The sequence below is a fragment of the Triticum urartu genome, chromosome 7 (assembly GCF_003073215.2).
Source record: "Triticum urartu cultivar G1812 chromosome 7, Tu2.1, whole genome shotgun sequence".
Taxonomy (NCBI): Eukaryota; Viridiplantae; Streptophyta; class Magnoliopsida; order Poales; family Poaceae; genus Triticum; species Triticum urartu.
Window position 1 is genome coordinate 677556536 of NC_053028.1, and position 72089 is coordinate 677628624.

At 46.6% G+C, this 72089-nt stretch overlaps 3 protein-coding genes and 2 pseudogenes across 3 annotated transcripts; 4 read left to right on the plus strand and 1 right to left on the minus strand.

The window, feature by feature from the left end:
• Positions 1-20134: 20134 nt before the first annotated feature.
• On the plus strand, positions 20135-27849 carry LOC125519381 (annotated as a pseudogene).
• Positions 27850-35483: 7634 nt separating this feature from the next.
• LOC125524228 (chaperone protein dnaJ 8, chloroplastic-like) lies at positions 35484-36340 on the plus strand. Its single transcript, XM_048689297.1, has one exon. It carries the CDS (start codon positions 35684-35686, stop codon positions 36134-36136), a length of 453 nt encoding a protein of 150 aa, XP_048545254.1. The 5' UTR covers positions 35484-35683; the 3' UTR covers positions 36137-36340.
• A 21237-nt stretch (positions 36341-57577) lies between these two features.
• Positions 57578-58493, plus strand: LOC125524271 (chaperone protein dnaJ 8, chloroplastic-like). Its single transcript, XM_048689349.1, has one exon. It carries the CDS (start codon positions 57863-57865, stop codon positions 58325-58327), a length of 465 nt encoding a protein of 154 aa, XP_048545306.1. The 5' UTR covers positions 57578-57862; the 3' UTR covers positions 58328-58493.
• A 1133-nt stretch (positions 58494-59626) lies between these two features.
• LOC125520369 lies at positions 59627-65054 on the minus strand (annotated as a pseudogene).
• A 3391-nt stretch (positions 65055-68445) lies between these two features.
• Positions 68446-71343, plus strand: LOC125522391 (ubiquitin-NEDD8-like protein RUB2). Its single transcript, XM_048687451.1, has 3 exons — positions 68446-68699; positions 70706-70965; positions 71060-71343. Exons 1-3 carry the CDS (start codon positions 68607-68609, stop codon positions 71166-71168), a joined length of 462 nt encoding a protein of 153 aa, XP_048543408.1. The 5' UTR covers positions 68446-68606; the 3' UTR covers positions 71169-71343.
• The last annotated feature ends 746 nt before the right edge of the window (positions 71344-72089 follow it).

Sequence of the window (72089 nt, forward strand, 5' to 3'; positions counted from 1 at the left end):
GGAGGGTTTTAGTCCGTAGGGCAACATACAATCATACCATAGGCTAGCTTCTAGGGTTTAGCCTCTCCGATCTCGTGGTAGATCAACTCTTGTAATACTCATATCATCAAGAATAAATCAAGCAGGACGTAGGGTTTTACCTCCATCAAGAGGGCCCGAACCTGGGTAAAACATCGTGTTCCCTGCCTCCTGTTACCATCCGCCTTAGACGCACAGTTCGGGACCCCCTAGCCGAGATTCGCCGGTTTTGACACCGACATTGGTGCCTTCATTGAGAGTTCCTCTGTGACGTTGCCGTAAGGAAGGATGCGCCATCTCATTGTTAAAAACAACATTACCGCCGGGGGAGCTCTGGCTATCGGACAAGCACTCCGGCTAGGCAGTTTTGTCATGACTGCCTGTTCGGCCGCTGCAGCGACGATGACTTCCCGGGTCATCAAAAACAGCCTCCACGTCAGCTCGGAATTCGCCGAGCAAATGGATCCAATGGAGCTCTCTAACCTAAACGAACTCTTGGATTGCATCGCCGCCTTGGTAGTCGCTACGGACTATGATCGGATTGGGCTTAAACCCGATCGAAGGGAGATTAACTCTCCACCGGTCACCCATCATGTTGCGGTGGTGGAGGAACAATGCGGTGATCCTCCTTCTATCTTGAAGACTAACTATGTTCAAATTCCTGAGCTCTCTGAGTCGGATACCCGTTTACGGGAGGACATCACCCAATCCCTGAACCTAGAGTCAGGCAATGGGCCAGACTCATCGGGCAACATACCGAAATTCGAACTTCCAAGATCAGAAACCCCTCGGCCCTTGGGTCTCAGATAGGGTAGGGATCCAGACTCAAATCCACCCACCCACCCAGACATAAACAATCTTTCCCACATCAGGCAAGAGCCCCATGAAACAGTACATCATTATTGGGCCAGATTCCTCCTTGTGATGAACAAGGTTAAGGACTACCGCGAGGAAGACGCAGTCTCACTTTTCTGCAATAACTGCACGGACAAGGGAATCCTTAACGCCATAAGTCGCCGTGACATATCACGCTTCGCTGACTTGGCGTCCATAGTACGAAAGTACTATGCGATGGAAAGTGCCTGGAAAACCAAAATGAAATTTTGGGATAATCCGGCTCCGTATACACACCTAGTCCGAAGTAAAAGGGTGCACTATCATAAGACACCTGAGTTCATTACAAAGAAGCAAAAACCCTCTATAGGGCACGGAACTGTATTGGAGGGATGGCTTAACGGACCCTGCAAAATTCATAGCACAGCGAATACAATACAAACGCACAGCCTTAGAGCATGTTGGATACTCTGGCAGGTGGCCAAAAGTGGTGAGGATCTTCTTATCCCAAATGCCACAGAGCACCATCCCGTGGATAACAATACGGTGTTAACAGTCTTTGAGACCTTCGCGTCAAATAATAGGTGCAAGCGAACACTCCGTAGCATGGCCGAAATCTACCACGTAGCAGCAATAAATCCATGGAGTGACATGGCTATTACCTTCAATGCCAGTGACGAACCTAAATTCCGAACAGCCCGAGCACCAGCCGCACTGGTCCTCAGTCCAATCGTGGACGGCTTTCGTCTCACCAAAGTACTCATGGACCGCGGCAGCGGATTAAACCTCATCTATGAGGAAACTCTTCAAAAAATGGAAATAGACTGGAACCACATTGAGCAAAGTAGCACAACCTTCAGGGGAATTATACCCAGTCGGGAGGCGCGATGCGCTGGGAAAATCACACCAGATGTGGTATTCGGTACGCCAGAGAACTATAGGTCTGAAGAAATTACATTTCAAGTGGCCCCGTTCAAAAGTGGATACCACGCCCTTTTAGGACGTGAGGCGTTCACGATCTTCCAAGCCGTACCCCATTATGGGTACATGAAACTCAAAATGCTCGGGCCCAACGGAATCATCACCCTCACCAGTGATCCGGACACAGCACTCCGCGCCGAAAACAAAACAGCCGCACTGGCCGTCGAGGCATTATTCGAAGCCCTCTCGCCCGAGGAATTAACCATGCTACGCTCCAAAGTGGACAGGGACGACATGATACTCGACAAGAGATCCAAGTCCACCTCTTTCAAACCAGCGGATGAAATAGTCAAATTCCAAGTCACCCAACGGACCCTACAAAAACAGCCTCCATCGGGGCACAGTTAAACCCCGCCGTAGACGCCGCACTACGAGAGTTCCTACGCGAGAATTGGGATATATTCGCCTGGCATCCCTCAGACATGCCAGGAATCCCACGTAGGCTGGCCGAGCACAGCCTCAATATCCTAAAGGGATTCAAGCCGGTCAAACAAGCTCTTCGGCGTTTCTCCGAACCTAAGAGACGGGCCATGGGAGAGGAACTAGCCAAGTTATTGGAGGCCGGATTCATCAGAGAAATAAAACACCCGGACTGGCTAGCAAACCTGGTGATGGTACCAAAGAAGGATAAATCCTGGCACCTTTGTGTCGATTTCAAGGACCTCAATAAAGCTTGCCCAAAGGATCCCTTCCCCCTCCCCCGCATCGATCAAATTATTGATGCTACCGCAGGACACGAGTCATTGTGTTTCCTCGACGCATACTCCGGTTACCACCAAATCAAGATGGCGGAGTCCGACCAAGCTGCAACAACGGCATTCATCACACCACTTATGTTTCAAGACAATGCCTTTTGGGCTCAAAAACGCCGGCGCAACATATCAGCGCATGATTCAGACATGTCTGGAGAAACAAATCAGCAAAACAGTAGAGGCATACGTAGACGATGTGGTCTTCAAACCCAAACACGTCGACTCTTTAATAGATGACTTGAGGCTCACATTCGACAACCTCCGAACATACGACATCAAGCTCAATCCGGAAAAATGTGTTTTCGGCGTACTAGCCGGAAAGCTCCTGGGTTTCATTGTCTCCAGTAGAGGTATTGAAGATAATCCGGCCAAAATCCGAGCTTTGTCACAGTTGGCTACCCCAACAGACCTCAAACAAATCCAGAAGTTAACTGGATGCGTGGCGGCTCTAAGCCGCTTTATCTCCCGCTTAGGAGAAAAGGCATTACCCCTTTATTGCCTCCTTCGGCGCACCGAACACTTCGAGTGGATGGACGCTGCCACAGCCGGATTGGATGAAATAAAAGCCATACTGGCAACCAACCCAATCCTGGCCGCGCCAAACATCGGCGAACCAATGCTATTATACATTGCGGCAACCCATCAAGTTGTAAGCGCAGTGCTCGTCGTCGAACGGGAAGCGGACGGACATAAATTCCCTCTTCAAAAGCCGATATATTATGTATCCACCGTCCTCACTCCATGCAAATCACGGTACCCACATTATCAAAAGATAGCCTGTGCGGTATTCATGGCATCCCGGAAACTGCGACTTCAAGAGTGTTCGATTACAGTAGCCTCGGAGGTGCCACTCAATGATATTATTAACAACCGCGATGCCACGGGCCGGATTGCCAAATGGGCCATTGAGCTCCTCCCGTTCGACATAACATACAAACCCCGACGAGCCATTAAATCGCAAGTATTGGCCGACTTTGTCGCCGAATGGACGGAAGCCGAACTCCCTAAAGAGTACGGCGCATACTCCAATTGGAATATGCACTTCGACGGCTCCAAAATGCTGGTTGGACTGGGGGCTGGCGTCGTCCTGACATCCCCAACCGGAGATACAGTTCAATACGTACTGCAGATACTGTATACAGACTCCAACAATGCAGCCGAATACGAAGCCCTGTTACATGGTCTTCGGATGGTAGTTTCCATGGGCATTCAGCGCCTGGAGGTGCGTGGGGATTCGAACCTCGCAATATCCCAAATAAATGGAGACTTTGATGCCAAGGATCCGAAGATGGCGGCCTATCGAAACGCCGTCCTAAAAATATCAGCTCGGTTCGAGGGGCTCGAATTTCACCATGTGGCTCGGGAAAACAATCAGGCGGCGGATATCCATGCCCGCATGGGCACAAAACGCGATGCGGTCCCCCCCAACATATTTTTGTAGAGCCTGTTCAAGCCATCCGTAGTATGGGAAGGGGACACCGGTAACAATAGTCCGGACCCGGCCAAAATACCCGATACCAAACACTCTGACACAATCGGAGGCTCCGCCACCGAAATAACACCTTCAGCCCACGTAATAATGGCCATCATTGCCCCGTGGATAGAACCATTCCTGGCCTACCTAACTAGACAGGAACTTCCGGAGGACCAAAATGAGGCACGCTGCATAGTGCGGCGATCCAAGGCCTACAGGGTCCATGAGGGAGAATTATACAAAAAAAGCACTACCGGAGTCCTTCAAAGATGCATCTCCGAAGAGGAAGGGCGGAACCTTTTGGCAGAAATTCACGCCGGACTCGGCGGTCACCACGCCGCAGCCCGGGCTCTTGTAAGCAAGGCCTTCCGTACAGGATTCTATTGGCCAACGGCCCGGGTAGATGCACAGGACTTGGTCCAACGTTGCGCCGGTTGCCAGCTCTTTGCAAATCAAAGCTACATGCCACCCACCACCCTCCAAACAATCCCCATTACGTGGCCCTTCGCGGACTGGGGGCTTGACATGGTTGGACCCCTTAAAGGGGGAACCCACAAGAAAAAATACTTACTAGTCATGGTGGATAAATTCACCAAATGGATAGAGGCCAAACCTGTTAAAACAGCTGAATCCGGACCGGTGATAGACTTCATATCTGGGGTCGTACACCGTTATGGCATCCCCCACAGCATCATCACTGACAACGGCACGAACTTCACGACCGATGAGGTAAAACTCCGGTGCAGCAAAATGGGCATCAAGCTCGATTATGCTTCAATCTATCACCCACAAACCAACGGCCAAGTTGAGCGAGCAAACGGTCTTATAATGAGCGGCATTAAACCCAGATTAGTGCATTCCTTAACGGAGTCTAACACGCACTGGGTAGAGGAGCTCGACTCCGTACTCTGGGGGCTGCGGACCACGTCGAATCGTAGTACCGGATATACACCCTTCTTTATGGTGTACGGCGCAGAGGCAGTCTTGCCCTGTGACATAATTCATGACTCACTTCGAGTGCGCATGTACGAAGAAAGAGAAGCCGAGCTCAATCGGCAGGACAGTCTGGACACCCTGGAGGAGGAGCGCGACATAGCAAAAGCCCGTTCTGCATTTTATCAGCAACAGGCTCGTAGATACCAAAGCAGAGAAGTACGGGCCAAAACTTATAACATTGGCGAACTAGTTCTACGCCTGCCGGATAAGAAAAAGAACAAGCTCGAGCCCAAATGGGAAGGTCCCTTCATTATTGACCAAGTTCTGACCGGTGGAGCGTACCGACTACGGGATGCATTGACTAATCGACTCGAGCCGAACCCATGGAACGCGGCCAGGCTCCGAAGATTCTACGCCTAGCGCCGGACTCTATGTTCGTCCCCTTCCTCTGTCCATTTTTTGCATATACATTATCTATCTTGTTTTTCTTTCTTTCTTTTATTCTTTCTCTAGGCCTTCAAGGGCCAACTTGTGACTCGCTTGCACATTATAGATGCGCTAGCCGCGCTCATCATACCTGGGGGCTTCTTTCACAGAAGCTTAATTATTTATCCGGGCTTCATGCCCCGCACATGTGTTATACTTCCGCATGTACCTTTTTTCGCCATTATATGCATCGATATGACTTAAGTTTTGGCCAAGCTGGGTTGCCTGGCTCTTGTATTTATGCCCTACGTTCCCGTTAATTCGGCTCGGGCATAAGGGGAGCACCTCTGTGACTGTTACTGCCGGGTCAGCCAGATGTGTACCTCCGACTGGGTGAAGCCGAAAGCTAGCGTTCTTAAGGGAATATTCGGTCGGTGAACAAAAGATGATTTTTTTTCATACCAGCCCCCAGATGTTTTTTCCTGTGTTTCTTATCGTAGTCCGGACATGCACCTTAGGGCATGCATACCCAGGGAAAGGAACCCTTAATGGAACTATTCTCCCTGGAAGATGTTTCTTACTACCCATGTAATATAACATAACTAGTTGGGCACTTGTCCGTTCAAGCACTAATGACCCCTACGCCTGGTATCCACGCATACCCCGGTTCTTATATAACTAAGCGGGTATTCGGATACACTCCAGACTATCGGGTCCCGAGGTTGAAGCAAAAAGGTCCGCCAAGACAAATGATCTACAATCCGGCTAAAGGCATTATACATGTCACTTTAATTACAAGTCATGCAGACTGACTAAATTCCTCTTCTATACCATCCAACAGGCGTTCTAGCCTACAATCTTGTTGGGAATACTTTGCGGCTAATTCTACTTGCCCATAAACTAAGCTAACAGGGATCTCTTTTCCGTCGGGCCCCACAGGTCCGACCTCGGCCATGTGATTTTGGTCAGCCTTGGTATACCGCGTCTTCACCATGGCCCAGGCTTCTCTGGCACCTTGACGGCAGGCCGATATCTTCCATAATAGGAATCGCCGCCGTGCTCCCTTGAGATTCTTCGTAAGCTCTGCAACGCCTTCTGGCAGGGAGACGGATGGCCACAAGGCCTGGGCAACACCTTGCATCACCTACCGAACTTGTTCGTGCAGATGTGAGAGCTCGGATAGAAGATCACCCGCAGACCCGGGCATTTCCTCCGCAGGATGACCCGTCAGTATACCTACAGACATAATGCTGTTAGTCAGCTTCTTCGCCGAACTCCTTCAAAAGGATTCCTTCAAGCACTTACTGAAAATGCCGCGTGAAGCCGCTTATTCTCCTTCTCGGAGTCTGCAAGCTGGGCTCGGACGTCTTTTAGTTCCACGCTCAGCTTGATATTGGTGTCTTAGAGATTGTTTTTCTCCCGCCTAACCTCAGTCAGCACGCGTTTTCCAGCCTCTAGCTGTCGCACGGCATGCTGGTCCTTCGGATTTTCTCCGGATTCATCTGCAACATCTATTGTTAGATCTGCAGCCACGCCGCACACTATATGGTGACCATCATTCTTTAAAATAAATGTTACCAGCAGGAGACTTTTTCGGCTCCTTCAATGCGGCAACAGCGGCCCGCAGTTGGGTCTTGCATTCCTCCAGCTCCCGTGACAACTTAGTATTCTTCTCTGTAAGAACCTGCACAATAAAGATGATCCTTAAATCAGTTCTGCTAACTGTTTCAAGTCTCAGGGGATACTAATACATATAAATCGTCAGATTTACTTACCCGTACATCCTTTACATACTGATCTGTGGCTCTGGCTAGACCATCTTGAGCAGCACGGAGGTACGCCTCTCCAGAATTCAAGGCATCAAATGCCTCTGGTGAGAAACAAGCGTCGCGGGGTACGGCCCGGCGGCGCCTATGATTCATGGCGCTTTCCACTTCTGAATTTGTGGAGGATAATCTATCTGCATCCTCTGTAGGAGGATTATCCTGCGCCCGCCCCATATCGGCTTCCGCCTCTATGTCCGGTCCTGGCGCCCGACTGGTGGAAGCGTGATTAGTAACATCGCCGGACATATTCCGGCGAGCATTTTTTCTGTTAAAGAAACACGGGCGTCATTACATTTCGAGAAAGACGACTACCATGGAGCGGGGTTTTTGTTATACCTTTGCGCCGGCATCTCCGTCCTGACCGCCTTCCTTTTTGGCCTGCCCAGCCTCGGTGCCTCTTGTTGGCGAGTTGTTGCGGGTTCGGCAGGGCGTCCCGAATGCCTTCCCTGTAAAAACGCCATATGTATATGGTAGGTGAAGTGTCTAAAAGGGGATCCTAGTTTTTGGAGTTGGGATTTTTGGTTTTTCTTACGTGCGATGCAGGAAGCAGTCCGGGATAATCGGCCGTAATGGCCACCATGGCGTCATCACACCTTAGTTGATAGAACTGCCGGTCTATCAGCTCCACGAATATGACCGAATCTTCTTCGAGTCCGGGATCGAGAGCCCGGTCAGGGTCCTCTGGTTGTGGAGATGGGCTGCTGACCTCCCTTATGGCTTTTTGCAGTTCCTGCCGCGAAAATGGCAAGGTGAGTGCCTACGATGAAGAATGCGGGAAGAATGGGAGTAAGGAGACATAACTCACCCAGCTTGGAGGGTTGTACATAGAGAATCCATCCGGCGGCTTGATGCGGAGGAACTCCTCTTCCTCTCCCTTGAACAGTTCGGACAGAATTTTTGCTAAAGCGGCAGCATTGTTCGAACCCTTACTCCCACAACGGGTGGCGTCATCTTCCCCGTTAAAACACCACAAGGGGTGCCCTCGATATTGAAGCGGTTGCACTCCCCGCATTATGCATATTGACATAACCTCGATTACTGTCAATCCTGATTGGGCTAGCGCTTTAAACTGGTTCATCGGGTAAAGGAATTCCCCGTTGTCTTCCTCCTAGGGGCTCCGTGGGCGCCAACTTTGGTGTTTCTTCAAAGGAGCATTGCTGAACTCAGGAAGGCCCCACCAAACAGGGTTCGGAAGGGGGACATCCTCCATATAAAACCATTCCGAAGGCCAGTCTTCGGACGTCTTCTTCGGAGTACCGGATAGGTATCCGGTTTCGGCAATGCGCCATATTTCGGCTCCGCCCACTTGATAAAGTGACCCCCTCTGTGTGCGAGGGACGAGGCAAAATAGCCTTTTCCACAGCTCGAAGTGAGCCTCGCAGCCCAGGAACAACTCGCAGAGAGCAACATAGTCGGCGATATGTAGAATGGAGGCAGGGGTGAAATTGTGTAATTGGAGGCCGTAAAACTCCAGGAGCCCGCGGAGGAACGGATAAATCGGAAATCCTAGTCCCCTCAATAGATAGGGGGCAAGGCATACCCGCTCCCCTGTAGAGGGGCTGGGGAAGTTCTCCGCTTGCTCCCCGCCATTATAGGTGGCGAGCCCGGCTCGGACGGGCACCATATACGCCGGAGGAGAAATTCCTTAGTCTGAAGTTCGACTAATCGACTGTGTGGGACTGAACACCTCTCCCAATCACCGGGCTTAGGGCTACGGGGGCGGGAGGAGAAGCTATGGAGGTCGGCCATGCTGGAATGGATCTTTCCGAAGCGCGCTCTGATGGATTCTCGCTAGGGGAGAATTGTATGGATCGGATCTGAGGATCCCCGTCCTTTTAATAGACAATTTGTTTGTCTGGCTAGGGGGGCGAATGTAAAAACGCCCTGGCGCCTTGTATTCATTCAACGCGTGGGAGATAGCCCTTATTGGGCACAGAAGCCAAGAGGTCCAAACATTTATGGGACCGGATACTGCTTTGTAAACATTCGAAATATGGAGAAGAACCCGCCTTGCAATGCCGAAGACAACACTAGCGCCGGACTCATCGTCATTGAAGCCTGGTTCGGGGGCTACTGAGGGAGTCCTGGATTAGGGGGTATCCGGACGGCCGGATTATATCCTTTGGCTGGACTGTTGGACTATGAAGATACAAGATTGAAGACTTCGTCTCATGTCCGGATAGGACTCTACTTGGCGTGGAAGGCAAGCTAGGCAATACGGATATGTATATCTCCTCCTTTGTAACCGACCTTGTGTAACCCTAGCCCCCTCCGGTGTCTATATAAACCGGAGGGTTTTAGTCCGTAGGAAAACATACAATCATACCATAGGCTAGCTTCTAGGGTTTAGCCTCTCCGATCTCGTGGTATATCAACTCTTGTAATACTCATATCATCAAGAATAAATCAAGTAGGACATAGGATTTTACCTCCATCAAGAGGGCCCCAACCTGGGTAAAACATCGTGTTCCCTGCCTCCTGTTACCATCCGCCTTAGACGCACAGTACGGGACCCCCTACCCGAGATCCGCCGGTTTTGACACCGACAATGTGAATTATACAATGCTATCTTGTTGTAAAGGCATTATATATGTGAATTATGCAATGCCATGTTGTTTAGCCAATCATCATGTATGTGAATTATATCATGCTATCATTTTTTTCATATTACGTGTTCCATTTGTCAACAATGTTTTTGTATATTCAACTACTCTTCCTGTGCATCAACCATTTGAAGCGGTGATGGAAGTATCTGGAGTGAAAACAAGGTATTCAGAGCAGACAATGCTACCTGCTGAAGCAGACATCTTGCTGGTTACAGAGAGCTCCTCAGAGGAAGATTCAGAGACTGATGACCAGTCCTATTTCCCCCCTGAGGTCTATGCTCAAACTTGGCAGGGTTATATTACCCATGTCATGCATGTTGTCTTGCATTGCTTAGTTTTTACATCATATATGGATTGCCATCTGCTTACTTGCTTACTATATAAATCATATATTTGAATTATATCATGCCATCATATTTACATAGTACATACACATCATCTATCTGAATTATGGCATGGCAACCCATTTAATAAAGACATCATATAGTTATATCATCTCATCATGTTTAGTGTTTATAGTCATCATATTTTGAATTATGGCATTCTATCCGTGAATGTATGTGAATTATGGCATACCAACCTATTTAATAAACACATTATATAGTTATGTCATGTCATCCTGTTTACATAGTCTCATATTTTGAACTATGTCTTTCCATCTTTTTTAGTTAGCCATCATAATGTGAAATTGTGTCATGCTATCCTGTTTAGTAAGCCATCATATATTTGAAATTGTGTCATGCTATCATGTTTGGTTAGACAACATAAATATGAATTATTTCATGCCCTCTTTTATTCCCCACTATCCATTGCACCTGTCTATCATACAATGTCTATACTTTCAATTACTTTTCTTGTTTATCAGCCATTTGAATTGGAGAGCATGATGGCAGTATCTAAGGGAGTAACAACACGGTCTTCAGAAAAGATAGTGCTACCAGTTGATGCAGATAGAACCACGGTTGTACGTGCCCAAGGACCGGATCCACCACACATAACCCAGACTCTCGTAGATTGTACCCCTACCCAGTTGGACAGAGAACCAGCTACACCCCTTCTAACCCCAACCCCGGCAGACACTACAGGAAACAAGAGATTTGCCGTCAGTACTGTTCTTTGCCGTAAGCTTTTCATCGGGACAGACAGCAAAGACCAATTTTGCCGACAGTTGCTGATGGCAAAGAACGGCTGATGGCAAAACATACTTTGCCGTTTGTAATTAAAAAGACTGACAGCAAAGAAAATGACAGAGGGCAAAGTGCTCACTTTTCCGTCTGTAAATAAAAAAACAGACGGCAAAGTCCACTTTGCCATCTATAAATAAAAAAACATACGGCAAAGGTCTTTGCCGTCTGTGTTTCTATTTACAGACGGCAAAGTGAGCACTTTGCCGTCTGTAAATAAAAAGATAGACGGCAAAGAAGAAACACAGCACACGGATCGATCTCTTGGATCGATGACATGGCACGATCTGGGCCACCTGCACCTGCCTCTCTCTCTCACCGTGCGTGCCCCAACCCACCCACGCACGCCCCCACCCACGCACGCCCCAATGCGCTGCTGACTGGCCCACCACCACCCCGCTGGCCTGCATTATTCTCTCCTCTCGTTTGTCTCTCCCTTCTCTGCCCGCATCTTTCTCTCTCTCTCTCTCGCCCGATGGCAGCCATCGCTCGCCTCATCTCTCGCCCGCTGCCTGTGCCCGCCACCACGCGCAACCGCCGCCGAGCGCCACCCGCCTCCACGCGCCGAAGAGCGTGGCCCGCCACTGCACGCCGTCGAGCGCCGCCCGCCTCCACGCGCCGCCGAGTGTGGCCCGCCACCACACGCCGCCGAGCGCCGCCATTTGCCCGCCTCCGCCCGCGCCACCGGCGGCCACTGCCTGTGCCCGCGTCGGCGCGTTGGTGCGCCACCTAGCACCGCCCGCGTCCGCGCGTGTCGCACCACCAACCGCACCATCGAGGTCCTGCAGGCGGCTCCCTCTCTCTTCCGACGACCTCAACGTCGACCATGGGGGCGACCTCGACGATGACGCCGCGCGGACGACATCATGGGCGACCACGGGAGCGACCTCGACGATGATGGCACGCGGACGACCTCACCGACGACCACGAGGGAAGGGCCATGGCGGCGGGTGTGGGCGCAGCCGGCGGCGGGGGGGCGGAGTAGGGCGGGCGTGGGCACAATCAGCGGCGGTGCGGCCCGAACGCTAGCAGGGCGGCGGGCTCGGCCTGGCACGGCAGCAGGCGCGGCATGGCAGGGTGGCAGGCGCGCGCGTGGCCTGGAAAGGACGGGCGAGGACGGGCAGGACAGCAGCCTCGGGCAGGAACAAGTTTTTTTAAAAAAATAAAAAAAAACAGATTTGCCGTCTGTAACTTGGTTGGGCTGACGGCAAAAACGCAAATTCGGCTCACGGCAACAATGTAAACTATGTCGTCTGGCCGATAAAACATAGACGGCAAAGTGTCAGTTTAGCTGACGGTAAATATTTTGCCGTCTGTCCTATAAAATGCTGACGGCAAAGTTCTCTTTGCCGACTTATCTTTGTCGTCTGAGTTTGCCGTCTACTTTCTGACGGCAAAATCTTTGTCGTCTAGATTTAGGTCTTTGCCGTCTGTGATCTATAGACGGCATATTACTTGATTCCTGTAGTGAGATAGTAACCCAATTTCAGTTGACACACCACCGTCTCCACCACGGAGCACCCAAACACGAGCAGTTAGTAAGGGAACTGCAGTGCCCAAAGCACGAGGACCACCACTACGAATCCCAACTCAACGCTTAAAGGAGAAGAAGTTTTGTACTCAGGTCAGGTTCTGTAGCTATGGTTCATACTCCTTTGCTCTTGCATTACTGTATTTACTCATACCAACTATTTTCAAATTTGAAGGATGGAATTGAAACTCCAATGGCCCAACAGGTATGTTTTAAACCTGTTTCTTTAACTGGTTTGCTGTTGTAACCTGCTCTATGTTGAATTCAGTTTCAATTGAATAAACAGTTATGTTCTCATGTCATGCACATTACAAGTGTTGTTATTGCTCTATAGTTACCCACACTTATATTCTGTCTATTCTATTTTGTCTTGAACAAATATTCTGAACTGTGTCTCTATCTTGATTTGGCAACAAAAACTAGAATGATATAGAACATAAAGTGACCATGGTACATGGATACATGTTTGTTTCATGCTGTTATCCTGTCCACTTTACTACTGAACTCATTTACCAAAATGAGTTTCATATACAACATGGTAAACATGTGATGTGCCTGCTTGTTTCTCTTTTAGAATGCGGACAAAATATTGGAGAACAGTACCACGTTATCCAATGGTAAAGGAAGTAATGCAGATAAGGTTCAAGATAGTGAGACATCCCTGTTGGTCTCCAAGAAAGCTGATAAAAACTATCTTGACGACAGTGAGGGAACCCAAAAGTCTTGTCTTGATGTAGTGTTCGAGTTACTGGCCACTACTGCTGGCACAAGCTCTTCGAACTCGCTGCATGAATCAGTTCCTCTTCTTGAGTCTCAACTTCAAGTTGAAAGACATCGATCAGATGTGCTGCGACAGGAAGCTGAAGGACTGAGGAAGTCCCTGCAGAATTCAGATGCATATTTTGTGGTGCAACAGTAAGAGCTGGAGGATTTAAGCGCCAAACAAGAGAAAGTTAATAAGCTTGCTAAGCATCTTGCCAGCATTGTACCCAGGAGATTGTTTCTTGAGATCTTCTGAAGTGGTTTCAATTCTGGATTTGTTTTGCTGCAGCGTTTATTTGCGTTGGTCGCCAACTTTGACAACCAGTGTATATGATATGCTGCTTTGTTCCCTATATTTGCACTGGTAGCGAACTTTGATGCCCAGTGGATGTAATATGTGTAATAGTCGTGATAGCCTAGCGTTAGTTGCTTGCTTATTTATTTCCTTGTTGTCTTGTTTATTTGTTTGCTTGTAGTCATTGCAGTTCTTTTTCCACGGTTAGCTAGTGGCTGCAATAACCTATTTTCTAAAACTAGGCCACAATAACCATGGGCTAATATTTAGTGTAGTGACAATGGGCCTCCTACTGGCCGTAGAAACAGTGGGCCTTCTATGGGCCATAGAAACAATGGGCCTTCTACGGGCCGTAGAAACAATGGGCCTTCTGTGGGCCGTATCATCAATGGGCCTTATACGGGTCGTATGATCGATTGGCCAAACATGGGCCAAGCAGACCGCATTATGGCCGTAAACGGGCTAGAGTTGGAATCGTCCTTTCATGGGCCGACCATAACGGGCCATCGTTAATAGGCCGTATTTGATGACGCTATGAAAACGGCCCAACGTATTAACGCACCACAAACAGGCCGACTGTAACCACGGGCTGAATTTGGCCCACAAGCAGAAAATGACAGTAATGGGCCGTAAGTAAACGAATGCTGGAAATGAGCCCAAGAATAAATGGGCTCTGAGAAGGCCGAAAGATAACATGGGCTGGAAACGGCCCAACGGAATAACAAGCCATTAATGGGTATAAAGTGATACACTGTTCATTACGGGTCAGTTTCACCACGGGTCATTAATGGGTGTAAAGTGATACATTGTTCATTACACGCCAGTTTCACCACGGGTCGTTAATAGGCCAAGAGTTACATAGGGCCTCATATGGGCCGAAAGACGTCATGGGCCATACATGCGCCAGAAAAGAAAACGAGCTGGAATCATATTGGATGGCCCAGATGACGCTACTGGGCCTAATTCGGATAGGGCGTAACGGGCCTTGGGTTAGCGGGCTATAAATGGGCTATATGCGAACAGGCTGTTAACAGGCTTTCCATGGGCCGGCCCGCCACCTTTTGACCAAGTCAAACGGGCCAGCCTTTTCACAGGAATGGGCCTCTGTTGGGCCGTGCCACGTGTCGACATATCATGGGCTTCTGTCCCAACGATGAGCCGACACGTGTTTCCTCCAGCCAATGATGATTTTACATGTGGAAAATCCCCATTGGTCGGGGCTGTTAACGGGTTATCGAATCCAAAACCCGACCCGATAGTTTAATGGCGTTCCGTTACGGTGGATGCCACGTGTCGCTCACCCTTGACGAAAGCACTTTTGTGACGCGTGATTTATTGTCATGGAAGTGGACACTTCCATGATGATGATTTTGGTAATGTCATGGAACACTTCTATGACAGCATAGGTATAACTATCTTGATTCTATCATAAAATCGTCATGGATGTACATGCATGACAAAAAACGCGACCTACTGTGACAAACACATATCATCACGGAAGTGTATTTTTTTGTAGTGATCCGAGGAAGATACGGCGAGGGAGAGCTGCTCCGGTGGGTAAAAGAGGCAAATGGGGAGTGGATGAGCTGCGGGAGGGCTTGGGGCACACTTATATAGCCGCGGGGAGGGCTCTAGAGCACATGGACGAGCTCCCGACCAAGCTTTAATGGCGGGGCAGAGGCTGGGCATGGCGTTTGCGACGCATTTAAGGCGATCAACGACGAGGCAGCGATGCAGTGAGATGCAGTCAATCATGGGGGAAGCTCTAGGACATGGTTGGACGTCGAGCCGAGGAGGGAGGAGACGAGCACAGTGGCCGGATCGAGCCAGAGCTTGCAATGTGTGTGACGCCAGCATGATCACCACGGGCACTGGTGAAAACGGCGCGTTCTGGTCGGGCCGACCAACTCCAGTAGATAGAACGTCGTGTCCTCAGTCAAAATGAGGAAATAAATCGGCCCAGGGGCAAAGAAGAGATTTGCACTTTGCTCCAAAGTAAATCAACAGGAAGGTTCTTGTAACTTGCTGTGGTGAAACCAGCTTGGTAACATGGTAAATAATTTGTCTGGTGATGATCACACACTACGGTGATTAAGATGGCAAAGTTTCAGCTCAAGAAGGGGAGTCTAGCTAGTGGTTGCTATAGAAACCACTATAATGGCCAGAATTAGGGATTTGGATGATGCACTCACGTGGAGAGGCAAGTTGAGCTGAAATTGGTCATGGCCTAATGATTTGAAGGTATGAAGATGCTCATAAGGTTTCAGGCCATTTGGATGAGCCAAAATAACACTTACTTCATATAGCTTTGTTCTGGACAGAAACTTGGAAAAATTGCACAGGGAAAATGGGTTACCTAATTGATCTAAAACTTGGTGAAGGGAGTTGATATAGGTAGAAGCATGTCCTGGAAAAGTTTAAACTCAATTTAAGCAGTATAAAATATAGTTGCTTCACAAACTGAAAATCTGACTAGAAACTAAGATTTGGAGCTGGAGTCACATATATAAGTTACATGAGCTCAAATTTGGTGGAGAGTCATGATTTGATCATATGAAGGACCTTGAAAATTTTCAACTCATTTGGATATGTCTAGCTTATACTTCCTTCACAATCACTTCCCTCAGACAGGAACTTTGAAAATTTGCTCAGGAATATTTACTAGGAACATTGAGTTGAATTTTGGCATGAGGTAATTATTTGGATAGGCAAAGATGTCCAAGAAGTTTGGTTTGAATTGGGCAAAGCTAAATGGCACTTGCTTCACAAACTGCCATTCAGGACAAAACAGAAAAGGAATTAATTGAGCATGATGGGAAACATGGACAATGAACTATTTTGCCATAATTGAGGAAGATATGACCCAAACAATTTATGAGAATTATTTGGGAATTTTGGGAGCGACATAAATGTAGGTTGCTTCACAACCTAGGGTTTAAGGCTTGTTCCTTTATCAGAAAAGGAATATTCCCAACAAAAGAATATTGGGATAGGTCAAGGATGAAAATGACATGATCTTGGGATGATGATGAGGGTGACAAGCCACTATAAAACCTAGGAAGACATGATCTTCCCTAGTTTCAGAACCACGTAGCCACGAAAAAGCAAATCAAATCGGGAAATCCAAGAAAATCAAAGGAAAAAAGAAAAGGGCAAAAATCCAGGCTGTTACACTCCTCCACGACGGAAGCGCATCGAAGTGCTTCCGTCAGAGTGTCCGGCGCCTCCGGATTAATGGAGGTTGCCGGTGGAGTCGGCGCTCCCCCTCCTTCAAAGGGGGTTGCCCGCTCGATTCCGGAGTGTACTGGTCTCCGGTATGGTGTTCGGCTGGGGGCCAGATCGGTCATGGCCCCCGTCGTCAGTTCCCATAGGGGTTGGTTCCCCCATGATCTCGGCAGCCGAGGTGTTCTCCTCTGGCGCTGTTTGGATGGCCTCCCGCTCCTTCCCATTGTTTGGAGAGGCTTTTCGGGACAACACTTCGATGTCATCCATAATGGTTGGCGGGGAGGCACGCGGAGGCGTCTCGCTCTCCACCATCCCCGGTTCTAGAGAATACCCCGAAGATGATGATTGGGGAAGATCACGGGCCGAACTGAGGCACACAAAACAAATATGTTAGAATCGCGGTTATGAAACCAGACATACGCTTAATATCCTTGGGTACTTATGAGGCGGCCAGGGGCTTCGCTCTGGGACGCCATTCGGGGAGTGCTTCGGCATCCAAATCCGAATTGTCCAAGAGGGATGTTTTCTCCCTCTTGGACGCCTCCGCTCCTAGGTCCGTAGAGGCCGCCCTCATCTTCTCCCTCCCCTTGGGGGGGGGGATCTCTCTCTTCTTCCTCTTCCTCTTCATCTTCGTCTTCCTCATGGGAGGAGAGAGCTTCGGCGTGTCCGGACATAGTGCCCAGAACGCTTTTCGGTGGGGCCCACCTTTGGGCTCCTTGCTTTTCTTCTTGGCCTTCTTCTCTGGCATCTGATAAGGCGCCGGGATCAGCATCCTTGCTAACAGAGGAGTAGCTGGGTTTTCTAGTAGCGGCGCCGGACACCTGATCCACTCCGCCTTCGCTATCCAGCCCTGAATAAGGAATGGGTGTCTCAATATATACCCTTTGACTTATGGATCAAAATTATGGTCGGAGGCTTACCTCGGTTGCCGGATGTGCGCTGTCAAGACCAATATCTTTGGTCTTCTCCGGCCATGACTTTTCGGCTTTAAAAAGCAATTTCCAGATCTCTTTGTGTGTTGTACCGAAGAAGTGTTGCAGGGTCCGAGGGCCGTCCGGATTAAACTCCCACGTGCAGAGAGATCGGCATTGGCATGGGAGGATCTGGTGGAACAGCATCACCTGAATCACGTCGGTGGGACTAGTGTTTTTCTTTATCATACTCTTGATGTGCTTTTGCAGCGTCATCACTTCGTCGGTCGACCCCCAGTCCAGACCCTTGTTGGTCCAAGTCGCGAGCCGCATGGGAGGCCCAGATCTGAATTCAGGGGCAGCAACCCATTTGGTACCACGAGACTCGGTGATATAGAACCACTCCTGCTGCCATACCTTCATGGTCTCCACAAAGGCCCCCTTGGACCAAGTGGTGTTGAGGAGTTTGCTCACCATGGCACCGCCGCAGTCAGTGTGCTGCCCATCAACCTTCGGCTTTACATTGAAAACCTTAAGCCACAGGCCGAAGTGGGGAGGAATGCGGAGGAGCGCCTCACACACGATGAACGCCAAGATGTGAAGGAAGGAGTTTGGAGCTAGATCATGGAAATCCAGCCCATAGTAGAACATGAGTCCACGGACAAAGGGGTGAAGTGGAAACCCTAGGCCATGGAGAAAGGGGGGTGAATACAACCCTCTCGTCGGGCTTTGGCGTGTGGATGATTTGCTCTTTGGCCGGGAGCCGGTGTGCGATTTCCGCAGTCAAATACTTCGCCTCCCGGAGCTCCTTGATGTCCTTCTCTATGACGGAGGAGGCCACCCACTTGCCTTGAGAACCGGATCCAGACATGGCTGGGAGAGTTGGGCGGTGGGAATGATTGAAACTTGGGTGCTAGAGCTCAAGAACGGGAAGGCTGAGGAAGGAAGAAGGCGTGGGGTAAAAGGATGGATCTTTATACGCTTATATAGGCAGTGAATATCAAGCGCCCCCACTAGCCTTAAAACTCGCCTATTCCCAAGGGGTCGTGCGAGCAGCACGGTTGATTACCCAAACTTATATTGATGAAAATCCCGCAATAATGGGGCACGATCTCTGCTTTGACAAGACATGTCAATAGAGGTTGCGCCTCAAAACGCGAAGCGGGAGGCCGAGAAACGGTTCGAAATAAAACCAGGCCTGACATGACGTTTCGTCGAAAATGTTACATCTTATTAAATAATGTACCCTTGTGGTTGAGGGTTGTAACTATTATACAGAGTCAGATATAGTTCTTTTGTTCAGAAGACTGTTTGTATACGGAGGAGGAACCCGCCTTGCAATGCCGAAGACAATCTGAATGTCGTACATGTCGTCATTGAAGACTGGTTCAGGGGCTACCGAGGGAGTCCTGGACTAAGGGGTCCTCGGGTGTCCGGACAATTTGATATGGGCCAGACTAATGGGCCATGAAGATACAAGGCAGAAGACATTTCCCCGTGTCCGGATGGGACTCTCCTTTGCGTGGATGGCAAGCCTAGCGTTCGGATGTATAGTTTCCTTTCTCTGTAAACCGACTCTGTATAACCCTAGACCCCTCCGGTGTCTATATAAACCGAAGGGTTTAGTCCGTGGAGGCTAAGACAATTCACATAGGCTATACATCTAGGGTTTAGCCATTATGATCTCGAGGTAGATCGACTCTCGTAACCCCTATACTCATTGAATATAGTCAAGCAGGACGTAAGGGTTTTATCTTCATCAAGAGGGCCTGAACTTGGGTAAACATCGTGTCTCCCCTGTCTCCTGTTACCTTTGATCTTCAGACGCACAGTTTAGGACCCCCTACCCGAGATCGGCCGATTTTGACACCGACACGAGGCAGGCAGCAGCAACGGCGGCACTCAGCTACTCCTCAGGGAGGAGTGTTTGCTTGCTCCAAGAAACGCAGCGGTGCTGGCAAGAGGAGGAGCAACTTCGACATCCGCAAAGTCCGCTGCTACAACTGCCAAGACTACGGGCATTTCCTCAAGGGATTGCACCGCGCCCAGGAAGGAGCAGGCCCACCTCGCCGCCGCGACTGCCGCCGACGAGCTGGGGCTGCTTTGAAGATCGACATGGAGGTGCTCGAATAAACAACAAGGTTAAGGGGGTGATTGATAGAATTTACCTTGTTGTCTAGGTATCCATCATATTTATTTCATCGCATTAGTTCGTTCATGCATGTAGTTAAGTTGAAGGCTTGAGGCTGCGACAGTGAGCGTGCTTGTAGAAGTGTGAAGACGAGTACACATGCAAGCTAATATTGCCTAGTTAGTTAGTTGAGTTAGCATCAGCTGATCAGTAGCATGCATGTTGTGTAGTTTGCATGGGATATGGTTGTTAGCAACATGTGCGTACAGCTACGTGGAGTCAGAGCGCGGCCGAGTCCGGCGGCAGATCAGCGTGGAGCTAGAAGCGGATGCATTCAGTTGAGATTGCATCAAGTGTGTCGTTGTGGGCAAGCTCAAGTCTGTTGAAACTTGGATCTGGCTCAAGCCTGTACATGCAAGAATAATCAGATCAAGCAGCTGGCTTGGCCGTCGCGTCTGCATGCAACGTAGTGGGGTTAGTGGGTGCGTGTGGTTGTGTGGGTCTGGTACTTAAACCCATGTACTCAGTTCATTTCCGTTGAGAAGAAACAGAAAAAAAGGCATAAGTGTGTGCGGTGCCGCAAACCTCTCTGTATGCTCTTCTTCTACCTCCAGACATGTGTGTGCTTCCTCCTCCTTGGGCTGCGCCAACATCATCGACAGGATACTCATCTGATTGTCGCCCAAGGACGTCGGCCGCTGCCGAGCCGTCTGCACATTGTGGCGTAGTGTCACCTCCATGCCTGGATTTATGTCCGAACATCATCGCAGCCAGCCATCGCTCCCCATCATCGACGGGGACGGTCGGCCAGCCAGCCTTGTCATCGTCCGCGGTGCGCCGGTGCCGGTGCGAGAACCACGAATCAACAGCTCTGGCCTTTCGTACCGGGTTTCAAACACCGTGAAGTGATTTGTCTTCAAGGCACCTGTGATGGTTTCATCATCGTCTTGGGAAGATTGAGACGTCAATTCTACATCTTCAACCCAGTTATTCGCCAGCATGCTCTCCTACCACAGCCTCCATTTAGGCAACTCATCTACAACTACGTGCTTGGTTTCTACATGCACCATCCAACTAAAGAATACAGGATGCTTTGGGTGTCAAACTACCTTTTTGAATTCAGTTTATACGTCCTCACAGTTGGATCTGATAAGCCGAGGTACATAGTGTCAGAATGCCAACAGTCTCCTCGGCTTCCATGGAATGGAAGTTACGGGAGATGTTGCTCCGTTCACCGCCATTTCAGCACCAGGGCAATCTTTATTAAGAAAAAGGATTTCCCCCGCTTTGTATTCCAAAGCAACCAACCGATACATCCAAGGATAGGTGCTGGGGCGGAAGCAGCACATTCACATCCAAAAGAAACGAAAGAGAAACAATAAGAGAAAAGAATGCCGACAACGGCGGATCAACGGAAACGAAGAAGTTTCACGCACTGCGCCCACCGAAGATCTCCCACCAAGCTCCAAGGCTCCGAAGCACCGGTACCAATCAGCACCTCCAAGAAGGACCGCGACGAAGACGACGCTGCTGCCAAGGGTTTCCCCCGGTACACGACGAGGTGAGAGGAAGGGTCGCCCCCGACGCCCTCCAGGAAGGTCCGGCGGCACCCACTGGCGTCGCCGCGTCGGTGTCGGACAGGCCGACAGGGGTTTCCTCCGATCCCAACCTTCACCTCGGGTGCTCCAGAGCCTGTCACCAAACCGACCACCATCTTGTGCCACCATGGTCAAGAAGCCTCCACGCCGTCTCACCACGGCACCACGAGGTGAGGTCTGCACAACAAGGGATAGGAGCCGGGACTAGGGGCCGTAGCACCGTCGGCACGCGGGAGGGCACAACCTCCACCGTCAATGACGGTAGCCGACCGGACACACTAGCGGGAGCCTACCAGGCCCGTGTGCCCACAGGCCCGGCTGGGAACTCCATTCCCGGAAAGCTCCCGCCATCGCGCTGCAGCAGGCACGCCATCGGCATCGCCGCCCCCCATCCAAGCCGCTCCTCCTCCTCACCACACAGACGACGACGAAGCCCCGCCAGGGACCGGCCCGCTAGGACCCAGATGGGGCCGGGAGGGCCCAGATCTGGGTCGGGGACACGCCGCCGGCCACCGCTCGCCACCACGCCGCCCTGCTGCAAAGGGCAGCACCGCCACCGCGCCTACCGCCGGCGACCGCTGCCGGTCGCCGGGCCGCCGCCCAGCCGAGCATCACCACCGCCGTCACCAGCCCCGGGAGGGAGACGAATGCACGGGTACAGAAGGGCCCGCCGCCGCCGGCAGCACCCGGGCCAGCGCCGGGGCACCCACTGGCGGCGGCGGGGGAGAGCTCATGAGGGTGGCGGCCAAGGGAAGAGGAGGGGCGCGCCGCCCCCGGCCACCTCCCGGGGAGGGGGGGGGGGGGGGGGAGGGGGGGGGGGGGAGGGGGGGGGGGGGGGGGCGGGGGCACGCGAGCCGGCGGCCGGCGGCGGCGGGAGGGGGCTAGGGCGCCACCGGCGGCGGCGGAACCATAGCGGGAGGGAGCGGACGGCTTACAGAGTTGTCCGATGGGGCAATCTTTATTGGCGTCCTCGTTATCCTTATTGTTGAGTATATAAGGATTATTAGAAAGTATAGAATAGATTAGGATTTAGTCCTGCCTTGTCTTATACTCCAAGTTAGTCTCTATACTTCTATATATATGCCCACCAAGCTCAAGCAATACAACGAACTATTTCACTAAAACCCTTCTCTCTCTTCTAACATGGTATCATCCTAATCACGATCCAAACCCTAGCCTCCGCACCTGTGCGCCGCTACAACCTCTTGAGCATGTGTTGGTTTTCCCTTGAAGAGGAAAGGGTGATGCAGCAAAGTAGTGTAAGTATTTTTCTCTCAGTTTTTAAGAACCAAGGTATCAATCCAGTAGGTGACTACACGCAAGTCGCCTAGTACCTGCACAAACAATCAAGAATCTTGCAACCAACGCGATAAAGGGGTTGTCAATCCCTTCACGGTCACTTGCAAAAGTGAGATCTAATAAAGATAATAAGATAAATATTTTTGGTATTTTTCTTGTATAGATTGGAAAGTAAAGATTGCAAAATAAACGGTGACAGAAATTGGCAAATTGACAGGAGACTAATATGATGTAAAATGGACCTGGGGGCCATAGGTTTCACTAGTGACTTCTCTCAAGAGAGCAAATATTACGGTGGGTGAACAAATTACTGTCGAGCAATTGATAGAAAAGCGCATAGTTATGAGAATATCTAGGAATGATCATAAATATAGGCATCACGTCCGTGACAAGTAGACCGAAATGATTCTGAATCTATTACTATTACTCCACACATCGACCGCTATCCAGCATGCATCTGGAGTATTATGTTCATAAGAACGGAGTAACGCATTAGGCAAGATGACATGATGTAGAGGGATAAACTCAAGCAATATGATATAAACCCCATCTTTTTATCCTCGATGGCAACAATACAATACGTGCCTTGCTGCCCCTGCTGTCACTGGGAAAGGACACCGCAAGATTGAACCCAAAGCTAAGCACTTCTCCCATTGCAAGAAAGATCAATCTAGTAGGCCAAACCAAATTGATAATTCGAAGAGACTTGCAAAGATATCAAATCATGCATATAAGAATTCAGAGAAGAATCAAATACTGTTCATAGATAATCTTGATCATAAATCCACAATTCATCGGATCTCGACAAACACACCGCAAAAAGAATTACATCGAATAGATCTCCAAGAAGATCGAGGAGAACTTTGTATTGAGATCCAAAGAGAGAGAACAAGCCATCTAGCTAATAACTATGGACCCGAAGGTCTGTGGTACACTACTCACACATCATTGGAGAGGCTATAGTGTTGATGGAGAAGCCCTCCGTGATCGAATCCCCCTCCAGCGGAGCCCCGAAAAAGGCCCCAAGTTGGGATCTCACGGGTACAGAAGGTTGTGGCAGTGGAAAAAGTGTTTCATGGCTCTCCCCGATGGTCTCAGGGTATAAGAGTATATATAGGCGAAAGAAGTAGGTCAGTGGAGCTGCGAGGAGCCCACGAGGGTGGGGGAACGCCTGGCCCCCTAGGCACGCCCTCCTGCCTCGTGGCTTCCTCGCTGCTTTTTTGAGGTCCACTCCAAGTCTCCTGGATTGCATATGTTCCAAAAAAGATCCTCGCGGAGGTTTTGTTCCGTTTGGATTCCGTTTGATATTCCTTTTCTGCGAAACACTGAAATAGGCAAAAAAACAGCAATTTGCACTCGGCCTTCGGTTAATAGGTTAGTCCCAAAAATAATATGAAATGCATAGTAAAGCCCATTAAACATCCAAAACAGATAATATAATAGCATGGAACAATCAAAAATTATAGATACGTTGGAGAGGTATCAGCAGTCCCGGGGCGGTCGGCCTCCATGACCGCCGCCGGGGGCTGCGCCGCCCATACCTAGGGTTCGTCCGCCGCCCGTGTTGGCTGTCTGCCCTAGAGAGTCCTTTTCCCGAGCCCTTGCTCCAGATTTTTTCGCTCTCTTGCCGGTCGTTTTGATCGTTGTTGTTTTTTTTGTTTTCCTACCTAATGTTGATCGGTTTGCATCGCCCGTCCGTCGACCCCCGTGCGCCTCTACTCCAACCCCGGCGCGACCAACCGGCCTCTCCTCTGACCCGGCATCCACGTGCGCCAACGCGGACTGTCAAGGCCAGCCGCCGTTCGCGCGTCGGTCCTCCCGTCGACCTATGCCGGCCGTCACCGCCCTGCTTCGACCGGGAAACCTGCATCGCCCCGACCCGGCGGCCTCGCACCATGCGACGGCCAATCATAGTCGTCGCTCTCGCGCCGGCCCGCCCATCGATCCACGTCACCTGCCTCCGCCGCATCTGCACAACGGCCTGGCGGTCTACCTCGTCGGCCTCGTCCTTGGCTGCGTCGGGACGGCTGCATCATGCTCGTCGGGTGCCTCAACTCGGGCGCCGCTGCTCCGTTGGTCACTCGGGCCTCGCTACCCGGGTGTCGGCGTTGCTTTGGCGGCCTGAGTGCCAGTGCTGACGCGCTCGTTCGCACGTTGTCCCATGCCGTCCATCATCGCCGGCTTCATCTCGGACTCTGCCGCCATCACGCCTCCACCGAGCAGCGAACCTGACCTCACGTGCGATTGGATTGATCACCTGCCCGCCGCCGCGACCGCCTCATCTACACCGTGCGACCGACCTGGCCCGTCGATTGCGCACGCCTCCGTAGGCCCCGTGAATATTGTCCCCGAGTTCAGCGCAACCCTCCGCCTATCGAGCAACGGAATGTCGCTGTGTCGCCCCATCGGGCCGCAGCGCCGCCGCCTCATGGTTCTCCTTGCGGCTACATCGACTCGTGTGTCGCTGCTGCGTCGCCCCTACGGGCCGTAGTGCCGCGATATGCGGTCCTAGCCGCCGCCCCAAGGCCGTCCCCGCGGTTGCACCGACCCACGCTCCGCTGCTGCACCACCCCTTTGGGTCGTAGTGACGTGGCCCGCGGTCCCCACCGCCGCCCCGAGGTCTTCCTGCCGTCGCCCCAACCTGCTCACAGCCACTGCGTCGCCCCTTCGGGCCATAGCGCCGCGGCCTGCGGTCCACTCCGCCGTCACCGCGCGTCGACCTCCCATGGTATGCGTCGCGCCGTCTCCCTTGGCGTGGGAACGCTACCTTCCACGCCGGTCTTCGTCACGCTATCAGGGTTCTTCGCCTACTTCGAGCACTGCTGCCGCACTCCTAACCTAGCTGCTGCGCCGCCTCTATCTCCATAGCCGTCGCAGCCGCCCATCCACCCCCTTCGTCTTCGTCCAGCACCAGCCCATTGCCAGCGTCGATGTCATCTACCCCGACCACTTCGTCTACTCCGACCATCGTTCGTGGCATTGGCCCCGTGCCGATGGATGTCGCAATCGTCGTCGAGTTCTTCTCTACTGGCCCCTTCAACTTCTTCAACATGGCGTACAGCTCATGCAGGTCCCTCGTCTATGCATGTCCGATGCTGGCAACACCGATGCATGCCTTCGTCCACGACGTTTTCCCGGGCCTGGCAAGCCTGGTGTGGCGCTTCGTCAACTTCATCTTCGACCGTCTACGCATGCCCGGTGCTGGCAACACCGACGCGTGCCTTCGTCTACGACGTCTCCCCAGGTTTGGCAACCCCGGCGCGACGCCTCGTCAACACGGTCTTCTCCCTGGCGCACTCCTACTTCGACACCACTGCGCCCATGCTAACTCGGCGCCTCCTTGCGCCCTCGGCTCCATGGCGACTTCCTCGACACCGACTACCCTGACTCTACATCGACCACGGCATTCTTCGCATGGCTACCTTGACCACGGCTACATCGCCCACGCTCTCGACTACATCGGCAAACGGCACAAAGGGCTACCGCCTACTTGAGCAACCTCGTTGGTTTCCACTCCAGCCACGACTCCGTGATGCATCAACTGTTACAACTGTGGGGGGGGTGTCCGTCGGCTTGCCTTCGGATTCTTCTCCAGTCTCACCGTCTGCGTATCTACCGTTGTGACTGCGGGGGGATGTTGAGTATATAAGGATTATTAGGAAGTATATGATAGACTAGGATTTGGTCCTGCCTTCTCTTGTACTCCAAGTTGGTCTACTCCTATATATATGCCCACGAGGCTCAAGCAATACAACGAACTATTCCACCAAAACCCCTCTCTCCCTTCTAACACTTATGATGCCACGCAGGTTATAGGAGATGGCGAAGACATTATTATATTTGACACAGAAGTTGAATCATTCTGATGGATGCGCAGTCCAGCCCAACCGAATCATCCGGGTACGTACCATGCTGGACAGTTGTTCGACATGAAGGGGGTTCTTGCTTTCTCGGGCTTTTTGTTCAAAAACAACACCACTTTGGATGTCTGGGTGATGCAGAATTATGAGGCCAAAATTTGGACCTTTAAGTACCGGATTGACCTAACGAAAGTGGAGGCATCACAAAAGTTGAAATTAACTTCTCTCAAAAGGAAGAGGATGTCACCACTTGATACAGTGGTGATATGGTTCAATGACATGGCTGTGCTCAACGAGCATGAACTTTTGATCCAGTTTAATCATGAACACGTGTTACGCTTCGATATCGATGGCAAGTTCTTAGGTAAGGATGGCAATTTTACCCATGAACATGGATATCCAACCCGAATGGATAGGGGTTGGATATACTTTTGTGTCCATGGGTGGCGCCCAAACCCGACCCGATTGTTTGCCGGTACGGCATGGATATAATCTTATACCCGTGGGTATACCCAAATCCGACCCGATAGTATGACTTAATGAGCAAAAATGTACTATCCCTACCCCACAATTACATGTCCCACTATAATTTTACACATTGTTATCTAAAAGATGCAAAAGAAATTACACAATCCCCGTCATAAGTTTTATTAGTTGACATTCAATCCCCTCCGTAGAATACTCCAACGCCCCTTCCCTTATTTTTGTCTCGTTGTTAAATGACTCGTCATTCTGATCTGTTAGAAAAATACTAAATGAAGTTAGAATGTCAGTGAATTTGATTTACCATAAGTTAATGTATACCATAAGTGAAGCCTAGCCTACCACAAGGTGAAGAATGGAAGAGCTTATGTTAACATTGTATTATGTCTTATTTATATGTCTCGAGAGGACCCAATGGGTATCCAGTGAGTATGGATATCCATCGGGTTTGGACATGGACGCATTTTTTCACCCGTGGATTTTTTCATGGGCGGGCAAAAACTGTCTTCATGGATATGGATATGGATTTGATATTGTTCAACCAGATCCAAACCCGACCCATTGCCATCTTTATTCTTAGGAATGGTAAAGATTGGAAAGAGACAATATCGGATGATTCTTTCTGGTTATTACCTCAAAGAGAGCATAATTCCAATTCCGTCTCATGAGATGCTACAAGAAGACAAGGACCCTCCATTCTTCACAAGCCATAGCTGAACTGAATGTTCATGCCGCTTTGCATTCCCCTTGCAATGTCTATCCATTCTATCATAAACAAGCCGTGCCTCTTTTCTTTACCCCTCATTACTTACTAATACTGCTAGTAGAACATGCCATGTCATTTGGATGGTCGTAGTAGCACATTTGATTTCATCTTTGCTGCTAGCACATTCTAAACCTTTCTTTCATAGGCTAATTGTTTGATCTTTATTGTTCAGTATGCAATCTTGCCCCAACTCCTAAGTAGCGCTTTCTTATAGCTCTTGGTATCACATCAACTTTGTGCAAACATGTTTCTTGTCAGTTAATTAGCACAGATTTGTCCAGGGTTTTACGTTTTGGTGGCAGATAGAAATTTGTTAAGGATTTGCTCTCCTGGAGAAAGATAAATACGATGGTACATGGTTCATTTTTCTCCTGATAAAAAAATTGTAACTTAATTACATTGTGTCAGTTTTGCAAATTCAAGGCTGGTCACATTGCTTTTCAAGTATGAATCAGCAATATTCTCCATGTAACTAATTTTTCGGAACGAACACCTGGGACACAAAATTTACAGCACGAAAGAAACTACTATCGCTTTTGAAAAAACAAGGTGTTAACTTTGCGCTAATAATAAGTTGAATGTCTGGCGTGGTGCTATCACTTTGATGTGATTGTAACTTCTTGGTTTCTGCTAAAACATTCTACTTCAGCGAAAGAAAAGATTGTTTCACCCGCAAAAAAATAAACAAAATATTGTTGCCGATGTATTCAGGTCTCAGTTTGAGGCAAAAGCCAAGGATGCCCGGCTAATCGCTGAACTTGGAGTAAGATACGGGGAATTTCCAGGCGGGTTGTGGAAAGGAGGAGAGTTTTTTTTGGAAAATACGCAAAGCTTGCATATCTTTCATTGGTAGAAGAGTAGAATAAGAATACAAGGACTCTGGATCCAACACACGACATGAGGCCGGGAGAGAGGGGCGAGAAGGGCCTTAGGGTTGCAAACTACCACATATGGTTTATTTGGTAATTATGTTGGCCAAGCCAAAAGCACCCGCTCGCGCCCAAAGACGAGCTTCGTCCTTGATGCATGAGATGTAGGCGTGATTGGTCAAGGAGGGTTCTAGTCGGTCGAAGACGCTTCCGATGCTTCTATAGAAGCCAAGCCGTCAGAAGGAGGAGGGATGAGAGCCCTTTTCAGCAGGAGGATGGGGACATGACTAGGGTATCTTGCCACCGCTCCTGCAAGGGTGAGTTGGGGTGGGGTGGAGCAGCCGTTGAACGGCACCATGCGAGCACCTTGTGCCAAAGTTGGCGGGAGGAGCAGCTGACCAAGAGGTGATGTATGCTCTTCGGTTCTTGGTCACAGAGGGGCATCTATCCGCGTGGGGTAGACCATGGCACCCAAGTCTTTCCATGTTCTAGCATCACTCTTGGGAGGCCAGCCACATGAAGATCTTAAAACGAAGAGGCGCCCATATTTTCCAAGTGAGCTGCCAATGTGGATCTGGCGGCGAACCAACGAACATGGCGGGGTAGCAGGAGGCAGCAATGTAGACTCCGGAACTAGTCCAATGATAGACAAGCTTGCCAGCATGCAGGGAGTATGGTATGTCGGAGCAAGTGTCATAGGTCGATGTACTGAACCATGGCGACAGGGCCTAGGGCACCGTGGATGCCTTTGAACCAAGTTCGGAGATGTGGCCCATCATGGACAGTGCGGATCCTGCGGCGTCGACAAGGGACCATCATGTAGATAAGAGGGGCACGCTCAGCGATGCGGCGGCCAAACACCCAGCAGTTCATACAGAAGAGACGGGATCAGCCATCACCAAGAAGCCAGGAAGTAGACGCACGGACAATGGCCTGGACCTTCGGGTCACGTGGAAGGGGAAGGTGACTCCAGGGACGGTTTGGGTCGGTGCGTTGAAGCTAAATCCATCGGGCACACGCAGGGCCAGCCCGGAAGTCCCGAATGGCAAGGCCCCCAAGATTCAAGGGACGGCAAATGGAAGGCCGGCTAACCTTACTTGCAAATCCTAAAAAAAAAGTTAACCTTTTTTTTGCGGGCAAATCAGAGAGCTATATTAAGCAAGAGCATTCCTTGGACAATCAGCAAGAAAGCTGGTCACAAGGAAGCTAGGAGTCTCGTTGAGCCAACTGTCAGTCACATTCAATGGGCATGCATGTTTTGCACAGAGATGCGCTGGCAAGTTTGCTGACCTGCTTACATTAAGAACATCAAAAGAAATGAAACGAGTACTAATCTCTCCTATTTCTAATAAGATTGGAGCCACAATAGAATGAGAATTGTGACGAGTTTCCCAGAGCATTACCAACTCCAGACAATCCACCTCCATGATCACATGTTGGAAGCCTCGTAGAGTAGCAAATCGAACTCCTTCCCGCGGTGACAAAGCCTCAATGATAAGAGGATCATATACCCCATCAAACGGTTTGCACCATGCGCCTAGGAACGCATTAGCCGAACGAGCAACACCACCAGCGCCCCCCCCCCCCCCCCCCCCCCCCCCGTCCATCAGTGAAGTTAAGTGCGCCATCTGTGGTAACCTTTATAAACCCCACCTCAGGCGGTCGCCACCCATAACCAGGCAGGATCGAAGCCACCTTCCGGGGCAGCTGTAGAAGAGCTATCGCCTCCTTCGTGGATCGGATCGTCTCTGTAGGATCACGACCTAACTCTCCATGCTTGATCCGATTCCTAGAATGCCATATAGACCACATGATAGTTGTAATATTGGCATGGTCATCAGTTGAGAATTGTGGGCTACATGTGATATCACGCGCCCATGTCACCGGCGAGAGATTTGGTAGCCGGAGATCAAACCATGCACATGCCTCCTCCCAAAAAGGTCGGGCATGCGGACAGGAGAGTAATGCATGGTGCAAGTCCTCCTCCCCGGCGAAGCACACTTTGCAGTTGCTAACATCTGCAATATGGCGGTTCTTGAGCATGTACTCATCTGGGAGAATTCCTCGAAGTACTCTCCACCAGAAAACTCTCACTTTTGGAATAACATTTAGTTTCCATAGGGCTTTCCACATCTGCTTGTCATCCTCTGAGGTCCCGGTAGTCGTCCCTTCCTCTAGAGCTAATCGCTCTTTCTGAGTCACAAGAGCCCGGTACGCCGTCTTTACAATGTAGTTGCCCGATCTATCAAATGCCCATGCATGAAAATCAGGTCCCCCTGCCGAATAGCAATGTTAATGATGGCAGCTGCATCCGAGGCAATGAAAGTATCCCGAATCAAATCCTGTCGCCACGTCCAATTCTCTGAATCAATTAAGTCTGACACCTTCTCCACATAAGTATTCAGTGGTCTTGCTAATGGAGTCATGGAGATGGTGCCCGGGATCCATTTATCAGTCCAAACTGATATAGTGGAACCATCCCCCACTCGGGATATCAAACCGGTCTCAAGAGCCTTTCTCCCTGCCAGGATAGCCTTCCATGTAGCCGAAGCCGACTTGGGTGCTGTTGCTTGCATGAAATCTGAATCTGTGAAATAACGACCCTTTAGAACTCTTGCACATAAGGAATTTGGATTTGTCAAAAAACACCATCCGTGTTTACCCAACATAGCCAGGTTAAATTGCTGAAGATCCCTGAAACCCATTCCACCATTGCACTTGGTTGTAGCCATATCCTGCCAAGACACCCAATGCATCGACTTTTTGTCAAGAGAACTACTCCAAAAATATTCAGCCATAGGAGAAGTTATGCTCTTACAGACTTTCTTGGTCAGCAGAAAGGTACTCATAGGATACGTAGGAATAGCCTGTACCACTGTTTTCAACAAGACCTCACGACCTGCACATGCCAACAATTTCTCTGACCAACCCTGAATTTTCCCACGAGCTCGTTCACTTATATGATCAAAGGTACCACTAGTGATACGCCCAACTGCCGTAGGCAAACCCAAGTATTTCTCACTAAAGGCCTCCACTTGAATGTTCATGATGGCCTTCAAGGAGTTCCTCATTGTATCATGTATCAGGAGTATTAGATGAAAAGAAAATGGAACTCTTATCACAATTAACCCGCTGACCTGAAGCATCACCATATATCCTGAGAATCTCATTCAACCTTAAAGCACTTGCTGTTTTTGCATTGATGAAAATCAAACTGTCGTCTGCAAAAAGCAGATGTGTTACCCAAGGTGATCGGTAGCTGACACGCAAACCTCGGTCCACAGTTCCTCCATTGTAACTATTAAGCAATGGGGAAAATCCTTCCCCGCAACGCAAAGAAGGAACAAATACGGCGAGATAGGATCGCCTTCTCGAAGTCCTTTAGACGGGATGAAAAAAGGCAATAGTTCACCATTCACCCTGACTGAGAACCGCACTGAAGTCACACATTTCATAATTAACCTGACAAAAGCTATGTCAAATCCAAGTTTTGATAGTATAGCCTCCAGGTAATGCCACTCGACATGATCGTAAGCTTTCATCATATCAAGCTTGACCGCGCAAGAATAATTTTTCCCTTTCTTTCTCCTCTTCATAGTATGCACACTCTCGTATGCCACTAAAACATTATCGGTGATCAACCGACCGGGAACAAAAGCACTCTGTTCCTCGCTAATAATCTCATCCATAATACCTCTGAGTCCATTGGTGATTGCCTTGGACGCAATCTTATAAAGAACCGGACAAAGAGCAATAGGACGATACTGAGAAATAAATTGTGGGTGTTTTACCTTGGGTATGAGAATAATGGAAGTGTCATTCAAGCCCGAAGATAATTCCAAAACCATTGAGAAATTCCAAAACCGCACTAGTAACATCGCCTCCCAAAAGGCCCCAGTGCCTTTGATAGAAACCGGCTGTGTATCCACCCACTCCCAACGCCTTCGAAGGAGCCATCTGAAAAAGTGCATGCTTGACCTCCTCGGCCGTATACGGTTTTGTCAGCTCCACATTCATTGCATTTGAGACTTTGACAGGGACGTGAGCTAATAGTTCTCCCGCATTAGCAAACCCTTGGGTACGATACAGGTTGGTATAAAAATTCTGTACTTCCTTCTTATCCTCATTTTCATTAGCACAAACAGATCCATCCGCCCTCTGCAGGCCTTGTGTCTTGTTTACTCTTCTCCGTTGTCTAGCTTGAGCTTGAAAATAGGCAGTATTACGGTCACCCTGTCGGAGCCATGGGACGCGTGATCATTGCCTGAACCACACCTCCTCCTGATGTAGTGCTTCTTTCAACTTCTTGACAATGGCCAGCTCTTCAGGTGACGGACCCCGGCCAACAGACCCGGATCGAATTCGATCTAGTTTCTTCTGAAGCTGTCTCACCTTCCGTGTCAAACTCCCAAACTCCTTAGAAGTCCACGGTTCCAAAGTTGCCTGTAATTCACTCAACGCATCGGATATACCTCGCATTCCGGGGTTGCGCTGCAGACCTTGCCATGTATCCGCCACTAGGCGATTGTAATCAGTATGGGTCTGCCATACATTTTCGTATCTAAACTGCTTCTTTGCCCGTGGCCTCGAAGCTACTGTCTCTTTTATCTCCGCCACAACAAAACAATGATCAGACTCCACCGATGAGAGATGCCTCACCCTGATATGCTGAAACTGTTGTCGGAAAGCCTCATTAGCGAAAGCACGATCCAATCTCGCCTTACTTGCCAAGTGTGTGTACGCTCGCGGCCGGGTTGGTAGAAGAAACCGTACGCAGAAACGTGGAGCTAGCACCCGTCGGTCGGAACAGGGTCAGGGAGGATGTATACCGACCGACCGAGCCGCTCTCGGACAAGCCAAGGGTCGCTCCTGTTCCTGTCGCCTTGGGCGCTAGCGCCGGTCGTCGGTACATTGCTTTTTCTCCGGCCGGGTGATCGATGCGGCACCGAGAGGCCGGAACGGAAGCTTCCCGCTCCCGTACATTTCAGGGACGGCGACGTTGGACGGACTCGTCTCCGGCCAGCTCGCACCGAGGTCCCTGTCGAGGAAGGATAGGCACGAGAATTCTTATCCTGCCGTCGCTGGCTGCTTGTTCTGCGGACCAGGGAAGGCTGAGGATTCAAGGTGCATATGGCGTGCTGAATGGATGAAGGCTGTTGTGGTTTCTAGAGTTGTTTCACTAGGGTTTGACGCACGATCATAGCATGTCGTTTTTGCTTCTTCCTCTCTCTTTTTCTGTGAGGGGAGTATGTCTTTTTTTTTTCGTTTTTGCTGTTACTTTCCTCTCTTTAAACCTTGTTGGGTTTTGGTGCTAACAGGTTTTCGCCCATGACGAGTGCTTCGATGAATCGACGGCCACTCGCAGTGGGTTATCTGACTGATAGTGCCTCAACTCGCTTCTCCCCTTTCCGGTCCCTCTTTTGTTTCTTTTGAGTGGCATTGAATGTTCTGAAGTGGCTATTTCTGTTAAGAAGCTAATAAAAAGGGGTGTGAGCTCGGCTAGAAAAACAATATAGTTGTACTACTATTATAAAACTACTATGCCTACTGTAAATATATTGATAAACCATATCAATATCTTTTTCAAATGAGATCAATATACAAATGGGGATTCCTCCACCCCGTGAGTACTTTTTCAGAAAAGAAAAAAAACTCTTGCACCTCCTTGGGTTTACAGGGATTCCTCCATGCGGTGACTACCTTTTATGAAATGGATTCCTATTCGTAGATAGTACTGGTCCGTATTCTTAACATTTCTAAGAAAAAAACCTATCTTGGACCTAATAGAAAGATAATCTTATGTTATGAACTAAATGACATGTCATTTTACTATAGAATTTGAGATACATGTCATCTCATTTTTTTATGACTTTTCAATTCCTATGATATTCCTATCCTACGAAACAAATGAGGATTTATATCCTAAGAGTTAAAAAAAAACTAAAGTAAGGGGAATAAGCATGTGTTCTCACGTCCTCGGCGCGGTTTACAGAATAATGAGGTAGATTATCCGTTTTTGGAGTGAAGGTATGTAATATGTGCCTGGTCAATTGTTGAGGGTCAAAGCGGTGGTTGATATTTCTCCCACTCATGTGCCGGTGTAGAAACAATGCTACACTGGCCTAAGTCTGCTCATAATCAAACTAATATTGAACGTTCATGGGGTTATTCCGTTAAAAGTTGAGCGTAGTTAAAATAGAGTTGCTCATAATCAAACTAATATTGAACGTTCCAAAGGTAGCACCGCTTGCTGGTTGCGCCGTGTTACCGATAGTGCTTCCGAATTTGTATCGGCAGACTATAATACTATTCCAGAGGAATAGAATCCACTTTTTCTTTTGAAAAAGAATGTCGAGTGCTGAAAAATGAAGAACACGTCTTTTGCTCCACGTGAAATGTTTCTCGTTTCTCCCAGAAGAGCAAAAACAGCTCCTCTGCTATGAAAATCCAGTCAAAACGGGGGACGGGTGGAAGGAATAGTAGGCACGCGGCGTGCGGCAACGGAACGGATATGGACGCCGCGGTGTCCCTCTCTCTCCCTGTCGCCGAGTTTTTTGTCTGCACCGAAACGTGCGATCAATGGCAACGTGGGAAACACCGGCGAGCCAGCCAACCGTGGCCCAAACGTGCCGCTCCTTCCGGCGAGCCGGAACCACCCGCAACCGTAACCGCCTCCTCCTCCCTCCTCCCTCCTCCCTAATATATAACCCCGCGCGCCACCACGCGGCAGCCTCATCCATTCCAAGTTTGCAGCCACAAACCATTCCAGCTCCACCACGCGGTCAACCGAGGGAACAACACATCCGGATCCGAAATCTCCCAGCCTCCCACTGCTCCGTCGCGGCTCATCCCCGTCGATCGACCTTGCGGTCGATTCCGTTTCTTGCCGCGCGTGCGCGCACAGCACAGCACATCCATGGCTGTCGCCGGAGGAGGAGTGGTGATGAGCCTGCGCGGCCCGTCGGCCTCGGCGTCGCCGGCGGCGGGGCGGCTGCGTAGGGTGTCGTCGTCGCCGGCGGTGAGGTGCGGGGCGACGCGGGATAGGTGGCCGGCGGCGGCCCCGTACGGGGTGCTGGAGGAGGACCACTACCGCACGCTGAGGCTGGCGCCGGGGGCATCCAGGGGAGAGGTTAAGAAGGCCTTCCACCGCCTCGCGCTGCAGTACCACCCGGACGTCGCGCGCCAAGAAAACAGCATCGACTTCGAGCGGATCAACGCGGCGTACCAGACGGTTATGCGCAACATGCAAGAGGCGGAGGCGACGCTCGAGTACTGGCGCCGCCGCTACGGCCTCGCCGACGAGGACCTCGACCGCTACCGCCACTACCTCAACGACGACGACGAGGACGACTGGTTCTCCGACTTCTGAAATCTCAAGGGCCGCTTTGATTCCTGCCATGGCAGAGGCAGCAGCGCTGTAAATAATTTGTGAAACGTTGCTCTCTGCTTCTCTCCTCTGTTTTATTGTGGAGGCGAGCTAGAGACGCAGAAATTCAGGGTTCTGACAATTGTAATTGGAACATTTTCAATTTCCTTGTCAATACAAATAAAACATAGCAGGGATTATTCTAAATTGTGGCTCATGATTAACGCCTCTTCGCTTTTTGGATTTTCAAGGGAGGGGTCGCCTCTTTCGTTCTCAGTGATAGTGCCACTGACTACTGAATGCGCGTAGGTGAAATAGTTCGGTTTTTTACTGTAAAAAGTCTATCAATTTCCAGTTCTTGCATGTGAAATGCTAGCAACTGCGTTCATCCTCCCTGGATGTTTGATCCTCCCTGCATTTTCCAGTTAAAAAGACATGAACTTCCAGTTCTGGCCACTGGATGTTTGATCCTCGATGCATTTCCTTCTGAAGCATCTGTTCTCTCCTATTCTTCTTAGCCTCCTAATCATGCAAGCGGACTAGCCGAGCAAGGACTGTAATTGCTCATACATTATCTACCCATTTTCTGTTCTATGGGCGATAAACAAGACACCCGCGCATCATCTACCAAAAAATTGCTTTTAAAATGTTTGTCATGTGCTGCTACATGGGTAGAAGATTTCAGGAACGCGGCTTGATTTAGATCCGAGAAGATATGTTCTTCAAGTACTATATCCATATTGAGTAGCCATGATGCAATGTTAGGTATAGTTGTCACTCACTGATTCATGCCTCCTACCACTCATTCATGCCAATGTCACAACAATTCATATATTTCAGTTTCAATTACAACAATCATACCAATTGAAATTGTAATTTCAACACAACCTTACGTATGACAATTTCAATACACTCTCAAATATTTTAATTTTAGAGAATTTCAATTAAAAAACAAATATGTCAATGCCAGGTCACATATTTCAATGTCAAATCACATATCGATTTACACAACCTGTCACGTATCATATATTAGAAATTGCAATTTCAATACGTCTCACCTATTTTACTTTCCCAATGTCACAACAATTCAAATATTCAGTTTCAGTTTCAACAATCAGATCAACTGAAATTACAATTTCAATACAATCTCACATATGTCAGTTTCAATACACCCCTGCATATTTTAATTTCATAGAATCTTAAGTTTACCAAACAAATATTTCAATGTCAGATCAATTCAAATATTTCAAATATCGATTTACACAACATCTCACGAATCACATATAAGAAATTACAGTTTCACAACATCTCACCTGTGTCAGTTTTCCAATGTCACAACAATTCAAAATTTTGAGTTTCAATTACAACAAATTAGACCAACTGAAATTGTAATTTCAATACAATATCACATGTGTCAGTTTCAATACACTCTTAATAGCAAGATGAGATGATGTAGACAAAGTAACCTCATGCATGAATAAGCCCCATCTTTTTATCCTTAATAGCAACCATACAAATACGTTTCATGTCCCTTTCTGCCACTGGGATTGAGTACCGAAAGATCGAACCCATCACAAAGCACCTCTCCCATTGCAACAAAAATCAATCTAGTTGGCCAAACCAAATCAATAGATCAGAGAGAAATACAAAGATATAGTATTCATGCATAAAAGGGTTCAAAGAAAACTCTAATAATATTCATGGATAATCTGATCATAAACTCACAATTCATCGGATTCCAACAAACACACCGTAAAAAGTGATTACATCGAATAGAACTCCAAAAACATTGTATTGAAGACCAAGAGAGAGAGAGAGAGAGAGAGAGAGAGTCATCTAGCTACTAACTATGGACCCGTAGGTCTGTGGTAAACTACTCACACATCATCGGAAAGGCAGTAAGGTTGATGTAGTGCCCCTCCATGATTTATTCCCCTTCCGGCAGAGTGTCGGAAAAGGCCTCCAGATGTGATCTCGTCAGAATAGGAACTTGTGGCAGCAGAAAAAGTATTTTGACTGGCTCTCTGTTGGTTTCTCGATTTTAGAGAATTTATAGTGGCGGAGTTAGGTCAAACGGAGCCATGTGGGCCCCATGAGCCACCAGAGCGCACCCTGGTGCCTCGTTGGCCACTACTCCATCTTCTGGTCCTCTCCTAAAGCTTCCAGGGTCTCTTATGTCCAGAAAAAATATTCAAAAAATTTAATGGCGTTTGGACTTCGTTTGGTACTAATATTCTGAAAAACCAAAAACAGGCAAAAAAACAACAACTGGCACTGGGCACTAAGTTGCCTCGTGGGCCACTACTTCATCTGTTGGTCCTCTCCTAAAGCTTCCAGGGTCTCTTATGTCCAGAAAACATATTCAAAAAGTTTCATGGCGTTTGGACTTTGTTTGGTCCTAATATTCTGGAAAAGCAAAAACAGGCAAAAAGCAGCAACTGGCACTGGGCACTAAGTTAATAGGTTATTCCCAAAATATGATATATATATATATATATATATATATATATAATTGCTTGTAGATGCATATAAAACATCCAAGATTGATACTATAATAGCATGAAACAATAAAAAAATTATAGATACGTTGGAGACGTATCAGCTCGCTACAAGGTCGACCTGCTAGGTGTGAAGTACCTCGTGCGGCGCCACCATCTAGAGAATCACGATAAGTGGTGTCAGATGGTATATAAAATCACGCTTGACATCTACAAATCTAAATAAATTACAAAAATGTGATTTACGGAATATAACATCAACAATATTATAGGGTGGACTGGGGCAATTGCCCCCCCCCCCTCCCGGCGCTGCTCTTCAGCATGTTGTATTTATTCAATAGTTATTTATGATTGGGGGCACAAATCTTATAATCATTATTTGCATGGACATCATCATCCTGCCCCTTCACACTCCTTCCCTGATGGCCAACCGCGCATGGCTGTCGTTCGATGGACGTGCGCGGGTAGCCAGTTTTTGCTGTCGTTGTCAAGCATAGACTATAAGTTCTTATACTTATGAATTACATAGAAAAGACAGAATTCTAATACTTGACATGGAGAAGAAATCACAAGGACGTATATTGAAACCTTACTCCAATTCTAACGGGGGAGATCGCATCCTGCATCTAGCAAAGCATCTTGCATGGATGAGTTGTGGGCACATTGGATAAGGACGCGTCGCCCAAAGGCATGCAACACTAGTGCCTTTAGCCACAGACAAGGACGAGGCGAGCAGGAGGATTAGTAGGCGATGACGCCCATAAAAATTCATACGAATACAACCGTGTTAAGTGTACGATGAATGCACACATATTCAAATGGGTCATACGGGTTTCAATAGTGGACGATGCCCTTAATTATGAAGGAGTATCTCCACCATTGATTTGTGTAGGGGAGGGGGGTTGTACCATAGCCGAAGTGTTTTGATATTAATGCTTTTTAAAATAATTTTCATGATATGTAATATATATTAATGAAGTATTTATGTCACAATGTTATAGTTGTAAGATCCATTGTGCCTCATTCGCGCTGGGACCTCCATAATAGGCTGGCCCTGACTACCATCATACAAACCTATATACGCATGATCTGGAAGTGGTTCGTCTGGGCGACCGCAACACGGTTGCATACGAGAAGGCAACGGAAATTTTACATAGTGTGATGCACATTCTTACTCCACTTGTTGTGGAGTGTGGCATCAAAGTACTCGAGGCCGACTGGGCGATAGCAGAAATCTGAAGCTGCATCAAGCGGATAGTGTGGTCGGGCAGCCAATGGTTCTGACATTGATGCCGAAGGGAACACCATCATCAAGTGTGGATTTCCAATACTCCATAAAGTTTGCATCAAGATCAATGTTGTCTTTATATAGAAATTTTATCTTTTTTGTTTCTTCCAAACAATAGAACATTTGACATTGAAACTTTGCAGGTCAATGATACACAAGTGCCATTCTGTGCATAAAATATTTTCTATTTTTTTGGTTGTAAGTGCATCTAGTGCCCTTAGTGATTTTGGTGTATTGAAGACTTATAAGTTAAGGGACTAATGCGTGTGTGAGTGTACATAGGTCTATAAGTCTATGAGGAGTTTGATATTTATAGGAAAAGTCGACCCCTAAAAATAAATATCTTCGACTGAAGATTTTGGTATTTCTGAAGACTTTCATGAAGACTTTGAAAGTGAAGAAATTGGTGTGTCCGTGAAGACTTGATATTCATGCGAGGATTATGAAGCTTGAAGACTTTCGTTTTCATATTTTTGTTTTTCTCTTTCTTGAGTCATAGGAAACACCGTACTGTTAAAGGGGGTCGAGGATACTAAGGAAAAATTTCCATGTGATGCTCAACTCAAAATCCTACACCTACCAATCCCTTCGAGTGAAGCCATTGGAAATCTCATACAGTCCAGTCAATTTCTTCAGTGACAGAGACGAAGTTCTTCTGGTCTCTGAGGAATTTGTCCTGACTGAGGAGTTAGGAATTCGCCAGTACGGATTGCCTACACAGTGAGGAACATGATAGCCCTGAGGATTTTGCTACTCAAAATTTCGACCGTTGCTGTGCTATGTGCCAGCTGTCCCAAAATATCTATCCACCTAACGGTCATATCATTGAAGGGCATTTATGTCTTATCATGTCGGGCTGCTCCCTAGGTTATAAATAGCCGCCCCCTACAACCACTAGCTGGTTGGCTGCTCCGAGAGAAACCGACACTTGTCATTTGAGAGCAACCCATCCTCCGAGGACTTTGAGCGAAAATCATCAAGTGAAAAAAACCAAAAATCCAAAATCCAAACACCTACAAACCCCAAGTGACTGAGCATCACTGAAGAGATTGATCCTGAGTGGATCTGACGCTTGTTACCTTTGAAGACTGTGCTTCTTCCAGACGGTTAGGCGTCATGGTCTAGAGCATCCAAGAGGAATTGTGGATCGCCGAGTGACCAAGTTTGTGAAGGTTTGGAAGTCGCCTGAAGACTTACCACGAGTGATTGGACGAGGTCTGTGTGACCTTAGTTCAAGGAGAATACGGTGAGGACTGGGTGTCTTGGACTAAGTGTCCTTGACTGGGTGTCCGGGACTATGTGTCCTCGAGTTTAAATACTCAGCCGCTCCAACCAGACGTACAACTGAGACAGCAGTTGGAACTGGTCTACCAAATCATTGTCTTCACCGAGCTTACTGGTTCTATTTCCTCAACTCTTTCATTTCCTCATAACTGTGATGTATGTCTGTTCATATCTGTGTCTGAAGACTTTGACTAAAGACTTTCTTCATTTCCTTAGTTCAATTTCTTCAGTCTGTTTTTCTTCATCCTGTGTTATCCTGTGATTATGCTTCCTGTACTCTGTGTCTGTCTTCATTTCATCATGATGACTATGCTTGTATTCTGCTGTGTTTACTTTTGAGTACTTATTCCGCTGCTAGTAGTTCTTTTCTAAGGAATTTCCTCACCTGCAAATTCCTCGGTGAAGAATTTCATAAAAATCGCCTATTCACCCCCCCTCTAGTCAATATAACGCACTTTCAATTGGTATCAGAGCAAGGTATTCCCTTGTTCTATGTGATTTTGGTTTAACCACCTGGAGTTTTAGTTATGTCGACCGCAGGTATGATCAAGGTCTCTACTGGGTGTCCTATCTTCGATGGGACGGACTACCCCTACTGGAAGAATAAGATGCGAATGCATCTTGAAGTAATTGATAACGATCTCTGGTATGTTGTGGAAAATGGTGTTCCCTCGGTCACACCTTCTCTGAATGCTGCCAATGTGAAGAGATTCAAGCAACTCGACTCTCAAGCGAACAATATCATATGTGGCCATGTGAGCAAAGGACAGTATGGCAGAGTGAGTGCTTTGGAAACAGCGAAGCTTATCTGGGACAGGTTGTCCAAAGTGAATGAAGGAGTCTCAACTCAGCGTGACTCTCGAGTTGATGTTCTTCGCAATCTCTTCAACCGCTTCAAAAGACTCGACAATGAAAATGTTCAACAAACCTTTGATCGCCTCACTGACATCTCAAATGAGCTTCAAGCACTTGGTGCCACTGACATCACCGACCATGAGGTGGTGAAGAAATTACTGAGATCGCTTGATTCCTCATTTGACACTCTGGCATTGATGATACAAGAACGTGCTGATTACAAGTCACTTGATCCCGCTGATATTCTTGAGAGGCTAAATACTCATGAGTTCCAACTTGCTGAAAAGAGAGATCTCTATGGTTCAAGCTATGGCAGAACACGTGCACTGAAGGCCAAGGCAGTATCTGAGTCCGAAGATGAAGACTCTGGTAGCAGCCTTGGTGATCCTGAAGAACTGAGCCATGATCTGGTTCTGCTAGTGAAGAAGTTCCAAAAGTTCTCAAGACGTGGTCGCCTTGGAAGATCCTCAAGGAGCAATGATTCCTCATCCAGTGACTACAAGAAGAGGCTCTGTCACAAATGTAAGAAACCTGGACATTTCCTCAAGATTGTCCTCAGTGAGAAAGGGAATCAAAGAAGAAGAAATACAAGGATTACAGTTCTGATGATGCGAAGAAAAAGAAGAAATCCACAAAATCCTCATCATCAAAATCCTCCAAGCCTTCATATCACAAGAAGAGCATCTCCAAGAAGGCCAGGGCATTCATTGGCAAGGAAATGGACTCTGAGGCTGAATCTGAAGAAAATGAGGAAGAGGAGTCATCTGAGGAGTCTGAATCCGGAGTGGCGAGCCTTGCTCTCGCTACTGCATTCGTCAGCAAGTCTATCTTCAACACTGAGGAAAATGACCTCACCAACAAGGCTGATGAAGGGGATGATGACTACGCTCCCACCTATTGCTTCATGGCAAAGGGTGCCAAGGTACTCAAATATACCTCCTCTGAATCAAGTGAGAATGAATCTGATGAAAACCTTAAGCCCAACTATTCTAAACTTGCTAAGATTGCTATAAAACAACAAAGGGCTTTAGAAAAGGTTCAAAACATGCTAAATAAAAGTGATGATATGTTGGGTGAAGAAATGGATCGCACTGAAACTTTGACTGAAAATCTTCAGAGACTTCAGTCCAAGCTTGACAAACTTCAAAGTCATCATAACACTCTCTTATTGGATCATGAGAAGCTTTCTTATGAATTTCTTCAAAGAAAGCAAGACCTTGAGAAGCTAAGAGTGAGTTATGAAGATCTTCAGAAGGAGCGTGATTCATTACTTGCTCAACAAATAAGCGCATCTCGGGAAGAATTTGTTCCTCCATGCTTGAAATGCATTGAACGTGAATCTGCTAATTCTTCACCTGAATGTTCAAATGCTGCTAATGTTTCAAATTCTTCACATGCCTCTGCTATCACTAATTCCTCATCTGAGGACATTGCTAGTATCACTGACGATGCAGGGCTGAAGGAATTGTACACCACAGGCATGTACAAAAGCCTCAAAGGGCATCAGGCTCTTTGTGATGTGCTTAAAAAGCAGATCATCAACAGGAACCCTAGGAAAGAGGGTATCGCCTTTGAGAGGAAAATCAATGCTGATGATACATATTGGAAGCCTGAGCAGTATCCCAAAACTACATGGGTTGCTGCAAAGGGACCTCCAGTTGATCCATCTAACTTATCTGGATTTGCATTTGAAACTCCTCATTCTGATGATGAGTCAATTGACTCCAAATATAAACTGTTCAAAAATCAGAATGGTGAAGTATTTGCTAGATATGTTGGCACTACCTGCAGGAACGGCTCCCCTATGAAGAAAATCTGGGTTCCCAAAAGATGCCTTGAAAATCTCCAGGTGAATGTCATCATGATGCCACCTGTGAAGAATAGGAACCCCAGATCAAATTCTTCATATGGACCAAATTCTTCATATGGATCAAAGTCCTCATATGACCATCATCGTGCTAACCCGTCTGTTTCGCAGGGAAGAGCTAAGGATTGTGGATATGTGCATTATTCTTCAAATCATTATGTCCATAAGTCCTCGAAGAATTTCTCTGCTTACTCTTATGCTTACTCTAACCCCTCTTATGTGAAACGAAATGGACTGGCTTCTATGCCATCCTTCTCGTATGGAGCTCGCAGAATGATGAACTGTTTGCCACCTCTTCAGATGTGGGTGGTGAAGAAAAAGAACTAATCTCTTCTGCAGGGTCAGGTCTCCAGACGCACATAATCGTCTGAAGAATTTGCTGAAGATCTGAGCATGCCTGATAGGACGCAGGCTAATCATGAAGAAATGAACTTTCATTTCGCACATCCTCATATTGCTTTATCAGTTCTTTTACTTGATGAAATTGATCTGATGAATTGATGTCATATTCTTCACTGATGAAGTATATGAGTTTGTAAGATGCACTAATTCATCTGCAGGATGATCAACCCAAAGCCACTGAGTGGGTCCTCGATAGTGGATGTACAAACCACATGACTGGTGACAAGAATCTATTGATGGATGCTCCATTATCACCGTCGCATCTGAAGCATATCATCTTTGCTGACAAAGGCAAAAGTCAGGTATTGGGTCTAGGTAAGGTTGCGATTACAAAGGATCAACACATGGACAAAGTCATGCTTGTTGAGTCCTTAGGATACAACCTTATGTCTGTCTCAATGCTTTGTGATCTTGATATGGTTGTTGTCTTTGGCAAGTACCGTTGTGTTGTGGTTATGGAAGCTGACAATTCCAAAGTCTTCGAAGGCTTTAGGAGAGGAGACCTGTATATTGTTGATTTCTCTACAGGACCACAACCAGCCGTGTGCTTACTTGCAAAAGCTTCAGAAGGCTGGCTCTGGCATCGACGACTTGGTCATGCAGGCATGAGGAATTTGCACATGCTTGTGAAGAAGAAGCATGTCATTGGCATCGAGAATGTCAAATTCCTCAAGGATCACCTATGCGGAGCCTGTGAAGCTGGGAAGATGACCAAGGCCAAGCATCCAGCAAAGACTATCATGACCACCACTCGCCCATTTGAATTGCTTCACATGGATCTCTTTGGTCCTAATCATTATTCTACTATCTCAAATGAAGCATATCAATATGGCTTTGTTATTGTTGATGATTATTCTCGTTACACATGGGTACACCTTGTTACTTACAAACATGAAGTGCAGGAAGTCTTCAAACGATTTTCCTCGAGGGCTTCAACCAACTTTTGTGTGAAGATCAAGCACATCAGAAGTGACAATGGCACTGAGTTCAAGAATTCTGGTCTCGATGACTATCTTGATGAACTTGGTATTACTCATGAGTTATCTGCTCCTTACACTCCTCAGCAGAACGGCGTCGTGGAGCGCAAAAACAGGACTCTTGCTGAGATGGCTCGCACTATGCTTGACGAATACAAAACGCCTCGTCGTTTCTGGACTGAGGCAATTGATACTATGTGCCACATCATCAACAGAGTATATCTTCACAAATTCTTCAAAAAGACTGCCTATGAACTCCTCACTGATAAAAAACCCAATGTAAGTTATTTCAAAGTCTTCGGTGCTAAATGTTGGATTAGAGATCCTCATCACAACTCAAAATTTGCACCGAAAGCACATGAAGGTTTTATGCTTGGTTACGGAAAGGACTCGCACACCTACAGAGTCTTCAACAACGTTCTTCACAAAGTTGTTGAAACTGTAGATGTGCGGTTCGATGAAACTAATGGCTCGCAAAGAGAGCACCTACCTACTGTGATAGATGAACCAGCACCTGAGGAAACTATCAAGTTCAAGGCTACTGAGGATGTCATTCCTACTGAAGAATCTGCTGAAGAATTCATTTTGAAACATGAAGAACGTTGAGCTAATGCACCTGAAGAAAATGCTGAAGAAAATGATGCTGAAGAAAACGCTGATCAAATTCTTCAATGACAACCAGCTCATCCTCGCGTTGCAAAAGAAGTGCAAGTTGAAAAGATCATCAATGACATCAAAGCGCCAGGTCCTCTCACACGCTCAAAAGTTTCACATTTGTCTAACTTTTATGGGAAGTATGCTTTTGTCTCTATTACAGAGCCCACTAAGGTAGATGAAGCATTTCTGGAGCCTGAGTAGATTCAGGCCATGCAAGAAGAATTACATCAGTTCGAGCTCAACAATGTCTGGGAACTGGTCAAACGTCCAGATCCTCTCAAGCACAATATCATTGGCACAAAGTGGATCTACCGCAACAAGCAAGATGAAAATGGCCTTGTGGTGAGAAATAAGGCACGGCTTGTAGCTCAAGGCTACACCCAGGTTGAAGGAATTGATTTCGATGAAACTTTTGCACCTGTTGCTAGACTTGAGGCTATTCGCATATTACTTCCCTATGCTAACCATCATGATATCACTCTATATCAAATGGATGTAAAAAGTGCATTCCTCAATGGTAAGCTTGAGGAAGAAGTATATGTTGCTCAACCCTCAGGTTTTGAAGATCCAAAGAATCTTGACAAAGTCTTCAGACTCAACAAGGCCCTCTATGGCCTCAAGCAGGCCCCACGGGCTTGGTATGATACTTTGAAGGAACTCTTCATGAAGAAAGGCTTCAAACCCGGTTCACTCGACCCTACTCTTTTCACTAAATCTTATGATGGTGAATTGTTTGTGTGCCAAGTATATGTTGATGATATTATCTTTGGCTGTACTGACCAACGTTATAGTGATGAATTTGCCTATATGATGAGTGAAGAATATCAAATGTCTAGTATGGGAGAGTTGAAATTCTTTTTAGGTCTTCAAATTCGTCAACAACACAATAAGGCATATTCATATCTCAGGAGAAATACCTCAAGGATGTACTGAGGAAATTCGGCATGCAAGATTGCAAAGGCATCAAAATTCCTATGCTCACAAATGGCCATCTGTGCATTGATGAAAATGGCATTGACTTTGATTATAAGGTATACCGCTCCATGATATGTTCCTTATTATACTTATGTGCATCTAGGCCAGATATAATGCTTAGTGTTTGCATGTGTGGCCGATTTCAAGCTGCACCGAAGGAATCACACCATAAGGCTGTGAAGCATATTCTTCGATATCTAGCTCACCCACCAACACTTGGATTATGGTACCCCAAGGGCTCGGCTTTTGATCTTGTTGGATATTCTGACTCTGACTATGCTGGTAATCGTGTGGATCGCAAGTCAACATCTGGTACATGTCATTTCCTCGGACGACCTTTGGTCTGTTGGTCCTCAAAGAAACAGAACTGCGTATCACTATCTACTGCTGAAGCTAAGTACATTGCCACTGGTTCTTGCTGTGCCCAATTTCTATGGATGAAGCAAACTCTTAAGGACTATGGCGTCAACATGAAGAATGTACCTCTCTTCGGTGACAATGAGAGTGCCATCAAGATTGCTCACAACCCAGTTCAGCACTCGAAGACAAAGCACATTCAGATTCGTCATCATTTTCTTCGTGATCATGTGTTGAAGGGCGACATCTCTATTGAGCATGTGAAGACTGAAGAACAGCTAGCCGATATCTTCACAAAGCCCTTGGATGAGAAGAGATTTAGCAAGTTGCGGTGTGAGCTAAATATCCTAGAATCTTCGAATGTTCTGTGAAAAGGACACTCATCCTAACACTTATGCAAAATTGATGATTTAGATGTGCAACACATGAATAAACGTTTTACTTCAACCAATGAAGAATAACACTCTTAGTGTGAAGAAATTAATGAAGAATTTCATTCTCAGAACCCTACGATAATTGTATGCGGTGTCTGAAATCATCATTCTTATACGGTGGGTCACGCCACCACCAAAAGTTGAAATTCCTCAAATTATTCATATTCTTCAACTTTGCATAGTCTTCACTGGTTCCGTCGTTTTTCTTCATTGTCTATATATATATATATATATATGAGTTTATGTCCTCTACAGTATTCACTTATTGCTATTTCTTCAAGTTGGTTTTCTGTTAAGTGAATGTGATCGGACCCTTCCCCTCTATGCTATACTCAACCCAATCTGTTCACAAATTCTTCATGTGCGTTCTATTTGAAACTCGTTCAAAATCTTCACTGTGTCCTTGTCAGCTGAAGAAATTGCGAACGGAACTTTAAAATCTATCTTATCTATATTTTCGGCTTTGCCGCTCAAACCGTTCCGCATCCCACGATACACTTATCCACTCACTCACTATCTAACATGATCTCCACCTCTCACTACGTGGGTGACACATGTCATGCGAATGAGAAGGGACAGGGGCACGTTCGTCCAATTTCTTCGGGCGAGCAGTTTTTCACCGAGGCTATAAATACCCCTCCTTCCCTTCCTCACTTCTTTTACTCCGCTCGACCTCTCTCTCCAGCTCGAGTTTCTCAAACCCTAGCGCCGCCGCTACTTCATCACCGCCGGTGAGGAAGAGCTTCACTGCCTCGACCTCGTCACCGACGTACTCGCGCCGACCGCGGACATCTTCACTCCGCCGCCGCCGTAGCCGTCTTCCTCTGCCAAGTTAGGGCGTGGAAGATCTGCATAGACGAACTTCACATTTCCTCACTTCAGTTCGTCGTGTTCTTCGTCCAGGGTAAATAAAATTTACTTTTACTGCCCTCGTTGATTCGAATGATTATCTACAAAATCTTCAAAAGTGTTTTTCTTCATATCTTCACATACTGAACACCTCACAAAGTCATCTGTTCTTGATTCGTTTCTCTAAGCATCATTTTTCTTCAAGATTCCTCAATTGTGTGGATCTTCGATCTATACAACTCTGGAACCTAAGACAAAGAACGCTTAGTGAAAATCTTCAAGACTCATCTGGTCAAATTCCTCAAACTTGTTTTTCTTGAAAAACCTTCTGAGAACGCATATGACCTCTCCAAATTCCTCGCCACTATACTCTGTTCACAGGTACACATGTCAGCTGCTGAATCACTAGGTTCTCATCAACTTAACTCATTTGCAGCGTTCCTCGAAGAAAAGTTGCATACTTCTTCAGAGAATTCAATTGTTCAAATTCCTCAACTGAAGAAAATGGCTGACGATAAGAAGCCACGGAAGGGAGGAAAGAGGCCTGAGGTAAATACAGCGTTTGAAATCCCTGATGACATATATGTTGGGTACTGCACACCTACTGAGGAAACCAAGAATGAGCGCGAAGTGCGCATTCAGAAGATAGAGAGGAGATGGGCAAGAGAATGGAGGGAGTACAGATATGTCACTCCTAAGTACATGAAGAAATTCGCACTCAATCCTCCATGCCCAAGAGCTCCATTGGCACCTGGCCAAATTGCTGATCCCACCAGCCTCAAGCGCAGTGAGGACTATCCTAATGAATGGGCCAAGCGCCAAGCCAAGCTGGCTAAGCAAGCCAGAGAAGCAGTGAGGAAATTTAATGAAGACTCTGCTGTGGCTGCTGCTGCCTCTGCTGAGGCCTCTGTTAAGCCGAGGAAATCCATGTCTAAGAAGCCTGCTCATAAGCCAAGTGCTTCACCAACAGTGCCCTCACGGCCAAGTTCCTCAGCTGCGCCCTCACGGCCAGACTCTTCAAGGTCCTCACGACCAATCCCTCAAGCTGCTCCTTCAAAATCCTCAGCACCTCCTCCAAAGTGCTCAGCTGTTCCGACAAAGTCCTTAGCACCTGCGCATCTGGCCTCGTGCCAAAGGACTGTAGGCATCTCCATTGCCTCTGGTGTCTCAGCAAGCTCCTCAGCTGCACCAAATTCTTCATCTGGCCCCACTCTGCTGAAGACCAAGGCCACTGCTGGACGAGGTCCACGCCCAAGTCCTCAAAAGAAGCAAGTCACTTTCCAAGTGCCACCTGAAGAAGATGAAGCTGATGATGATGAACTTGCAGAAATCATCAAAGACAGACAAGTTAGGGCCGCTAGAGCCAAAGGCACACCTATGCCACTGCTTTTGGATCCCAAGCTGATCCTCGACTACATTGATCTCTGGCACAAGGACCCAAATACTCCTATGCCTGACTTCAAGCTCACGCCTGGTCAAAATCACATGCTGACTCATTTCATCCAAGAGGAGAAATGGAAATATGATCAGGCCAGGCAGATCAAGAAGGCCCAGTACAAGAAAGAGAAATTTCTGAAGAACAACGTTGTCACTATGACAACTGATGAACTTGTAAAAATCCAATCTGAAATCAAAACCCTCAGCGATGACTTCAAAGCTTACTATGCTGATTGGCAAGGAGCCAAGGTTAGATTTGTAAAGATAACTGAACAGTTCACTTCAAATGTTGCTGCCCCAACGCAATAGGAAATTCCTCAGGCTGAGGCATCTGCTCTGCCGACTGAAGAACATGCCAGCACCGCTGATGACAATCAGGCTGCTAAAGAAAATGTGAGTTCCAGGGCTGATGACTGCATTCCAGCCACTGAAGAAATTGCCAGGGCACCCACTAGTGGTGTGCCCGAAGAAACTGAAGAACTCAGGGCAACTGCATCAGTTGTGCCTGAAGAAAATCAACCAGATTCCTCAGCTGCTCCTGCACCAACTTCAACTCCAATCCTTCCATCTGCATCAGATGTGAAGAAGACCAAGACTGCAGAGCGTGCTACAGTGAAGAAAAGGAAAGCATTAGCTGCTTCAGATTCTTCAGCTCCAAAGAAAATGAAGCCTATGACAAGTTCATTTGCACATCTGATTGATATTGTTCCCATCTCAACCAGGCCATCAAAGGACCTTGTTCCTTTTGATGAAGAATATGTAATCCCCAGCGGATCTGATGAAGAAACTCCTTCTACTGCTTCGTCTGAACCGTTGGATGAAGAAATTAAAGTGGATGCGATCCCTTCAACACCTATCATCTCCTCGCCTATGCCTCAGTTCACAGCTAAAGAGGCTGGCGTTGAAGAAATGGAAGATGAAGATGTGGACATTAGCTGCTCCACACCCGTAATCAGTGATGAATTCTGGGAAAGTCAGCATCCAAACTCTCCAATGTTCACCCCTCTACAGCAAATTCCTCAGTCCCCCACACAAACTGTTCACATGGGCTCTGAAGAAACTCATCCCACTGCATCTGTCCATGAGGAAATTCTAACCACTAGCGCTGAAGAAACTGCTGCTGCTGAACAACCAACAACGCAGACTGCCACTGAGGAAGAACCAGAAATTTCTCAGCCTGAAGAACCTGCGATCGAGATTCCTGGGGTCGTGATGCAACTCACTGACACTCCTCTGCCGAAGCCAAAGGATCCATTCTCACGCAAGCAAAAGTTCAAGGCTGATGATTTCTTCGGCGAGCACGTATTCTTCGAAGATTACAACCCATATGACTCTGCTCGCATTAGGAAGAGGCGTTTCTGGACTGCTAGTCAAGCCAATTTCTATTTCTCAGTGTTGTTCAACAAGGAGAAGATTTTCTACCATGAGCATATTCCTCATGTGGATATGGAATCTCTACCGTGCTTCGCACCAGTCCTCAGTGTTCTTCACGACGCTGGACTGCTCAATTTTTGCTCTGACATCTGCGATTGGAATGAAGAACTGATTCTTGAATTCTATGCAACGCTGCACATCACTGGAAATACTGAAGATGTGAATTCATGGATGCTGGACTGGATGTCTGAAAACACTCCCTACACTACACCAGCCTCTGAATTGCTTCGTGCTCTACCACTCAGTCCTCCCCTTGAAGAAGCTCGCTGCATCTATAGTGAACCTGAGCTCACACATCATTACATGCAAGTGCTGATGAAGCCTTTGAAATCAGGTCAGGCACCACGAACCAAATTCCTCGTGAAGGAATTGTTGTACGTGCCCAGAACTGTCTATCGTATTCTTACGAGGACAATCAGTCCTATCAAAGGCCACGACTCATCTGATGAGGAAATTGTTGGCATCATGAAGAATCTGGTATTCAACATCGTTCATGGCATTCCTGTCAATTATCACGATTTCTTCATGAGGACTATGGCCAATGTTGCAATGTCTCCGTTTGAGCTGAAGCCTTATGCACCTTGAATCATGAGATTCCTCAGGACCAGGTCTTCACTCAACTACAAAGCTGATTTCCAGAATCATCTCAGCTACTTGCCCCCAATTGAAGTCCTCAAGCAGACATATTCCTCAGTTGATGGAAAGGGCAAGGCACCAGCTGTAATTGATGAAGGCATTCATCCATTGGATGGTCAGTTTCGCAAAGCTGCATCTTATTCCACCAATGATGACTCTGCCACACATGACTCTGCCAATGCTCCCAAGTCCACTCCTCAAGCCACTGCTCCGCGCGTGATGACAGACGGTGAACTTATGCTTAGTCTTCACCAGAAGGTGGATCAAAATCACAAATGAGTTAAGCGTCAGTTTGGTTCACTTCTTCATAACATGACTGCCACACACAATGCAGTGAAGAAAAACCACTACTACCTCCATCAAGTCTTCGGTCGCACCTAGGCAATCGTGTCACATCTGTATGGTGAAGAAGATCTGAAGAACATGGGTCTTAATGAAGATTTTGACTGGTCTGCACCTCCACCGAAGAAATTCAAAAAAGTCAAGGTTCCTTCTCTGGTGGCCAGCTCATATTCTTCATCGCGCGACACTGATGAACATGAAGATGTGGACGACACTGCGGCAGGCCCTACATCGACCAACGACCCCAACAACGCTGGCGCTCCTTCATCAACTTGATTATCTTCAGGGGCATTAGTCCTCAGTTTCGATCCTTTTGGTCATTCGATGACAAAGGCGGAGAAATTTGAGTTAGTCTTCAAGCGGGTATATTTTTAATGCTCATATAAAACATTTTTATCTGCTAAGTTACAACTCTCGTTCTTCTGAAACTTTATTGGATCGAGTTGTAATCTTAAACCCGATGGTGCTCTGATACTTTTGATGCACTGTGCTCTGATACTCTTGATGCACTATTCTGCATGCTTATTCCTCGTTGATATTATTGCACGCATGCTGAATTTCATCAGGCACCATATTTCATCATGCATTTCAAATTCTTCATATTATATATTAAATGCGTGTATGAATTGCAAGATATAGGGGGAGATCAACATGATTCAACTCTTCAAGTGTGCATTGCTTCAAAAGAAAATACCTCACTGTGCACATCTTCAGGGGGAGTTCTTCTATATCTTGCAATCAAATTCCTCAATATCAGTAGTTACACTTTATATGTTTATCCCCGTTGAAAACTTAACATATATTGTCATCAATCACCAAAAAGGGGGAGATTGTAAGTGCATCTAGTGCCCCTTAGTGATTTTGGTGTATTGAAGACTTACAGGTTAAGGGACTAATGCGTGTGTGAGTGTACACATGTCTATAAGTCTATGAGGAGTTTGATATTTACAGGAAAAGTCGACCCCTAAAAATAAATATCTTCGACTGAAGATTTTGGTATTTCTGAAGACTTTCATGAAGACTTTGAAAGTGAAGAAATTGGTGTGTCCGTGAAGACTTGATATTCATGCGAGGAATATGAAGCTTGAAGAATTTCATTTTCATAGTTTTGTTTTTCTCTTTCTTGAGTCATAGGAAACACCGTACTGTTAAAGGGGGTCGAGGAAATACTAAGGAAAAATTTCCATGTGATGCTCAATTCAAAATCCTACACCTACCAATCCCTTCGAGTGGAGCCATTGGAAATCTCATACAGTCCAGTCAATTTCTTCAGTGACAGAGACGAAGTTCTTCTGATCTCTGAGGAATTTGTCATGACTGAGGAGTTAGGAATTCGCCAGTGCGGATTGCCTACACAGTGAGGAACATGATAGCCCTGAGGATTTTGCTACTCAAAATTTCGGCTGTTGTTGTGCTATGCGCCAGCTGTCCCAAAATATCTATCCACCTAACGGTCATATCATTGAAGGGCATTTATGTCTTATCATGTCGGGCTGCTCCCTAGGTTATAAATAGCCGCCCCCTACAACCACTAGCTGGTTGGCTGCTCCGAGAGAAACTGACACTTGTCATTTGAGAGCAACCCATCCTCCGAGGACTTTGAGCGAAAATCATCAAGTGAAAAAAAAACCAAAAATCCAAAACCCAAACACCTACAAACCCCAAGTGACTGAGCATCATTGAAGAGATTGATCCTGAGTGGGTCCGACGCTTGTTATCTTTGAAGACTGTGCTTCTTCCAGACGGTTAGGCGTCATGGTCTAGAGCATCCAAGAGGAATTATGGATCGCCGAGTGACCAAGTTTGTGAAGGTTTGGAAGTCGCCTGAAGACTTACCACGAGTGATTGGATGAGGTCTCTGTGACCTTAGTTCAAGGAGAATACGGTGAGGACTGGGTGTCTTGGACTAAGTGTCCTTGACTGGGTGTGCGGGACTGTGTGTCCTCGAGTTTAAATACTCAGCCGCTCCAACCAGACGTATAACTGAGACAGCAGTTGGAACTGGTCTACCAAATCATTGTCTTCACCGAGCTTACTGGTTCTATTTCCTCAACTCTTTCATTTCCTCATAACTGTGTTATATGTTTGTTCATATCTGTGTCTGAAGACTTTGACTGAAGACTTTCTCAATTTCCTCAGTTCAATTTCTTCAGTCTGTTTGTCTTCATCCTGTGTTATCCTGTGATTACGCTTCCTGTACTCTGTGCCTGTCTTCATTTCATCATGATGACTATGCTTGTATTCTGTTGTGTTTACTTTTGAGTACTTATTCCGCTGCTAGTAGTTCTTCGCTAAGGAATTTCCTCACCTGCAAATTCCTCAGTGAAGAATTTCATAAAAATTGCCTATTCACCCCCTCCCCCCTCTAGTCGATATAACGCACTTTCATTGGTGAATCACAAAATTGTCAAATTACAAATTTTGAATAAGTTGCATCAATTTAAAATATGTTTGTTGCACCAAAAAAATCAAAAGCATTTCTGCATATGGTAGTACTTGTGTGATGTTGATTTACAAAGTTCCAAGTTCAAATGTTTTTTTATTTGCGAGAAACGAAAAATAGAAGTTTGCCCGCATGAACTTTGATGCAAAAATGTATGGTGAGGAATAGAAAGTGTAACTATATGGCAGTAGAATCACAACTTTCCCCCATTGGAAACCTAACTGGGTTGTCAGCTCCTGAGAAGCGGTGGAAGGTAGGAGGACAACCAGTAGCAGGGACAAGCCACCCGGTTTTGCAGCATTTGTAGTGAAGCTGGACACAAGAGCACGACGACGTGCCCGGACAGAGGTGACACGCCGAAGAAGCCGAGGGAAGGAACCACATTGCCCCAACTGTGGCGCAGGTGGGCACCAGCGGTGCACATGACTACATGAGGTAACCAAAATATCATGCTTCACGTAGTTCCTCCCTACTGAATACAAATTCGGCTCGAGGGGACAGTAATGTACTCCCTCCGTTCCGAATTACTTGTCTTGGATTTGTCTACATACGGAGGTATCTAGAATTACTTGTCTTGGATTTGTCTAGATACGGAGGTATCTAGCACATACCTCCGTATCTAGACAAATCCAAAACAAGTAATTCAAAACAGAGGGAGTAGGTAGCTATTGTATTATGTGTGCATCCGGTGTGTTTGGAGCAATCCCGCTACACCTATGTACTGCTCTATACGGGATCAACGGGTGAGCTTTGGTGGAATTGCTTGATTGGATGGAAATTAGGAGACGGAACCCATGCAGTTGAATTTAAGGGGTGGGTGGGCAGGGGGTGGAGAGTTTAGTTATGAGGGTTTCAAAGCAATTCAGTAAATCACAAGTAGGTGTGTTCTGCTCATGGATCAATGATTTTCCTAATCATGTGTACATTTTAGGTAACTGTGTTGTGAGCTACGTTGAGTGGATACTTGGATACATATCAGATATGGTGGTATGTCCAATAAAACAATTTAAATCTATTAAGAATGATATGCAGTAGCCCCCCCCCCCCCACCCCCGCCCAAAAAAAACCATGCATTTTTAAAAATATATATATCAACCAAACAGGTAAGACATAAAAAAAGTACGGAAATGTCATGATATTTGAGAGAGACATCATTTTGTTGTTGTTTTCTTTAAATCAAGTTAATCAACATCACCAACATTTTTATATACATAATTCTCACTTCATGATTTGAGAGATCTTTTGGGGGTTTCCTAGAACTTCTCACATAATTGGAATCGATTATTTTGGTCAGATGTTTATCTTTCCCATATTTTAAAAAAATTATTACATTTTTAATATTTACAAAAAACAAAAGGAAGTACATTTTCTTTGGACTTCAAAAATCTGACCTTTGCTTTTCCATCTTTCTTAATTGGTGTGGAAATAATGTAGCCATCATGACGTCAATTTGAACCTTTAAAGTTCTGGAAAATTCAAAAAGGAAAACAGTCCCATAGGTAACACTTGTATCTAGCATGTGGCAAAAAATCAAATGAAAATTCATAAGACACGATGATAAAAAGATAAATATTTGGCAATACATAGTATCCAGTCTAAGTTGGGCTTTGTATTTGGCCCATCATCAGCATTGATGCCAATTTTTCATTTTTATTTTCAGTTGTCTCAAAAAAAGTTATATTTTAATTTTGACTTGAACTTTTTAAATCATATATTGATTTTTTTTCTATATTTCATATATTTTAAAATTTTGGAACTCATGAAAAAAAATCAGATCCATATGCACAAGAAGTTCTGATGCACCAGACGGGGGAGAGTTGTATTTATCCGGTTTTACAGAATAAAGAAGTAAATCATCTAGTTTTGGAGTTGAGGTTTGTAATATCGAAAGTACCATTATGCTCCCGGGTGCAAATGCAGCCGGGTGAACAGTAAATCCTGAAACTATTTTAAAATCTGATTTTATTTTTTTACAAACATTCTTGAGTGTTCTCCGGGAGTTCTTCTCCCTAACATTTTAATTTTCATGAAGTGATCACGTTCTTGACGCTTTGGGTAGGAAAAAAAACTAGCAGCCAAAAACGCTTCAAAAAAGAGCTTTTTTAGAGTACCCATTTTGTTTTTGTTTTTTTGGCGCTGAGCACATCCAATGCTATTTCTTCACAAAATTTTGCATGGCAAGTAGTAGAACACTCCGACATGTGTGTTGTAAAAAAATTAGAATTTTGAGATTTTGTTTACTTTTTTTGAATTGTATTATTTGAGGTGCACAAGCAACCGGAAGGCGGGAACGGAGAAACTCCATGTCGTTTGTAATAGCATGTACTACTTGGTCAATTGTTGAGTGCTGAAAACTTAAATGGGTCTGTCTAGGACACATCGAAATGTGACAACTCTGTTTGTGGTTTAGTTTTTTTGTTCTAGTTTTTTTTTCTTGTTGCTGCATTATATATTTGTGAGAGCTTAGATATGATATCCTTAAAAAAATCTAGATGTGAATTAGACAAACTGAACTTAAATACACATCTTTCACTTCAAAAACTTCACATGAAAGCTTTCTTTTCTTTTTCCCCAGAACAGCCAAAAACAGCTCCCTTCCTACGGGGTATCTCAATCCAGTCAAAACGGGATGGAAAAACGGAACGGATAGTGACGCCGCGGTGTCTCCCCGTCGTCAAGTTTCGTCCGTGACAAAACGTGCGAGCAATGGCAACGTGGGAAACTCCGGCAAGACAAGACAACCGTGTCCCAGACGCGCCGCTCCTTCCGGCGAGCCAACCGCCTCCTCCTCCATCCTATAAATCCCACGCGCCACCACGCGGCAGCCTCATCCATTCCAAGCACCAACCATTCCAGCTCCACCACGCGGTCAACAGCGCGAACGCATCGGGAGATCCAAAGATCCCACAGCTCCATCCCCACTCGTTCCGATCCATTCATTTCACCTTCTCGTGATCTCTTGGCGCGTGTGGGTACAGCCATCAGGCATCAGCCATGGCTGCCGGAGGAGGAGTGGTGCTCAACCTGCGCGTCCCGTCGGCGTCAGTGGCGCCGGCGCGGCGGTGTGGGACGGCGTCGTCGTCGTCGGTGAGATGCGGGGGCGCGCGCGGGGCGGCGCCGGCGAGGCATACGGGCGGGGCGCTGGAGGATGACCACTACCGGACGCTGAGGCTGGCGCCGGGGGCCACCAGGGGCGATGTCAAGAGGGCCTTCCACCGCCTCGCGCTGCAGCACCACCCGGACGTCGTGCGCCGGGGCGGCGGGGACGGCCAGCAAGACGACGCCATCGACTTCCAGCGGATCAACGCGGCGTACCAGACGTTGATGAGCAACATGCGGGAGGCGGAGGCGACGCTCGAGTACTGGCGCCGCCGCTACGGCCTCGCCGACGAGGACCTCGACCGCTACCGCCACTACCTCAACGACGAGGACGCGGACGACTGGTTCGCCGACTTCTGAAATCACAAGGGCCGCGGCGATTCTTGCCATGGCGGAGGCAGCACTGTAAATAATTTGTGAAATGTGACTCTCTGCTTCTCTCCCTTTTTTGTGGAGCAGAGATTGTAATTTGAACATTCTTATTTTCATTGTGAATATAAGAAAACATAGAAGGAATTAACCTAAATTGTGGCCCATGATTAACACCTCTTCTCTTTGGATATCCATGGAAGGGACGCCTCTTTCATTTTCAGTGATAGCGCCACACTGGCACCGACTGCTGGATGCTTTTAGGCGAATTGTTTTCAGTTTTGTAGTGTATAAAATTTCAGCCATTTGTTTTGCTTCATCCTCCGTCTGTTTTCTTCCACAGCAACTCTTCTCTTCTTCTCCTGAAACTCACTCTGCCTCGTGCAAGCTGAGCATGTGTTGCACAAAGATGGCATTTGAAATGCTTGTCATGTGCTGTTACACTATATGGGTAGAGGATTTCTGGAACGCACCTCGATTTAGATCTAAGAAGGCATGTTGTTACTCGAATATGCATTTTTATTAATACGAAGTACTACTCATGGATAAATATACTCCATGTATATCAAAATATAAAACAACGGTGTTAAAAAACATCTTATATTTTAATACTGAGGGGTACCTCCCTAAGTGCTCACAAACTATTCAATTATCATCCTCCCAAGTTCATATCAATGATTAGTGCTTATGATATCACAACCCTTGATCCACACAAGTCGGTATTTTGAGGGTGACGTGACTTTAAATATGGCGAGCGCTATGCGTCGACCGTCTAATACCTCCCAGCTATCTAGCGCCTCGTCCATCGTTGAATGAGGTAAATCAGAGCCATCCATCCATCTCCATCCGCTGCAACAACAACCATGTTGCAAAGCTGCGCTCACAACATCAACGAAGTTGCAAAGGTTGCTGATGTTGCCGCACACCAGCCTGGACAATCTTTGCAACATGCGCTCTTGCAGCCGCGACATAACCCTCTTTATGGTTGCTTCCGACCATTAGACCTACGTCGAGTGTGGCGGCTGCCTTCACCGTGAAATCCATTGCCACCAGCCACTCCTCTATCTGCTCCATCCCTCATCATTCATAGCACATCGTCTCATCGGTCGCAACATCCGCCATTGACGATTGCAACATGTAGTCACAATTGTTGCAGGGTCAGTTGACGTGCTTGCAGTACTGCCGCAACATTTATTGTTGCCGTTTGCAGAATCCAGTCGTGCATGTAGCAACACAACTACGCTAATGTCACTTTACTAAGACTTTGTCAAGTTTCAATCGACTGAGTTCTTTCCACACAATTCTTTATATGCATGTAAAATACTCCTTCCGTTCCAAAATACATGACCCAACTTTGTACTATAAAGTTAGTACAAAGTTGGGTCATCTATTTTGGAACGGAGGGAGTACTAGGCTAGGACAGCTAAGGTAGCACGACCCGATGATGTCTTGAATCGAAACTGAAATCCAATTCGGACACACCTCGTCGTGATCGTTCCTAGGAATAGTAGGACCAATGCTATCTTCTTGTGGTCGTAGCTGCTGGCTGGGAGAGGAGGTTCAGCAAGCTGAGGAGATGCCTCCTGCTTGGACTCCGGCAGGGTGGAACCGAACGACCACAACAGTATCCGGTGCATTCCGGCGGAGAAGCCGATCGCCACCTCCTCCGGCAGATTTCGGCGCAGATCAACGGTGGCACTGACCTGGTACAGGGCACCGTCGATGAGGAGAGCAACAGCCAGCATCCTGGAGTCGTTGTGGTATTTCACGGTGGCCTCCATGACACTGGACGTCGTGAGGTTCTTGCCCGGCCATGTCGCCGTCGTGTGCGCGGACGCCGTGGAGTTGGCGGAGCTGATGTCGATGCCGACATGGTTGGGGAAAGCGTCAAACTCTACCGTCACGACGGCCGGGCCGCCGCCGGCGCTGCTGCTGCTGCGCGGGAAGTCCACGGAAGGGAGATGGCCGAGGAAGAAGGTCATCCTATTGCCTGGCTGCTGCGGCGGGCTGTCCTTGTCTGGGGCGATCCGGAAGGAGAAGGCGGTGGCGAAGCTAGCCATCTCGCCGGTGGCGCCGTTCCATAGCGGCACCTTGTACCGGTACGATGCCCAGCTGTTTTTCGTCAGCTGGAGCGCCGGTGGACTCACGAGTGCGTCGCCGGAGACGACAATCGACGAGCCGGCGGTGGGGTCGGAGAAGTCGAGGGTGAAGGAGAGCGAAAGGACACAGCTTGGCGCGTGGTAGAGGCATAGCAACGACGTCAGGACTAGGGCGGTGGTCGGACGACGGCCGGAGGCCATGGCTGATGGCTTGGCCGTGGTGCCTGGGAAGGAGGAACCATGAGGAGCATCATGAAATAGGGAATGGGATTTAGTGGGAGAGTAGTTAGTTGTCATGGTCAAATTTAGAGCATAAATAGTGCACACGAAAGGAACTAGAGAGCCCACGGATTGATTGATGGTGTTGTCGTTGAAATTTTCTGGTTAAGGCCATTAGATTACACGGGATCAAGTCACCATCGTACTATCATATAGCTAGTGGTCGTTCAACAAAGCAGTTGACACACTTGACTTTTTTCTTCTTCTTATGTTTTTTTATTTACTCATCAAGTTGTTTTTCCTTGTTATATACCGAATATAAGAGGACAAGCAGGTTGAAGAAGTTCACAGCCATTCATTCAGAAGCAACACATGTCAAGTTCACAACCAACATATGTGAAGCTCACAGCTAACATACAACTAGTACTCTAGGTCACAGCCACAACTTGCTATGGGACGACAGTTACAAGGCATTACAATGTACTACTAAGCAAACTAATAAGAGAAATATGATTACCTGACTAAGCAAAGAAAACGACCGCATCGCTTTTTTGGTTAAGTCGTTGCCTGCATCAGGTCTGCAGAAAGACAAGGCCCGATGTTCTTTCCTGGCAACAGGTGGAGAAAAATGAGTGAACTGATCTGATCACCTGGACGCCTCCAGAGGTTTAACCGGCATAGTGTAGGGAGAATCCCAATCCGCATCGAAGACGTCCTGCAGCTGCGAGACGATGGAGGGGTCGTACGTTCCGAAGCTCACTCCAGCCGTCGTGTAGAAGTAGTCCCAGATGAGGTTGCTGGTGCCGATGTTTGCCCTCACATCGCTGACGACATACTTGCCGTGGTTCACCCGGGTGAAGTCGGGATAACGGTTCCCTGTCGCGGCGCCCTGAGCCAAGGCAGGTCCGGTTTCGTTGTACCCGGGAACCAAGTAGTACTTGACCTCGACCTTGCCACTGCAGTGGTTGTATTTCGAAGATGCGCAGAGGATGTTTGAGTACAGGAGGCTCTTCAAGTACTTTTCAGTGCTTGGGATGAAGTGTGTCCAGTAGGCTACGAGCAGCCTAACTGTTGCATTCTTGGAGAATATTACCTATCAATGATCAGGTTATATTCAGTTAGTAGATGAATTCAGCATTGATAAGTACAGAGATAAACTGTCCAGGAGATATTATTTTTTTGAAAATAAAATGTCACCAGGCTGCTTAACTAGAGTCATGTAAGGTACAATTCCACAAAGTTCTGGTGTTGAAGCTTTGGCAAATAGCCAACTGGATAGTACTGATTACAGTGCTCATGTAGTCATGATAGTGCCAAATTATTTCGGTTGATCTACAAATTTGATACTGTATATTAGATGTCACCTTGCAAAAAAGGTATGATTATATCCAAGTATCCCAATTTTACTGAAACTACATGAGACTCTGTATTGCCTGCATAATTGGCATAACAAATGCAACTTAAATACCTCTGATATCGCTGACGACAAAGATGGCCAGAACACAGTTTCAGAAGCATACTGCGATTGTCCAAGCCAGTCCATAGTACTTATCCTCACCATTCCCCCAGAATTGACAGATTTGATGGTGTCGACCCAACCTTGTTCATCTGCCTGGAACTTATCAAACGACAGCTGGAAAACATGAACAACTTGAATCAGCATCAGATTCAGAACATGTGTTACAATTTAGAAGATTATTCCTTGGAAAAGTGATCCGCATGTTTTAATTTCACATAGTATGATAAAATGACGCGTAACTGGAAATCGATCGTTAACGCCAAGAATCATAGAGCTTGAAATAAATATTTTACAGACTTGCCAACTGTTGTAGCAGACATTCTCCTTTTCTTCCTTAAGGGCTAAGGCAGACTATGTGAGGCAGCCAGGCAACCCAGAAAACAAATTTTTTAAATGGTATGTGCTTTAGAAATTCAAGTGTGTGGCTGTGTGCTAGAGGCTATGTTACTACAGTACCAAGTGACTGAAAATTGTATGGGTTAGTGTCATGATACTACTTCCGATATTCCCTTGCTTGATACAAAAAATGAAATCTATTCCCTTTTTCTTCAGAAAGAACACAATATGAGGCATTACCTCAGGTGGAGCAAACGAAAGATAGCTCAAGTGGTGTTCTTTACTGGATCTCTTGAGCCCAGGGGTTTCAATTAAAACATCAAGCAGTTCAGGATTGGCAAGGGATGGATAGCCGTCGACATACGGGACATCGACAGAAAGTGGCAGAGGTGACCTGGTGCATATTAGAATTATTCAACCCAGGGAAACTGACAGAAGAATTAGAGTACTTATGCCTACTAATAATGTTTAGGAAATTTATGAAACCATAACATGCCTTCAAGTAAAAAACAGTAAATATTGTATCCATTTAACATCAAGCAACAGTATGCACATTACATCGATGGTGAACATAAAAGGAACACAGCTAAATGCTGTCAGCAGTTTGACAAAAATGTTAGCACAAGGACACAACATACAAAGTACAACTGCCAGGAAGTTATGGATAATATGATGTCATGTAGGTAGGAGATAGTTTATTTTTGTACTGGGTAGTAACTGATTATCAATTACCAATAAGGCTACAAACCTGCATCTTTGTTCAGGTTGTAGGAAATGTGACCAACATGGCACCTTTCTAAAAGTCTGCCACTTCTTATCCCAGGCAATTTTGGTGTAAGTGGTTGAATTGAGTGTTGAAAGTGTCCAAAGATTTTGAAAATACACCTCAACAGTTTTTGCTATCTGTGGACAACCAACGAAATAAATCCCCAGCTCCTTCACCTGCAATAAGAAGTCAAAGTACTATCAAACAGATTCAACTTAACGAACTTGTTTTTTCGGCATTTTTCTTCAAACTACAATGTAAATGCAGTAACACTGTACCGCTAGTTTACTTTCCAGTATACCTGGGTAAGGGACTTCCAATCATTGTTTGCAGAGCCAATATACACATCCTTTTTGTCAGATATCCAGACTTTTGCATGCAGAACGCCGGATCCCCACCAATCCTCAAAAAGTACAGTTACATTCTGAACGTTTGGCCTTCCTGCAGCGAGGTTAGCACTCTCTTGGTCGAAATCAGGAGCAAATCCAGCGTGCTGCGCGATCCTGCAAAGATGATACAGTCGTTAACAAAATGAATTAGACTTGTGCGCACACATACTAAGTTTCCTTCTCATCGTTCTTTAACTCCTTTCGCTTGAATGCTTCCATGGCAGTTAACTGCACAGTGCCAAAACCAGCATTATCACGGGCATGCACCTATGTTGCTTCTCACTAACATAATCAGGACAACTAACTTCCTATTGCACGGAAATCACTGTAATGGTACTAACAACTAGCACTTGAAAATTTGACATCAACCCTTGCCTGATTTGGACCTTGCGATCTGCAGCTTTCTCAAGTGCGTTGTAAACCCGGCGCCCCTCCTCAGCCCCAAACTTCGCCATGTCGCTCTCGGAGAACCCGTACTCTCCTGATTTCGGGTTCTTCGGGTGTGCTATGAACTGCCAGTATTGCGCGAGGATGTCAAGGCTCTCTGTCGTGTTCCCCGATAGCCACTGGAGCACGTCCGCTGCGGATCAGCAGCAATAACAAAAGTCAGCTAGTTCTGTATCAAACTATCAATTCAGGCAACTAACATAAACAGATAAAGTCCATTCCATTCGTCCACAACTTTTTTTCGCGTGAAGTCAGACAAGGAGCAATTTTAATTAAAATCACACATGTTGTCAACAACACTTGTAGTACCGCGCGGCGAGAAGCGCTGAGCTATGCTGAAACCAAACACCACCACTCATACATCAATGACTGAATCCTACGTGCACCTGCAAACAGAAATTGCAATGGGCACGGCCAATTGACCGGACAGGCGAACCCATCCATGGAATGTGCGTCCTATTAACTCAGAACGCATTTGCATTCACAGCAAGCTGAAACAAAATGCCGTCTTAGAGAACCCAGACATTTTTACACCTTTCGAAACGCCTTATCCTACACATCGATGAGGAATGGGGTGGTAATCGAGGAACGAAGCCCCAGGAGCCAAACCGCATGGATCGACGGCGAGAACAGCCGCGCCGACTAGAGGGGGGGGAGGTGGGGAGGGGGAGCCGGTGGGTACCTGTGGCGAGGACCCCCGGGACGCGGCGGAGGTGGGGCATGTCGGTGGGGATGGACTGCACCAGCCACGCCTTGCAAGACTCCGCGGCGCCCGCGGCCGGCGGAGCTCCCCACAGCGCGGAGACGGCGAGGAGGAGCGCGGGCAGGAGGAGGTGCCGGCGGCGACGAGGCGGAGGAGCCATGGCGCGCGCGCTCTCTCTGTGCGGCGGCAGCGCGCGGTGTGAACGGAGCTGCCCAGTGGGGAGTGGGGCCTGGAGATAATCCAAGGGGGCCAAGTCATCCTGCTATGGTTGTACGGCCCTGTAATTTTTTGTCTCGACTCAGACGCTGTAAAGTTTGTTTGAATTTATTGAAAAAATCGTTTTCTTCAAATTTGATCAAATTGCGCCATTTTTCTTGAGATAGAAAATTATAAGCCATTTTTAAGATCTTTCTGAGTAGTAGTTTGTGACTAGATTTCTTCCTTCAGCCTTCGAGTCGGCAAATTTCAATCAAGATCTACTCCATCTGTTCCGAATTACTTGTTTTACATTTGTCTAGACACGTCGTATCTAAACACGGCAGTAATTTGAGACGCAGGTAATACTTTTTTTTAAGGATGTCTTTCTCCTCAAGCAAAAACAAAAAAGTAAAGCCAAAGATGCCTGCCCTGTGCATCTCGTTTCTTCCTCCCACTCTTTCATTTCTGAAAGTGACAGGTTCTTTTTTTTCTTTTTGAGGAAACGCTGAAGGTTCTTCTAAGCCCGAGCATATTCTCGCGGCAAATAACGCATCTTTCGGATTGTTGATTTTTCCCTTGTGGGAGCTATATCTCACTTATGTGGAATGTATGTTTCGCTCGCCTCGGGCGCAACACGACTTGGCCGGCCCACTATTGTAGCAGTTTGTGCGTTCTTTTCTTTGTTTTCTTTGTCCGGTTCTTAATTGTTTTGGGCAGATTTTTTTTGCGTGGGTTTTCTTTTTTGTCGTATTTTCACTGTTTGGGTTGTTTTTTTTCTGTGTTTTTCATTCTTCACCGTTTTTCTTTGATTTTCTTTTTTCGTCGTTATAATTTGGTTTCCCTGTTCTTCATTGGTTTTGCTTCGTTCATTTTCCTTTGTTATATGTCAGTTTTCTTTGTTTTTACGAAATATGTATATGACAACTGTGTGGCAGATTACGAAACTGCCACACGCATCCAACGCTATCAATTCTTTTCCGATTTCCTTCCTTTTCCGCACGACCTCTCGATTTTTTTCCTTTCTCTCACGTCCTCCTCCGATTTCTTTCCTTTCCCGGGCACACCCGTTCGTGCCTTCCTAATTTTTGTAATCGTCATTTATGGCCCCAGATGCCTTCTCGATTTTCAACAAAAATAATGCTTAGACTAGGATTTGATCTCTGGTCTACAAGTAATTAACAAAGGAGGCAACCACCTCATCTATGACACTCATTGTTGAACATTCTAAGGGAAATACTGTTTTTGACATGTTTTTGCCTTTAATATGTTAGCACTGAAAAACTTTTTGTTTCAAGCATCGTGATAACTTTGATCATTGGGAATAAATTTGTTGAACTCGCCCCCCGGTAATTTCTGTAAATAGCACGATAACATTCACGCCATAGACCTGATAATTTAGATACAAACACCGTGGTAACTTTAACCATTGGGGAAAACAAATGTGAAAAGATACCTGATAATTTATGTGTAAATAGATGGTAATATACGCAGCGCACATCTGATAACCAAGGTAGAAGCACCATGGTAACTTTGACCGTAGGGATTTTTTTTTTTGAAAAGATACTCCGGTATCTTCTGTGTAATTAGCACGGTAGTATACCTCCCTCCCCTGACATTTTTATGTGTAAATAGTATGAAAACATATGCACTGCGATAAGTAAACACCATGATAAGTTTTTGACCCGTGGAGGGGGAGGGGGGGGGAGGGAGGAATTTGTTGCTGAAACATATCCCTGATAAATTTTGTGTAAATAACATGATATTTTAAGCACTACGGGCTTGATAGGTTACCTAGAATCACCATGATAACTTTTTGCCCCGGGAAAAAGTTGTTCAAAATATCCCCAATAATTTTTGTGTAAATAACATGATAATATAAGCACCGCATAACCGATAACTTGCAGTATAAACATGATGGTAACTTTTTTACCAAAGGAAAATATATAAGTTGTTAAAAACATACACTCGCCTCGCGCGTGGGCCTCTTGGATGAACACAATACATGGCGTGCCACGGGAAAGTCACATAATGTTTAGTGTCATGAGGGGCACACGTGCTATAGGCGTGATAAGTTACGCAAAAACATCATGGTAATTTTTGACCTATGAAAAAAGCTACCGAAACACACCCAGATTTTTAGGTGCAAGTACCATGATAATATACGAACTGTAGACCCGGTAACTCATGTACAATCCCCCATGGTAACTTTGACCGGGGGGAGGTTGATGTACATATACCCTGATAACTTATGTGTAAATACCACGGTATTTTACACATCGAAGACCTTATAACTTGTGTACAAAACACAGTGGTAACTTTGAAAGGATGTAGTTGTTGAAGCATAGTACCTGATATGTTCTATGTAAATAGCACGGTAAGTTATGCAACACATGCCTGATAACTTGCATACAAATATCATGGTAACTTTGTCCTGAGAAGAAATCATGTGGTAGACGTGAAGAAGTGACAGTTTTCTCGGGGGTGAGCGCCCGAGAGGTGCGGGAGAAGCAGGTTTCTCAGGCGAGCCTATGGGGTCATTTGGGAAGAGGCGAGGTCAAAGAACGAGGGATCGTATGGTACTTTAAAATGAAAGAAATAGAGGTGTGACAGTTTTGTTTATATGGCACACGTGTGCCAAATATCACAGTCCTTGTTTTTAATGGGTTTCTTTGTTTTTCTTCAGCTCTTCTCTTTTTTCTGTTTTGTTTTTTTTGTAGTTTTTTTTATCACACAGCTAAATTTTTAGTACATGAAACATAATATAATTTTTTTAGTGTACATGTATAAACAAAGTTGATACACGTTGCCATTTTTCAAATAAACTACGTATATATTTCTTTTAATACATGTTTTAAACACTTTTTGTAATGCACAGTCAACATTTGTTAAAATACACGTTGGAACATTCTCTGATGGTAATAAACATTCTATAGTTTTTGTAATGTGGTAATTTTTTGTAATATATTTTCACATACATAATTTTAAATGTATGAAGTATGCTTTTATACTACGGGAACATTTTCTTACATTGTATACACATTTTTCAAGCGCACATGCACCCTTTTGAATCGCAGAAACATTTTATTCGTTGTCGCTCAACATTTTTTTAATAGCAGCGGCATTGTTCTTATACTATGTTAAAAAGCTAAAAATGTGTATTGGAAAATTAAAGTTATGCTTTTTAATATGCTCATTTAAGATGTAAAAAAAGGAAATTTGGGTGACATCAGCGAGACGACCCACATCCCTGTTGGGCCTGCCCAGCACTGGTCTCGCCCGTTTCCGGGCCAATCCGGATATACATACATACACGGCGGAAGTAGTATTTGTCGTGTAGGCCTGGCCTTTGTCGTGACCGGCCTATACCGAGTCGGGCCCGGCCCACGCCCGTCCGACCTGGGCTCAGCGGGGCCTATTATTATATGTGCAAAAAAGAGACGGCCGCACCCACCCTCAATCATCGTCGTCGTCGTCGTCGTCGTCCGCAACCAATCAATCACCAGCGAGCGACCTAAACCTCCGCTCCGTCTCCGCCTCCGCGCAAAACCCTAGCGGATCCGTCGACCCCGCGGAGAGGAGGGAGGGGGTCCGAAGATGCAGATCTTCGTCAAGACGCTGACCGGCAAGACCATCACGCTCGAGGTCGAGAGCAGCGACACCATCGACAACGTCAAGGCCAAGATCCAGGTCCGATTCCCCCCTCCCATCCCCTTCCTTCCCTTCTTCCTCCGCAATCGATCTCGGGCGAGTCGCGCCTCCTTAGATGCCGGCCCCGCTAAGTTTCGGGCGGCGAGGGTGGTTCCTGCTTTTAAAGAAAAAACATATATATCCTCGTACGGTGAGGATTGGGGGTGGCTTCAGAGATCTCGTTTTGTGTGGCGCGGCGTACGGTCGGGATCGTCAGTTTCGGTGTTGCGCAAATTGACCTGCGGTTCATAGGTGTCTGACAGCAACCAGATACCGTTGCTGTGCTCTGCTTTGCCGTGAATTGTGTCTTTGTGCTACCGTCCTGCAATGTACTGCAACGTGACGATCAGAGGATTCTGTGAAATTGAGGAAGCAGCAACTGTAATGTCGTTCACCGGGATGACGTGCTGATGGTTCACTTCCTTTCTATCGGGGGAAAGCATGGCCTTAGGATGTGTTTGATTGGTATGAGAATTGATACATGATTACCAGTAGGATGTCGTTTTTTTGGATGTTAATGTAGCTTAGATAGTCATACAGTATCAGTGACCAGTAAACTGATTGAACCAAATATGTTGGCTAGACAGACTGATTGAGCACAAGGTGTTTGCTAAGCAATTTCTTGGAAAAAATGTCTATATTTACTCGACCGCTCAGCACAAACTAGTTGGTGCATACGTGAATTCTTTGATAAAGCATGGAGTTTATTCACAGGTTTAGCTTTACTTGCATCCACAAGCAGAGGTAATGCAACAGTAAATTTTCTTAAATAATGTTCTTAACATTTAGTAGTAATTGTATTGGTTAAGCTAGGCTGGAGCTACTGACGAGTCGAGCTTGCATAGCTCACGCTCACGGCGCCTGAGGGCAGTCCTTTGCCTCCCATTCATTTTCTATATGCCGCACCAAGACCCATTTCCCTACATGCCAGCTTCCAAGTTGGCCCTGTTTCGGCCCATCAATTGTTGCTACAGCCAAAGATGACTCATTTAGTACAACTTCTCCTGTTTAGTAGGTTCGTGCTGGAATGCACACTTTGAAAGAATGGCTTGCGTAATGGACAGCGCGGTTGAGCGCCTGAACTGCTACAGCCTGCAGGCTTGTGTGGTAATAAAATACATTGTTTCGGTGCCAGAGCTTACCCCAGCTGAGCTCGAGCTTTACCGAGCCAAAGACGAGCTAAGCACAAGCTTTTCTTTAAGCTTGTAGTGTGAATTGACCTCAAGCCAAGCTGTAGGTGTGCTCATGATCAGCTCTCTGATGCATGACATATTTTGGGAGAAGGGATCAACTTTGAATTTTGGCCCTTTGTTATGTTAAATGGACGACCAAGGCACTCTAGATCCACTTTCGGTATATAGCTTAATATTATGCTTGTTCCTTTTATACTAGCACTAGGTAAATGCACATGTGTTGCAGCAGAGCATACATATTTTGTAAGCAATCACAGTTATTTACCTGCCATTTTATTGATTTGATTACCTGCCATTTTATCGATGTGATACCAAAAACTGACTTTATCTGCCAATCGACACTTATTTGACTACCAAAGAAAATATATTTTATTTGATAGTCAATTAGTGTGGGGGCAGTTACGATGGTTTTCAAGGATACCGATGGGAGAAGAACCAGAGATGGGAAGGAAGAAAATTTCAAAACAGGGAGGGGAGGAGGGGAGGGCGTATGTGAAAGAGGAGAATAAGTGAAAGAGGGAATGCTATTCATTTCTTAAGTAAGAGAGAATAATAAGTGATGGCTGAGCTATTGTTGTGACTTTTCATTGTTTTTATCTTGTCATGATATTTGATGTTGAGTTTATTTGTATATAAGATCTCAATGACATGTGTTGAATCGAACTTGAATGGACAGTTGTTTTGTTTCCGTGTTCCTGCCTATCCTTTAGAGAACCAGCATCTGGAACTGCATCACTAAAATACAACAGAGTTCCAGTTCCTCATAACAACGATACAACTGAGTAGCTGACATACTTGGTTTATTTACTTCAGGACAAGGAGGGCATTCCTCCAGATCAGCAAAGGCTAATTTTTGCCGGAAAGCAGTTGGAAGATGGGCGAACATTAGCTGATTACAACATTCAGAAAGAGTCGACGCTCCATTTGGTCCTGAGGCTTAGGGGTGGAACTATGATCAAGGTGAAGACACTTACTGGGAAGGAAATCGAGATTGATATTGAGCCCACTGACACAATCGACAGAATCAAGGAACGTGTTGAGGAGAAAGAGGGTATTCCACCTGTTCAACAGAGGTACTCTTGATAAATCTGTCTCATTTAAGCTTGTCTTTTCAAGCTTCACATTAATTAGCATTCACTTATCTTAATAAATCTGTCTCATGTCCAGGCTCATCTATGCTGGGAAGCAACTCGCTGATGACAAAACTGCTAAGGACTACAACATCGAAGGTGGTTCAGTGCTCCATCTTGTGCTTGCTCTGAGGGGCGGTCAGTAGATGCAACCTCGACGTGGACCGTAAAGGCCATTTCTACCAGAACTTGTTTGCAGACCTAGATCTGTGAATTTGCCGGTTGATTGAAGTGCCATGTAATTGACGCATTTGTGAAGTCAGCTGTCACCTGTACTTGGATGGAATTGTTTGAACTATATGCTTGTCCGTTATCATCTGATTTCTGGTTGCTCTGAATCATATCTTCTCCTTAATCTTTTCTTAACAAGATCTCGCCAATATGCTTATGATTGCTTGCGGCAACTCCATGTGATCACCAATAGTATAGCAGTGAAATTGGTTGATGATCGTAAGGGTTTTAAGGTTGGTATAAGTTGAGATCTACTGACACTTATCTAAAAAATGCCCCTTTTGGGTAACAGAGACTTGCATGTTATGTGAACCTAGACTTTTTCCATGCCTATCCTGTGCAAAGCATCTACTGGCACCATCACATAGGATTCCATTCTTCTCTTTATCACAGTTGTGAATCCAATACAACAACATTGAACAGTTCCCTACAATTATGATCAGTGCATCTGATGCCTCATTGCCTAACATAGATATACCTGCTCTGTTCACAAGACATTTCTTCATGTCTATCCACTGCGAAGTGTCTATTGGCATCATCATCACATAGGAATCCAAGTCTGTTACAATTTCTGTGAGATGAGACATTTAGAACTACACCTTTGAACAGTGCCCCCACATGTGTGACCAGTGCATCTGATTCCTATTACGTATATACGGTACAAGTGGCTGGACATAAACTGTACAAGTGGTGTGGCCTTGCAACCTCCACAGATTCTTGTTCAACGCACCTGAAGATGAAGAGATCATCTGAGTGCAGCGCATAGATCTGCTGTCAGGTTAGCTCCCTAGTGCATTTCTGATGCAGCAACTGAAGTAAGTGCCTTCCTTTAGAAA

What these genes read in the sequence shown, in the direction of transcription:
- LOC125524271 (XM_048689349.1), top strand. Translation starts at nt 57,863, where the DNA reads ATGGCTGCCGGAGGAGGAGTGGTGCTCAACCTGCGCGTCCCGTCGGCG.
- LOC125522391 (XM_048687451.1), top strand. Translation starts at nt 68,607, where the DNA reads ATGCAGATCTTCGTCAAGACGCTGACCGGCAAGACCATCACGCTCGAG. An exon ending in ACGTCAAGGCCAAGATCCAG is followed by an intron (nt 68,700 to 70,705) that starts GTCCGATTCCCC and finishes TATTTACTTCAG; the next exon opens with GACAAGGAGGGCATTCCTCC. An exon ending in ATTCCACCTGTTCAACAGAG is followed by an intron (nt 70,966 to 71,059) that starts GTACTCTTGATA and finishes TCTCATGTCCAG; the next exon opens with GCTCATCTATGCTGGGAAGC.
- LOC125524228 (XM_048689297.1), top strand. Translation starts at nt 35,684, where the DNA reads ATGGCTGTCGCCGGAGGAGGAGTGGTGATGAGCCTGCGCGGCCCGTCG.